Source organism: Zingiber officinale, chromosome 4B, assembly GCF_018446385.1.
Source record: "Zingiber officinale cultivar Zhangliang chromosome 4B, Zo_v1.1, whole genome shotgun sequence".
Taxonomy (NCBI): domain Eukaryota; kingdom Viridiplantae; phylum Streptophyta; class Magnoliopsida; order Zingiberales; family Zingiberaceae; genus Zingiber; species Zingiber officinale.
In genome coordinates, this window is record NC_055993.1 from 128274242 (window position 1) to 128346065 (window position 71824).

The window sequence follows — 71824 nt, forward strand, 5'->3', positions numbered from 1 at the left end:
AAGTTCATGTGCATCCTCAAATATAGTATCAAGTTCAAACTCAGAGAGAAAACTATTGAAGATTGCAACATTAAAAAAATTGAAAGATGCATTGGAAGAGATAAAACAACAGTTGGATTCTGTACAATTGATGATGAAGAATAGATATGGTATTTGAAGTTATAGGTATTCTGGCTTTAAATCTTCCATGATGTATTAACTCATGAACAAATTAGTTATGAAAAATAAACATTTATATTTGTCATGTTGTCATTGTTTCTATCCATTATTATAGTTCACATGTTTTGATGTATTTTAATGTATTATAATTCAAGTTTGATTTGCTTTGACGTTGTAGCAGCTACTCGACAATAACTGTTATAACGTGTAGCAGATAATCGAGACTAGCTACTACAATGTGAAAATCATTAGACTAGCTCATTGTAGCACCTACCGGACAATAGTTGTTACAAAGTCAAACTTGTGTTATAGCAACTACATTACCGTAGATGCTCTAACTTGTTTGTACAAGGCTAAGATAGATTAACCTACAATTCAACATTAAAAATAAAAATTACTGATTGTATTAGAAAGACAAAAATATGAAAGATAGTTGTTGAAGGGCTCCCTTCAACTGGATCACTGCTTGATCCCGCTTTTGTTGCAAGGTTGTCAGTGGTTTAGAAGGGAGGGAGGCCGAAGAGTCTTCCCAATACCCCGAAGAAGAGGAAGATGTTGATTCATTGACTAGTATCACGGGACCATGAGGTGTTGTTTTCTTAGCTCCCAAAGGAGAAGTCATTATCTGAAATTAAAGGATTTAGAATAATGAAAGGTAAAGGATTCAGGATGTCATCTCTATAATGGTGTGATGTCATCAATTCTAGAGGTTAAGTGTGAGGAGCGGTGAAATTTATTTAAGGGAGTTAAAACATTATTTCCAAATAGCATATTAAATGAAATGAAAGGAATTAGTGAAATTTAATAATTATAATCCAGATGATGTTGTAGCAATTAATGGTCCATAAATGATATATCATAGGCTTCATATATCATAGACTTCATATATCATAGACTGCAACACGTTGTAGCAGCTTCTACATAGTAGGTGCACGAAAGGATTTAAGGTCTGACGGTTGGTTATCCTTGTCTTTACCCTATGTCCTATATTTTCACAAGTTTTGAGGAGTTGTAGCCAGTCTTTTGACCACCCTTTATATTGTCTTAAAAAGACGCTTCCGTTTGAATTGTCTTTATCAAGAGTTAATGTTGTTAGAATCATTTTTCGTATAAATCATCTATCAACCTAATTAAGTCTTTCACACTACCTACACATGTAAAAACATTTTTGATATTTTAAACAACTTGATAAAAAAAATTATTTAAAAATATTTTAAATTAGTTAAATATTTAACATGTAGCAGCTACTGATACACGTTGTAGCAACTACTATAGCACATTATAGCAGTTAGTCGGCAGTAGCTGCTATAACGTGTAATAGTTTCTCAATAGTAGCTGCTACATGTGTAGCAGCTACTCGGAAGTAGCTGCTACATGTGTAGCAGCTACTCGGAAGTAGCTGCTACATGTTGTAGCAGCTATTGCCGATACAGCTAACAAGCTCTAAACTCTAATAATAATTTGATGGCCACTTATATAATTTGAAAATAATGAATTTATGGAGATTTATCAATTAAATGACGAGCTACCAAATATGGTTCATTGATCCGACACTTCTATAGAATGACCACTCATACCGATCTCCCAATCCTGGTTATTTTAGGAAAAAGGTGATGGTATGAATAAATCTTACATTGTTTAAAGGATCAAAAGAGAAAGGCTTAAAAATAGAAACGGAAGGAAAAGGTATGTGATTTCTCTATAATAAAAGAGAATCTCTCATAATCACCTAGGTATGCATATACATACACCGCTCTACATGTGATTTCTCTTTTCTTTTGATAAATTTAAGTTGCTACATGTTGTAGCAGCTACTACACAGTAGGATTTAAGGTCCGACGATTGTGTTGGAGCAATCTGAGTACCTTAGGTTTTAATGTTTGGGCAAAAGTTTAAATTAGGTTTATTGTTATATTTGATATGCATTGTGAGTGTGCAGGATACAGGTACAACAAGGAAAGTCCAAGTGTGATCTTGGCAAAGGAGGAAAGTCCAATGATGAGTCTTGGCGGTGTAAGTCCAAGCATGCAGTCTTGGCAACGTAAGTCCAAGTGTGACTTGGCAATGGATGAAGTCCCGGAGGCATAAGTTCTTGGCAAAGGAAGACCCGACAATAATGACAAGGACGATGGAAGCTCCAGAAGGTAAGACGTGAAGGATGGGGAGGCATTCGAGAGACGCAAGGCTGATGGAGGAGGCTAGAAGGCTAGGTCTAGGTTGGTCGAACGAGGACGAGTGCTGAGTGAATGTACTCGGAGGGGGCTAAATCCTAGGATTAGGATTCTATTATAGCATTACTGTAGCAGTACTGTAATAGTCGACTGATGTTTTCATTAGTCAACTAGTGCGGTCGATCGGACAGTCGACTGGAAGTGAACAGAATGCTTCTGTTCGTTCGGTTAGTGTGGAGCAGTCGACTGATGGAAGTATCAGTCGACTGGTATCGAGCTGTTGGGTTGCAACGGTCGAATATTTACAGAGGACAGTCGACTGATGATTTTGGCAGTCGACTGATAGGTGGAGTTTTCCAACTCGTGGCCTATATAACCAAGTATTGGAAGCTTGGTTAAAGTTGACGAAAATAGAGGTGGTTAACTCCTATTAGAGTCTCCAAGGTCTTCTTGAGTGATCAAGAGTTTGTGCGAGTTTGTGGCGAGGTTTCTCCACCCACAAGGAGCTACTCGAGCTAGTCGGAGGTTTTCCGAGGAGTCATCCACCGACGGATCGGGATCGTCCACCTTATAGACAGCCATGGAGTAAGAGTACGTGATCTCCGAACCACGTTACATAAACGTGTTAGAGGTTTGATTGTCTTGATTATTGCCTCTAGGTTTAACTTTCTATTTGTTAGATTTGTTTTGTATTTCCGCTGTGCACTAACAAGCGTAGGAAGCGACGATTTGGGTGAGACACTATTCACCCCCCTCTAGCGGACGTCAAGGTCCTAACAAGTGGTATCAGAGCGGGTCACTCTTCTACGGACCAATCGCTGAGGGAGCAAAGCGCTAGAGGAAGATGGAGTTCGAAGGTCCGCTTAGATGGGATATCCGGATCCCACCTCCATATGACCGAGAAGACTTCATGTATTAGAGGTCATGCTTGGAGACTTGGTTCCAAATGGATTGGAACCATTGGATCGCATTGGAAGATCCTTTCGAAGCTCCAACGGACAAGAAAAGGAAACACCTCCGACCTCGGTATTGAACCAAGGAGCAAAGGGAGCAATTGGAGGCGCATAAGGAGGTAACAAAAATTCTATTGAATTTATTACCTCCTAACATTTTGTTGAGTCTAGGCAATTACGAGAATGCAAGTGATCTTTGGAAAAAGATCATTGCATTCCATGAAGATCCTACAAAACTCCAAGTAGTGGAGGAGCCTAAGAAGAATGGCTCATTGGTCCAAAAGGAGAAGGACCAATCGGATGTTGACACGTGTTCAATATCCGAGGAGGAGAAGGAAGATGAGGAGGTATCATCCACATCTTCAAGGGAGGAAGAAGTAGAATCATCAGCATCTTCAAGTGAAGAGGAAGAAGAGCAATCCTAGGAAGAGGAGATCTTGGAAGCTCAACCCTCCACCTTAACTACCAAGAAGAGCACAAAGGATCACATCAAATGCTTTGAGTGTGGTAAGATGGGGCACTACAAGAGTAGGTGTCCTTCACTCAAGAAGGTAAAGGAGGTAAACCCTAAACTCACTAAAGTTAATTTAGAAACTAATGTGAGTTGTAGGAAGAAGAAGGAGAAGAAGTACAGTAGATGCTTTACATGTGGTGAGTGGGGGCACTACCACACGAAGTGCCCAAGGAGAGAAGAGCTTAAGAAATTGGCACACATGAAGAAATGAGAAAAGAAGAGGAGCTCAAGTCAAGTAGGAGCTTCAAAGGTAAAAGGGAAGGTAATCCTTATTTTGAAGTTTAATCCAAGTTCAAATTCCTTATGCTTGTTAGGAATATTGAAAATTATGTACCCATGCATAATTATGGATTTAGGTATAATGATAGGAATAGGGTTAACACGGTAGATAACCCTAAGAAATCATACATTAATGGTAGACCTAATAAGACCTAAACCACTTTGCCTAAGGGAAGGAAAGTGGGTGAAAACCTAAGCATTAATCTCAAGAAAGGGAGATATATGCCTAGGAAGGTGGGTCTAGGGATGTCCAAGGTGGGCATGTTGACTCTAGGGTTAGAACCTTAGAATTAGAAAATCAAGCCTTGAAGGTAAGGCTTGAAGAAATGGAGAAAGTCCTAGATAGGTTCATTATTGGACCTAGAGGACTTGACATGTATTTGGGTGGTCAAAATCTCAAAAATGTCAAATTAGGTCCCTCTCATGTCAAGAGGAGGTCAAGTGCTAGGGTGACATGAAAATGGCAAGGGAGGAGTGACAATGGGCAAGGGAAAATCATCCAAGGTCTGTGATAAGAAATATGCAAGGGTTCCATTGATTATGGAAAGGATGAGGTGCCGAAGGTTAAGAAGAGAAAGTCTACTAAGGTACACCATGTGGGCATAGCCATGGTAGATGAGTCACCTAAGGAGGTGATTAAGACTAAGAGTCCTAAAGTTAGGAAGAGTCTTTGGGACCCATGGTAGATAGGTTATAAAATGTGCCAAGTGGTTAGGAGATGGACTTAAATTTCTAACCTAGTGGGTTGGCACAATTAGGATGGTATCATGCATGAAAATATGAATTGAGTTCATATTGCATGAAAATTGGTTTTTGATGTATATATGTAATATAAACTAATGCAAGAGATGCATTATGGTTTAGTATATGCAAATACATCAAGAGGACACCAAAACTAGGACTTTAGGTCAAGGTTCAATTAAACTATTTAGATAGTTTTGAATTTTGTATCATTCTTGGGATCTGTGATAAATATATTTTTTCCAAGTAGACATGGATAAAATATACTTCTCCATAAAATTTGGGATTTTTTGGAGGTCTGTGAAATTTTTAGCGTATTTCTGAAGTTGGGTCAGAAAAATTGATTTTTTCTGCAATAGTGTACCAGTCGACTGGTACAGTTACCAGTCAACTGGTAATAGTATTTTTTTAGCACAGAATGTCTATGTGAGCTCATTTTGACGAGGACAGTCGACTAGGGTTTATACCAGTCGACTGATAACACTGTTCATGAGCATAGAATGTCTCTGTAAGCTCATTTTGACAATGGCAGTCGATTGAGACTTATAACAGTCGACTGATACAGTCTGAAAATATTTTTAAGCATTAGAAAATGATCAAAAGAGTGGTGAACATGTATGTAATCTTATGACAGATTAATATATGATGTTTATGGTCATTAGAGGTCAAAGAGTCCAATAATTGAGATATTGTTGGAGCTCTTTTTGATGTATGCTAAAGGGAGAGAAATTTAGGTTTAAGTGGGAAACCTACACACCGTTGCAAGAAATCCTAGCTCAAGGCGGAGTTTAGATGAAGGGGGAGTGATTGCTCATTTATTAGCAAAGGGGGAAAAGTTTACCTTTGCAAGAAATCCTAGCTTAAGGGGGAGCTTAGGTGAACGGGGAGTCTAGGATTAGGTTTCATGATTTATGCATCTGTAGATTGCATGTTTATTTGCATTGTTATTGCTATATTATTTCCCTAACTTAAATGGGTTGCCAAACATCAAAAAGGGAGAGATTGTTGGAACAATCTGGGTACCTTAGGTTTTGATGTTTGGGCAAAGGTTTAAGTTAGGTTTATTGTTGTATTTGATATGAATTGTGAGTGTGCATGATACATGTACAACAAGGAAAGTCCAAGTGTGATCTTGACAAAGGAGAAAAGTCCAAGGATGAGTATGGCGGTGTAAGTCCAAGTATGCAGTCTTAGCAACGTAAGTCCAAGTGTGACTTAGCAATGGATGAAGTCCCGGAGGCGCAACCTCTTGGCAAAGGAAGGCCCGACAACAATGACAAGGCCGATGGAAGCTCCAGAAGGCAAGACGTGAAGGATGGGGAGGCATCTGAGGGACGTAAGGCTGATGGAGGAGGCTAGAAGGCTAGGTCTAGGTTGGTCGAGCGAGGACGAGTGCTGAGTGAATGTACTCGGGGGGTTAAATCCTAGGATTAGGGTTTTACTGCAACAGTACTGTAGCGTTACCGTAATAGTGTTATAGCAGCACTGTAGCAGTCGACTAATGTTTTCATCAATCGACTAGTGCGGTCGACCGGACAGTCGACTGGGAGCGAACAGAATGCTTCTGTTCGTTTGGTTAGTGTGGAGTAGTCGACTGATTGAAGTATCAGTCGATTGGTATCGAGCCTTTGGGTTGCAACGGTCAAATCTCCACAGAGGGCAGTCACTGATGGTTTTGGCAGTCGACTGGTAGGCGGGGTTTTCCAACTCGTGACCTATATAACCAAGCATTAGAAGCTTGGTTAAGGTTGACGAAAATTGAGGTGGTTAACCCCTATTAGAGTCTCCAAGGTCTTCTTGAGTGATCAAGAGTTTGTGTGAGTTTGTGATGAAGTTTCTCCACCCACAAAGAGCTACTCGAGCTAGCCAGAGGTTTTCGGGGGAGTCATCCACCGATGAATCGGGATCGTCCACCTTATGGACAACCGTAGAGTAGGAGTAAGTGATCTCCATACCACGTTACATATGTTGGTGCAACCTTAGGTCAAGGTTGACCTGGTTGACCCGACTCGAGTTGACGTGACTCGAGTTGTATTTTGATGTTTGACTTGGGAAGATTGTCGGTGCAACCTTAGGTCAAGGTTGACCTAGTTGTGTTGCATGTTGATGTTTGACACTCGTGAGAGAGTTCTATTCTTGATGTGGGACAAGAATAGATGTTTGGGAGATTATTGGTGCAACCGTAGGTCAAGGTTGACCTGGTTGACCTGATTCGGGAAAAGTCCAAGTATGGAGACTTGGCACGGAAAAGTCCAAGCAGGGAGCTTGGAAAAGTCCAAGTATGGGGACTTGGCACGGAAAAGTCAAGCAGGGATTGGCACGCGAAAAGTCAAGTATGGAGACTTGGCAAAATCCAAGCGAGGAGCTTGGCAGGGAAAAGTCCAAGTATGGAGACTTGGCTGGAAAAGTCAAGCGGGGAGCTTGGCACGGGAAAAGTCCAAGTATGGAGACTTGGCAGGAAAAGTCCAAGTATGAAGACTTGGCACGGAGAAGTCCCGGTGAGTGAAGCAGGTGGAAAGTCCTAGCTGGGATGTTAGGCGGTTGGAAAGTCCAGTGAGTGAAGCCGAGCAGAGTCCTAACTGGGATGTTAGGCGGTTGGGAAGTCTGGTGAGTGAAGCCAGGCAAGGGAAAGTCTGGTGAGTGAAGCCGAGACGGGAAAAGTCACGGTGAGTGAAGCGAGGCAGATTGGAAATCTGGTGAGTGAAGTCGGTGAAAATCCTAGTGAGTGAAGCTAGGTGAATGAGAAAGTCCTAAGTGGGATGTTAGGCGGTGTGAAATCTGGTGAGTGAAGCCGGTGGAAAGTCCGGTGAGTGAAGCGGGCAGGAAAATCCGGATGGATCAAGGGTGATCGGACATCCGTGTTGAGAAGTCCAAGTGAGTGAAGCTTGGCATATGGAGTCGGAGAGGGCTCGGTGGCTCGTTCTCGAACTAGGTTAGAGAGGGCACTCTAAGGGGAGTTGGATCGATGTCGGTGGCCGATCCGGTGATCTGCGTTTGCCACGATCGGTGCGGTGACCGATCGAATCGAATCGATGGCTCGCGATTGCAATCGATCGATGCGGAGACCGATCGGGAACCTCGCGAAGAAAACCGTGGATCGGTCTGCGGACCGATCCACTTATCTGATCGGTCCGCAGACCGATCGGGAATCGATGGGCGTGAGAAGGGGCGATCGGTCTATGGACCGATCGGGAGGTTCCTGATCGGTCCACGGCCGATCGGGCTTGATCGCGACACCGATCGGTGCGAGGACCGATCGGTGACAAGCGAAGCCTCATGCGCCTGGGCTGATCGGTGCATGACCGATCGAGGGTTCTAGCCGTTGCGACACAGCGGTTAGTTTCTTCTTTTTTCTTCTTCGCAGGTATAAAGGATCGAGGCATCTTCTGTGCGAATAGATCTCCTTCTTCCTTCTTGCTGTTCTAAGTGCTGCTGTGCTTGAGCTTTGTTGAGCTCCTCCAAAGCTTCGCGTGAGCTTCCGGCTGGGTTCCTGCTGTTGTAGGCGTCGCGTGAAGTTGCTGCTTCACCTCCAGTCGACAAGAAAGCAAGCAATTGGTAGAGTGCGATTGTATTCATATTGTATTGCTTTTCTTACTGCTCTTGTACTCTTTGTTTGCTGTTGCAAACGTTTGTGGCGAGGTTTCTCCACCCACAAGGAGTATATTGTATTAGCCGGTTCTCCGGGGACTCATCCACCGACGGATTGACCGGACTCGTCCACCTTACGGACACGCCGAGGAGTAGGAGCCCTAATCTCCGAACCTCGTTACATCCTCGTGTTAAGGTTTGGTTTTCTTCTCTTTCGTTTCTTTGTATTTTCCGCTGCGACTAACCTAATTGTAGGAAGAAACGAGAGCGATTTTGGGGCGGCTATTCACACCCCCCTCTCTAGCCATACGAAAGATCCTAACAAGTGGTATCAGAGCAAGGTTGCTCTTCGTCGGATCAACACCCGTGGGAGCAAAGCTAGAGATGGATCAATTCGGAGAAGACATCACGATTCCACCCTTCTACAACGACAACTTCACATATTGGAAGGTAAGGATGATGTATTTTCTTAGGACTAATATGTTGAACTGGTTTTGTGTACAAGAAGGTTTTACTCCTCCAATGGATAAAGAAGGAGAGCCTCTAGAGAAGAACAAGTGGACAAAGGAACAAGTCCATCAATCAACGATCAACAATGAGGTAACTAAAACAATTGAATTTTCATTACCTACTAATATTTTGCGTAAGATAGGTGAATACAACAATGCCAAGGAGTTGTGGGATAACTTGGCCAAGTACCATGAGGAGAGTTCCACTTCAAGCCATGAAGAGGAGCCTAGTGAGCCAAGTAGCTCACATCATGGAGGGAGCGAGTTGGGAGTTGAGGGCTACTCAACATCCAAGGAAGAAGAGGAGGAGAGTTCCTCTTGCTCAAGTTCGGAGCAAGAAGAAGAAGTTTCCACCTCCGGAAGGGTTGAAGAAGAAAGCTCATCTCCATCCACAACCCTAGGTAACTCAAACACTGTGATTTCAAGCAAATTACACATAATGTGTTTTGAGTGTAGGAAACATGGACATTACAAGAGTAAGTGTCCAAAGAGGGTAAGAAAGACTCCACCGGCGCCAAAGGTCAAGGAAGCCGGAGTCCCGAAACGCAAGGGCAAGGAGCACATCGTGTGCTTCCAATGCAAGCAAAGGGGACACTATAGGAGCCATTGTCCGAGGGGGAGGCAACCTCACAAGGGCAAGAGACCGGGCACATCGATAGGGGGAGCTAAGGCAAACCCTAAGGTAACCTCTAAGGTTCATTTTTGCAACTCTAATAAAATGCATGCTAGGAATTTTATTGCACTTGTCGATAATAACAAGCATGATAACCTTAGGAATCAATACATGTGCTTAGGTGCAAAACATGTGAGCCTAGATAAGGATAACACTAGGAAGGCTAACCCTAGGATCAACCCATCTAAGGCTAAGGATAACCTAGGTAGGAATCCTAAATCAATTAGACACATGCCTAGGAATACCTCAAGGAAGAGTGATAAATCAAAAATTGAGGTATTAGAGAAGGAGAATCAAGTCTTGAAGTCAAGACTTGATACTTTGGAAAAGACTCTTAAGAATTTGGAGAAGTCATCTCTAGGCTCTAAGAGTCAAAAACCAATGTCCAAGGACAAGAAAGGTTTGGGTCACAAACCTAAGTCCCAAGTGGTCAAGCCCACTTACCACAATGTTCCATTTGATTATGGAACAAAACCTAGGGCTAGGAAGACCATTACCAAGGTCACAAGGGGAGTCACCCCTATAGTTGACCTTGATGAGACCCAAATGACCAAGGCTTTAAAGCCTAAGAGGGTCATTAGGAGGGTTGCTAGGGAAGTTATCCCTAGTGAATATTTAGTGAACCCAATGAGCTCAAATAGGTATTGGGTTCCTAGGAGCATCTTCTCTACCCCATAAATGGGTTAGAGAGTGTCAACTCCAATAAGAAGGGTAGTTAACCCAACTTTGAGGAAATTGACACTCAAGGAGCATTTTCAAGGTTTTGAGAACTTTTGAAAATGAAATGGAATTATCATTTACTCCTTGAAGAGCTAAATGTGCCTAATTGGAAAATATCGATTTTAATCTTAAGTGGCACAATTTGAGAAAACCTAGAGAAATACCATAATTGGGATTTTGGTTTTCTCTTAGGGATATATGGGCAATCTAGGGTTAGATTTTAAGTTAGCTAAGGCTAAGGATACTTAGATAGGGAATTTAGGTATTTTATTTGTGCTAACTTGCCATGATTGGTTACCATATGCCATGCCATGACATCATATTTATTTTATTATCATTTGAAATGTCATGATAATGCTTAGGCTAGTTGTTATGTCATGTTTATTTAAGTTTCAAACTTTATGCCATGACATCATGACATTGGCACATGTTTTCATTTATGATATCATTATATGCCATGTCATCATCTCTTGCATTATAATCAATGTAATTGATTTAAGGAAAAACACATTTTGATATTGAGATCAAATTGATGTTTAGAAAATGCATGAGAACTTAGCCTAAGTTGACCTTAACCCATATCTCACATCAAATTGACTTGAATGTGGTTTGATACACTTTAGATGTGTGTGAGATATTAGGATCATGAGTTAGGATCAAGGTGCATAATTCTTGTACCTAGATGACCTAATTCAAGAAATGGAGGATCATAGGGAAAGCTTATGTACAAGTCATGTACATTTAACCCTAAGATTATGATCCTAAATTCAAATGGTTTTAAAAGCATTTTAAAATTGATTTGAAAAACCTTGATGAAGCTTTCCTAGTGATAGCATTCATCATTGAACTTTGTGATACAAAGTTGAGTTAAAACTTGAACTATTTCAAAGTTTTTGAACTTTGTATCAAGATTTGAAAATGGAAACTATTTTCATAGAAAATTATTTTTCCATGATAGTGTATGATATGAGGAATGTATCCTCAAAATTTCACAATTTTTCGAATTTTCTAGAATTTATTAGGGTTTCGAATTTCGGAGAGGAAAATCGAAATCCTGTGATCGATAATGCGGATCGGTCATTGGACCGATCCAGAAGGGCTGGATCGATCCTTGGACCGATCCAGTCTGTGGATCGGTCCGGTGACCGATCCGGTGAATCGATAAGCGTGCAATGTCTTTGAAATTGATTGCATGTCCGAAATTTCACTGAAAGTTGGTTTTAGATTTCTAAAGGTTTGAAACTCTCCAAGATATTGTTGGTGCAATGGTCAAGGGGAGTTGGCCTTTAGGGGAGTTTTAACTATTAGTCAAGGGAGTTGACTTTTAGGGAGTTTTACTCCTTGAGGATTAGTGATATGGGATTATCACTAAGTGGATTGTTGAGTTTAGTATCAAGGGGGGAAATTAAGAGTTTCAATGAAAGGTATGGGACTTTCATTAGGAAGAAACTCTTGACCTTGATACTCTCCTTTTTCTTTTTGATGTGTGTCAAAAAGGGGAGAGTGTTCATTGGAGAATTATTGGAGAACCCAAGTTAGGTTATCGGTTTAACCTAAGCTAGGGAAAGAATGTCAAGGAAGAACATTGGAATTCTTTTTGATGTGTGTCAAAAAGGGGGAGAATTATTGGAGACCCCAAGTTAGGTTATCGGGTTAACCTAAGGGGAGAATGTCCAGAGAATGTTCAAGGAAAGAACATTGGACATTGGAAGATGATTGAAAACCTAACTTGATTATGGTTTTGTCAAACATCAAAAAGGGGGAGATTGTTGGTGCAACCTTAGGTCAAGGTTGACCTGGTTGACCCGAGTTGACGTGACTCGAGTTGTATTTTGATGTTTGACTTGGGAAGATTGTCGGTGCAACCTTAGGTCAAGGTTGACCTAGTTGTGTTGCATGTTGATGTTTGACACTCGTGAGAGAGTTCTATTCTTGATGTGGGACAAGAATAGATGTTTGGGAGATTATTGGTGCAACCGTAGGTCAAGGTTGACTGGTTGACCTGATTCGGGAAAAGTCCAAGTATGGAGACTTGGCACGGAAAAGTCAAGCAGGGAGCTTGGCACTGGAAAAGTCAAGTATGGGGACTTGGCACGGAAAAGTCAAGCAGGGAGCTTGGCACGAAAAGTCAAGTATGGAGACTTGGCATGGAAAAGTCCAAGCGGGGAGCTTGGCAGGGAAAAGTCCAAGTATGGAGACTTGCATGGAAAAGTCCAAGCAGGAGCTTGGCACGGGAAAAGTCAAGTATGGAGACTTGGCAGGAAAAGTCCAAGTATGAAGACTTGGCACGGAGAAGTCCCGTGAGTGAAGCGGGCGGTGGAAAGTCCTAACTGGGATGTTAGGCGGTTGGAAAGTCCCGGTGAGTGAAGCCGAGGCGGGGAAAGTCCTAACGGGATGTTAGGCGGTTGGGAAGTCCCGGTGAGTGAAGCCGGGCAAGGAAAGTCTCAGTGAGTGAAGCCGGGCATGGAAAGTCCCGTGAGTGAAGCCAGGCGGTTGGAAATCTGGTGAGTGAAGTCGGTGAAAATCCTAGTGAGTGAAGCTAGGTGAATGAGAAAGTCCTAAGTGGGATGTTAGGCGGTGTGAAATCTGGTGAGTGAAGCCGGGTGGAAAGTCCCGGTGAGTGAAGCCGGCAGGGAAAATCCAGATGGATCAAGGGTGATCGGACATCCGGTGTTGAGAAGTCCAAGTGAGTGAAGCTTGGCATATGGGTCGGAGAGGGCTCGGTGGCTCGTTCTCCGAACTAGGTTAGAGAGAGGCCTTCCTGGATCGGTCCGGTGGCCGATCCGGTGATCTGCGTTTGCCACGATCGGTGCGGTGACCGATCGAATCGATCGATGGCTCACGATTGCAATCGATCGGTGCGAGACCGATCGGGAACCGCGAAGAAAACCGTGGATCGGCTGGCGGCCGATCCACGATCGGTCGACCGATCAGGAATAGATCAGTGGCGTGAGGAGCCGAAGCCTGATCGGTCTATGGACCGATCAGGAGGTTCCCTGATCGGTCCACAGACCGATCAGGGCTTCGATCGCGACACCTGATCGGTCTGGGGACCGATCAGGTGACAAACAGAAGCCTCATGCGCCTAGGCTGATCGGTCTGTAGACCGATCAGGGTTCTAGCCGTTGCGACACAACGGTTAGTTTCTTCGCTGTTTCTTCTTCGCAGGTATAAAGGATCGAGGCATCTTCTGTGCGAATAGATCTCCTTCTTCCTTCTTGCTGTTCTAAGTGCTGCTGTGCTTGAGCTTTGTTGAGCTCCTCCAAAGCTTCGCGTGAGCTTCCGGCTGGGTTCCTGCTGTTGTAGGCGTCGCGTGAAGTTGCTGCTTCACCTCCAGTCGACAAGAAAGCAAGCAATTGGTAGAGTGCGATTGTATTCATATTGTATTGCTTTTCTTACTGCTCTTGTACTCTTTGTTTGCTGTTGCAAACGTTTGTGGCGAGGTTTCTCCACCCACAAGGAGTATATTGTATTAGCCGGTTCTCCGGGGACTCATCCACCGACGGATTGACCGGACTCGTCCACCTTACGGACACGCCGAGGAGTAGGAGCCCTAATCTCCGAACCTCGTTACATCCTCGTGTTAAGGTTTGGTTTTCTTCTCTTTCGTTTCTTTGTATTTTCCGCTGCGACTAACCTAATTGTAGGAAGAAACGAGAGCGATTTTGGGGCGGCTATTCACACCCCCCTCTCTAGCCGTACGAAAGATCCTAACAACATAAACGTGTTAAAGGTTTGATTATCTTGATTATTGCCTCTAGGTTTAGCTTTCTATTTGTTAGATTTGTTTTGTATTCCCGTTGTGCACTAACAAGCATAGGAAGCGACGATTTGGGTGAGACGCTATTCACCCTTCTCTAGCGGACGTCAAGGTCCTAACAGGTTGGTTATCCTTATCTTTACTCTTTGTCATATCTTTTTATAGGTTTTGAGAAGTTGTTTGAACATAACCTAGTGAGTCTTTTGATGACCATTTTATAGTTCCGAAAAGACGCTTCAGTTTGAGTTGTCTTTATTAAGAGTGAATGTTGTTGAACTATTTTCCCTATAAATCATTTATCAACCTATTTCACTCGTTCACACTACCTAACCTTTCGTCCTGTTATACAGTGATTTAGTATAACTCTTCAAGGATCATGTCTTGATTTAGCAGAAAGATGAAACCCACTGAGAGTGGTCTTAAAGAACCTCCTATCGATGAGGAGTCAAGCTCTATGTCTTATGCTTTTGAAAGACCATCTCTACCAATAAACTCGTTTGCTTCTCGGTGTGTGTTATCCATCATTCTTCGATTATACCTTTCTTTCCTTAATTTTATGAATTTTATAAATTAATCCAAACAGACATCTCAGTGAAGCCATGAATCATCATATTGTTTATGGCTATATTAATATTCTCACAGAACAACGAAACCAAGCGAGGAAGGAGTTGGATACTGTCCTTTTACGAGAGAAAAACAATTAAACTAAATTTGTGCAACTGCGACGACAACTGCCCCAAGTTAATATAGCATTAGAGGATGCTATAAATCAAATGATTGAGTGAAACATCTTTCTTTGTAAAGTTCAGCTTAACATCTCCCTATTGATGCTACCCTTCTACGAGAGAAAAAGAATCAAACTAAACTTGTGTAAGTGCGACAATAATTGTTTCAAGTTAATGTAGCATTAAATAATACTATAAATCAAATGATTATAACATTAGTCTTTGTTTTAACTTGTTGGCTTAAGAAGACTTGTTATTATGTTTGTTTATAATGATATTAATATTATTCCTTTTATGTATATTGATACGAGAAATAGTGGGGGCCCCACTTCTAGGATGGAGACAATGGTCAAGATGACATGATAGTCAAAAGTCAAGAGGAAATAGCGACCATGGTTAAAAACTACGTGTCCAAGCAGTCCACTCCTCTAATCCTGATCAGCTTCTTAGTCGGTCAGACTCCTAAGGCTTAGTCCTCTCACTTCTCCTGGACACCATCCCAGACTTACTCTTGGTTGTTCTCTTAGTTGGTTGGACCCTTAAGACTCAGTCCTCTCACTTCTCCTTAGCAGAATCCCTGCACTAGCTGCTATAACTTATAGTAGTTATTTAGACAATTAGCTGCTACACGTTGTAGCATCTACTTGGACGGTTAGCTGCTATAATGTTATACCAGCTACTTGGACGGTTAGCTGCTATAATGTTGCAGAAGTTACTTCGACGGCTAACTGCTATACGTTGTAGCAACTACTTCACAGTTAACTGCTACAATGTTGTAACAACTACTTGGAGAGCTAGCTGTTACGCGTTGTATCAGCTATTTCGACAATTAGTTGCTACAACATTATGGTAGCTACTTGGACAGTTAGCTACTACATGTTGTAGTAGCTACTTCGACAGCTAGCTGTTACACGTTGTAACTGCTAGTTAGACACTCCAAATAGCCTTTTCTTACCATTTTTTTGTTATATAATTTGCAAGAAACTTGCCAAAATCATTTCCCACAAACCATTCGATGGTAAGTCTTTTCAATTTAAGTCGTAATTCCCTCTAATCCTAATATATATTATCATGCACGGTGTGAAAGTAAAATTATATTGTGCAATTACCATTTTACCCTTATAGTTCTAGCTAAAGTTTTAACCCCTAAACTGGGCATACGACAAATATTTCAAAAGATTGTCATTAAAAGTAGATTGGTGGTCCACGATGTCTTCGTCAATCAATCTCACCGCGATGACTCGTTTTTCCTCTGAAGCTTCACTCCATCGTAAGTATTTTGTTAAGCTTTAGTGTTTTGATTCTTCTCCTCTTGTTTAGGGGTTTGATTTTTTAGGATTTTGATTCTTCTCCTAACTACTACAATGGTGTTGAATGATTATAGGTCTTTGGATTGGAAATTTATTTTCAGAGAATAGAGGTTTTTAAAAAAAAATTGTAATGTTATAGTAGCTACTCGACAGTAGGTGTTACAACGTAGTTAAATCCTAATAACTGCTACAATATGGTTAAACCCTACAGTCTCTACTGGCTTCTTATTATTGTAGCAACTACTTGATCATAAAATTACCATACAAAATAGAGTTAACACATTAAAAATATGATAAATTTATGACTTAGATCCTGTCTTTCCAAGACCAGGATCTAGTCATGGTCTCAGCTTAGACTTCCCAAATGGCTATAAGATGGATCGCGCCTATAGTCCCACCGGGACTCATCCTCACTGAATCTCTCTCCTTCAGTAACTTACCTTACTTACCATTTGCAATCTCTTGACTTGCCTCTTGACCCATCAGGTCTTCCTACCGAAATTGCATATCTGAACTTCAGCCAATCATTTGGAATCGAAAATCCCGATTGGACTTTAGCCAACTGTCAGGTTTAGCAGACCCAGTTGGATTTCATCCTCACTGGATCTCTCTCCTCCAGTGACTTACCTCACTTACCATTTGCAATCTCTTAACTTGCCTCTTGACTCATCAGGTCTTCCTATCGAAATTGCACATATGGACTTCAGCTAACCATTTGGAATAAAAAATCTCGATTGGACTTCAGCCAATTGTTAGGTCTCGCAGACCCAGCTAGATTTTCTGCCAGAATTGCATATCTGGACTTCAGTATGATATCAGGTCCTCAAGACTCATCAATTCCTACACACTCTGTAAAGAGATTAGATAACAACACATCTAACTTTAATCTATTTATTATATATTAAAACTTTATTATTAGTGTAACTTGCACCAACAACTGGGGCCTGAGGGTCCAACCGGCTAAGAGGACGGCTGGGAGTAAGCCTAGGATGGTTCCTAGAAGTGAGAGGACTGAGTCCTGGGAGTCTGACTAGCTAAGAGGACAGTCGGGAGTAAGATTGGGTGGTTTCCAAAAGTGAGGGAACTGAGTCCTGAGGGTTCAACCGGCTAAGAGGACGGCTGGGAGTAAGCCTAGGATGATGCTCAGGAGAAGTGAGGGGACTAAGCCCTAGGGGTCCGACCGACTAAGAGAACAGTCGGGAGTAAGCCTGGGATGGTTCCTAAAAGTGAGGGGACTGAACTCGGGGGGTCCGACCGGCTAAGAGGGCGGGATTTTATGCTGTAGAATAAATCCTAATAATATATTAGGATTAGAGGGAATTATAACTTAAATTATAATGACTTACTATCGAATGAAATATGAAAAATTGAAGCTCCCCAAATTAGCAAGTTTGCTACAAATTATATAACAAAAATAAATAAATTTTATCAAAAAAAATATTATTAACATTGTAAGATAGTACCTTGTAGGCTTCAAAAGCTCTTATTGCATCTTGTTTACTCTCGAAGGATTAGTATATAACGTCCTTAAAACGATTAACTTGTATAGATACTTCTATTCAGGTGTCATAAACATCTGGTCGACTTCCAATAAAGATAATATATGTTTTCCTATATATTAATTAAATAGATCAATTAGAATCATGTATAAACAATATATTAGGAATAGAAAGAATTACAATTTAAAATGAAACGACTTACTAAGCAGCTGCTACATATTGTAGTAGCTACTTGGATATTTAGTTTGTAACACCTCTGCCCGGGTGGACCCCACCCGAACCAAACCGGGAACGCCGCCAGAATTGCCCATTGGGTTGACGACTAGCTCCACAGACCACCGGAAGTCCTTTCAGCGTACTTTGTCCTTACTCGTACACACCCTGGAAAACTTCCCAGGAGGTCAACCATCCTCAGATTTCTCCAAGCCAAGCACGCTTAACTTTGGAGTTCTTAAATTTGGGCTTCTGAAAAGGAAGTGTTGAACCCCGTGGTTATTTTGATGTAATCAACTAAGTTAGTTAGGTATTATTTGTTGTTGATCCCTGTGTCTAAGTGTGCAGGAGTTTAGGAGCGCAGGAAGTCGAGCGGAAGATGCAGCTAGCGAGAAGGATGACACAGGAGGGAGCCGACGGACTCGGTGTGTCTGAAGGACGAGAGAGCTGCAAAAGAGTACACCGGTGGGTGAGAAGAACGTGCGCGACGTTCGAGGGACGTAAAGCCGGGACGAAAGACTGCTCGAGGAGAAGGCCGAAAATTGGGTTCGGATGAACTCTATTTCAGTTGGCTGAAATCACCCAAGCAAACGGAGTTTCGAAAGTCAAAGCAAAGGAGAAAGCGAGCTGAAAATGCAGCTTAAGGCGCCTTCATCAAGATTGGAGGCGCCTCAAACCTTTGAGGCGCCTTCAAGCTTGTTTGAGGCACCTCAGCCCGGGTCAACTCGATCGTTTGTGCGCGGATAGAACTTTATCCGCTTGACTTGGTTGGAAACGCCTTAAACCTTGTTAGAGTCGCCTTGGACCCTCGGGATAGACTTTCCAGGAGCTATATAAAGACCCCTGGAGCTAGGAAATAAACATTCATTCAAGCATTCAACTCTGTGTTCATTCCTAGCAACCTTTGAGCATTCTAAGTGTGTAAAAAGGTTTCTCTACCTACAGTGAAGGAGATACTCTAGTGGAGTTGTTCAACCGCCTTGGATTAACAATCGTCTTGGTTGTAACCAAGTTAAATCCCTGACTCCTCTTCTTTTTCTATTATTTAGTTTTTATAGTGTTGCACCTTTGAGTTGAAAGCCTTGAGGAGGGTATAATCTTATTTTTACAGGCAATTCACCCCCCTCTTGCTGGCCCCGCTGCACCAACAAGTGGTATCAGAGCCCGACCGCCTCATAAGGACTAACCGCCAACTGAAGTACAAAGATCAAGACGTTGGCCGGAGCTAACATTCATCTCCCGAAGTTCGACGGAGACTTCGTTACGTGGAAATGCAAAATGGAGGTATTTTTTAAGACTGAATTTGATATTCTTTTAATAATGAAATATGGATATATCGCGTCAAAAGATAAAGAAGAATGCAACTGGACGAAGAAGGAGCAGGCCGATTGTGTGGCCAATGAAAAGGAAAAATTGTACCTGCTCAGTGTTCTGCTACGACTCCGCCAAAGACCTCTGGGATAAATTCTTGAAGCTCCACGAGGGTACCTCAGAAGTGAAGCTAGTAAGGGGCGACATCCTCCGGACACAACTAACAAATCTCCAGATGAACAACGACGAGAAGGTTGCACAACTTCAAGCGAGGATCAAGGAACTGATAATGCAACTGATAAATCTCGGCGAAACGGTAACAAACTGAGATTCCATCCGGTATGCACTAAACGCCTTCCCCAGAATTCCGGAATGAGCTCCCTTAGTAGATGCTTACTACATCTCTAAGGACATTGAGGTAAGTAGTTTAGAAAGTTTATTCTCCACCTTCGAACTTCACGAGTCTCGAATTGTAGAGCCTAAAGAATTAGTGAGGTCAAACCTCAACATCGCCTTACAATCCAAGTTAGACGATCCCGACTCCGAAGCTTCAATCGACGAAACCGAAGCAGCGCTACTGGTAAGATGTTTCAATAAATTTCTTAAAACTAATAAATTTCAGTCACAGTCGAGAAAGCATTAGCGCAACAGAAGGACGGTCCGATGCTACAATTGCAATGAAGAATGGCACATCAAGGATGACTGCCCAAAAATAAAGGAAAAAACAAAAGACAAGGAGAAGGTAAAAGTCAAACACCTCCAAGCACAAAATCCTGAAGGCCATGTGGGACGATTTAACGTCCTCCGAATCTAAAGTCGAAGCCTTCTCGGGACTAGCGCTGATGGCAGACCACCAACTAGATGAAGAGTCAAGTTCATAAATGAGCATAGATGAAGGGGGAGGAACATCAGAAGAGGAAAGCTATGATGAAGGGGGAGAATCACAAAGTAAGGTAAGTAAGGTACGTGCTCTAAACCCTAAACAATCGTTTCAATTTATTAAAGATCTTTCTAAAGACTTAATTAAATCAGAAAAAGATATTGCTAACTTAAATAAAATGTTAGATAATTTGAAATTTGAAAATGATAAATTGAAAGTTTAAAATCTGATACATGTTTAAACACTAATGGTTTTCAAAAATAAAAAATTAAAATTTATGGAAAATTAAATTGGTATATAAGAAAGCATCAGGGACAACTTAAAAGAATTCCAAGAAATTATATATCCCCTAAGTTCTTAAACAATCATGTAGGAAGGAACTTAATACTGGGTTCTAAAATCTTTGCTAGTTTAAATTATTTTTAAGTTAAGGCTTACAGCGAGAAAATTAAACATTATAATTTTTTTATGAGGTTTTGTCTAAGGAAGTGGTTGTTGCTCCAATAACCAAGAAGGTCCAGTGCCACGCCACGACCTAGAAACCAAAATATCGAAATAAAATGTTTAATTAACTTTCTGGTAAAACATTAAAATTGAAATTAAATAATGCTATAGAAAGTTTTTCTTTAACATCTTTTTAATTCAACAAAAATATTTCTTACAGAAATTTTTTTTACTTAGGAAAATTGTCCATAATAGTTTTCTTAAAAATTTCTTCTGAAATTAGAACTAAATTATAAATTTCTTTTTCTTGCCTAAGTTTTAACATAGAAAATTCTTTCAAAATTCTCAAAAAGTTGTTTTACATGACTTAGAAATTTTTTTCTCCGTTATTGCTGTGATCAAAGGGGGAGAGTTTAGGAATTAAATTTTTAATTTTTTTTTATTAGTCTAATTTATGCAAATTCTATTATTGCAATTTATGTGCTTAATGTTGGTGCAATATCCCTCAGGTCAAGGCTGACCTGGTTAACCAAGCTTGAGTCTTGGTTTGGGTTTCGATGTTTGACAATGTAGTTGTTCATTTGGGGAGATTGTTTGGTGCAATTCCCCTCTGATCAGGGTCTGATCAGATTGGTTGAAGAAGAGTCAAGTAGGTCAAGGTTGACCGGACACTTGACTGGAAGTCCGGGTGAGTAAAGCCAGGCAGAAAGAAATCCTGGTGAGTGAAGCCAGGTGAAAGACCTAGTGAGTGAAGCTAGGCAGAAAGAAAATCCTGGTGAGTGAAGCCAGGTGAAAGACCTAGTGAGTGAAGCTAGGCAAAAGGGAAGTTCTGGTGAGTGAAGCCAGGCAGAAAGAAATCCTGGTGAGTGAAGCCAGGTGAAAGACCTAGTGAGTGAAGCTAGGTAGAAGGAAAATCCTGGTGAGTGAAGCCAGGTGAAAGACCTAGTGAGTGAAGCTAGGCAGAAGGGAAGTCCTGGTGAGTGAAACCAGGCACGAGGAAATCCATATGGATCAAGGTTGATCGGACATCTGGTGTTGGGAAGTCCAAGTGGGTAATGGAGGACCGGACACTTGGCACAAAGAGAAAGTCCAGATCAGTCAAAAGTTGACCGAAGTCTTAACGGTCGTAAGTCCAATAGGGAGTTGGCATGGAACTAGGAAGTTCGGACGTAGTAAACTTCCGAAGACCATAACTTTTGACTCGGATATCGGAATGAGGTGATCTCGGATGTGAAACGAAGCTAATTTCAAGATCTGCACAGATTTCTGCTTCCCAATCGATTGGCTGATCGATTGGGGGGTTGAATGGATCAGTGGATCGATTGGTTGACACGAATTCATGCAGAAATGGGCTGAATCGATTGGGTAATCGATTGAAACTTCCCCAATCGATCGGTCGATCGATTGGGAGAGTTTCTGAGCGAACAGTAAGCTTCTGAATCGATCAATTGATCGATTAAAGCCTCCAATCGATCGGGCGATCGATTGGAGCGCTGGAAATCGCTCGAGAAGCCTTGAATCGATCGGGCAATCGATTCAAGGCGACTCCAGAGAGCACAGGGGCGCTCTGGATCGATCGGTCGATCGATCCAAAGCCTCCCCAATCGATTGGGAGCAATCCAATCGATTGAGATTCGACCGTTGACGCAAATATAGACGTTGGCGAGCGTTTTCTTCGACACGGCTTCCTCTCTTCTCTACAGACCATTACAGAACTTCTCCACAGCGATCTTTTCTTCCTCACTGCCAGTTCTTGAAGGTTCTTGGAGGCTCATCCAAGTCAAGAGGCGATTTGCAACAAGAAGAAGAAGAAGCTAGGGTTTTCATTGTAATCTTGTAAGATTCATTTGTATTTTGCTTCTTTCTTTCTCATTGTTGTATTGTGAGGTTGTAAGGCTTCTCCGCCTTCGGTAGTTACCGAGAAGGAGTGTTTTCATAGTGGAGGGTGCGTGAGTATGTGGATCCTTGGACTAGTCACCTCTTCTTGAGGTGGATACCAAGTAAATCTACGTGTTAGCATTGTAGTGTGTTGTTTATTATATTTTCCGCTGCACATCATCACAAGAAGCAAGCAACGACGAGGACGAGATCGCGCCGAGCTATTCACCCCCCCTCTAGCTATATTTCGGTCCTAACAAGTGGTATCAGAGCGAGGCCGCTCTTCACCGGAATCATCGCCGGAAGGGGCAAAGAGCTAGAGGGTGAAGAAGTTGGAGCAAAATTCTTCAAGTCAAAGATTTCTTCAAGCTCAGCTTCAACATGGAATTCCAAGACGGACTTGGATTCGGCACAAGGGTGCCTCCACCATATGTATCTACAAGCTTCGATTCTTGGAGATCAAGAATTGAAAATTTCTTGATGATGGAGATAGAGCAATGGTTTGCTCTATTGGAAGGCTTTGAGGCTCCAAGAAACTCAAAGGGCAAAATCCTCAAGAAGAGCAAATGGAGCCAAGAACAAATTCAAAGGTGTGAGGCGAATAACAAGGTAACCAAATTATTGGTTAATTTATTGCCAAGCACCATTCTTTGCAAAATTGGAGAATTTGAAGATGCAAAGGAGCTTTGGAGCAAATTGACATCAATCCATGAGATCCCCTCCACTGTACCGAATCAAGAGGAATCCAAAGAGGGCGACTCATTGGATCAAGACCAAGAGGAGGACTCCGAAGTTGAGAGATGCTCAACTTCCGAAGAAGGAGTCCAACAAGAAGCTTCATCTTCAAAGGAATGCAATGAAGAGGGCAAGGAGGGAGCATACTCCTTGTTCCATGTACAAGATGAAGATGAAGAAATCTCCACCTCTAGGATTGAGGGAGAGCAACTTTTGGTGACACCGGATCAAGTAGAAGGAGAAGTCTCCACATCCGGGTTAAGAAAAGAAGAGGATGAAGAAGCTTCCACCTCCACAAATCAAGACATATCTATTGGAGGAGAATCATCATCAGATCAAGAGGAAGCCTCCGCATCCAGATCTAAAGGAGAAGAAGTCACCCCTACACAAGAAGGTATAAATAGTTCATTTAAAAATAAAAATCATATTATATGTTTTGAGTGTAGGGAAAAAGGGCATTACAAAAGTAAATGCCCTAAATTGATCAAGAAGAAGGGCCAAGTGGCACAAAAGGGCAAGGAGAAGCCCAAGGAGACCGTCCCCAACACAAAGAAGAGCAAGGAGCACATTGTGTGCTTCTCTTCCAATCAAAAGGGGCATTACCGAAGTCAATGCCCTAAGGGGAAGAAGGCGGTCAAGGCTCAAGGAGGAAGCACAACTCAAGGGGGAGTCTCCAAGGTAAAAAGGAAGGTATCATTCATTGAACCTATCCCCTTAAACAATGGTAAAAAGCATGATAGTTCTAATCTATATCATTTTAATGCTATTTACCATGAAAATAGGAGGCATGATGTTATCAAAGAAAATCATGTGGCTCTCCATGCTAAGACAACCAAACCTAGGTCTAGGAAGGTAGGTAAAAGTCTAGGCAATAACACTAAGGATTTTAGCTACAAGCCTAGAAATCAAAATGCTCATGGACTTAATGGGAAACCAAAAACTAAGAACTTAGCAATGGAGAATCAAGTCTTGAGATCAAGACTTGACAAACTAGAAAAGACCCTAAAAAGGATGGAAAATATCCTTAAAGGGCAAAATGAGCAAAATCTAGGTTTAGGGCAACAAGGGTCATCCAAGGGCCATAGAGGTTTGAGATACAAACCTAAAACCAAAAAGGATGTACCTACTTATCATAGAGTTCCATATAGTTATGGAACAAACCCTAGGTCTAGTGGTCAAGTCAAGAATACTAGAGAGGTCATCCCTAAGAGTATTTTTGCAACAAACGTGTCTAAGACTTCTAAGAAGTCTAAGAGAGTCACAAGGGAAGCAATCCCTAGGGTTGACCTAGAAAAGGTGACCAAGGCTTCTAAGAAGCCAAACAAGGTCACTAGGAAGGTATCGAGGGAAGTTATCCCTAGTGAGTACCTAGAGCATCCAAGGAGCACCAATAGATTTTGGGTTCCTAGGAGCATCTTCTCTATCCCATAGATGGGTTAGAGAGTGTCAACTCTAAGAAGAAGGGTAGTTAACCCAACTTTGAAGAAATTGACACTCAAGAAGCATTTTCAAGGTTATTATTAACCCTTTGAAAATGAAATGGATTTATGATTTACTCTTTGAAAGAGTAAAATGTGTCAAATTTGAGAAGTATTGATTTTATTTTTAAATGACATAATTTAGGAAAGCATAAGAAATACCAAGTTGGGACGTTGGTATTTTCTTAGTACTTTAAGGCAAATCTAAGCCTTAATTAAATGTGCTACTCTTGTGGAAAAATGAAACATGCCAACACTTGAGGAATATGCTTAATTTCAATCGGCATAAATTTTGTCAAGAGAATTAAAAATGTCAATTTAGATTTTGGCATTTTCTTGGAGCGTTTAGAGGGTAATCTAGGTTAGATTTTAAGTTAGCTAAGGTTTAAGGACATTTAGATAGGTAATCTAGGTATTTTATCTATGCTAAACCTTACCATGACTGTTTGCTCACTATATGCCATGATATCATGATTATTTTTGCATTCGTACCTTATGATGAAAAACACAAAAATACCATGTCATGACATACATACATCATGTAGTTATAGGAAATTTTCTTTTGAAAATTATTTCTTTTTGATGTATACCATAACATTATCATGCATTATGTTTATTTCCTTAAAATTAAGGACAAATGGCATTTATCAACAGGTGGATGTCCAATATCTACAAATGCCTAGATAAATATGCATGATCCCTAGATTAGGGCAAAACCAAACTTTACATCTCACAAAGACCTATAAGATGACTTGTATGTGTTTTTTTTGCACTTTAGATACAAGTGAGATGTTAGGATGATGAACAAAACTCAAGATGTTGATTTAGTGCATTCTTTTGAGTTTTGAGTTCATCAAAACACATAGTTATGTGTTTTCCCATCATTGGGAAAACTAATGTACAAGTCATGTGCATTAAGCCCAAGGAACATGATGGGATATTGGTTTTGAAAAGGTTTTTAACATGATTTTGGAAAATCTTGGTGAACGCTATCTTTTGATAGTAATGACCATTGAATAGTTAGACACAAACTTGAAGAAAACACTAAAGTTTATGCAAGTTTTCAAGTTTATGTCAATCTTTGAAAATATGATGTATTTTCATAGAAAACTATCTTTCCTTGAAAATATATACCCTAAATAATGTCTACACAAATTTTCACGATTTTGTAGAATTTTCTAGGGGTTTCTGAAATTGGCTGAAATTGAATTTCAGCAATTTCAGACCTTCAATCGATCAGTGGATCGATTGGAGTTCCTCAATCGATCAGCCGATCGATTGAGAAGGCATTTCTCGCGAGCAGAAGCTCGCTGGATTGATCAGCTGATCGATCCAAGAAGACTGAATCGATCAGTGGATTGATTCAGCAGGGTTCAATTGATTGGAACCCAACTCCAATCGATCAAAGATGCTGATTTTGGCTGGAAAAGCTTATTTTCAGCATTTTGAACCTATTTTAGTCTAGGTAACCATTCCTAACCCCTCAAAATACATGTGTATACATAAAAAGGGTGTTTTCATGTTGAAAATAAGGATGAATTGGTTAAGAAAGACTAAATTGAAGTTTAGGTTGAGGTTTGTTTCAATATTGAATTTTTGAACCTCAAAACTTCAAAATTTGGGTTTCCTAAAGGTTTAGGAATTCCAAGTCATTGTTGGTGCAATAACAAAAGGTACGATCATGTCTTTAGGGGGAGTTACTCTTTAAGGACATGAAAATTATTTTTCATACACCTTGGGAGGTGGTTAACCTTCTTTTAGAGAAAATGCTCAAGGTTGGGCATTGAAATTTTTGGGGAGTGGATATCCTCATTGTTTAATTGGAGTTTGCTCATGAATGAGCATTTGATAAAAAATGAAGGGTATGGGACCTTCATTTGGGTTATTCAAGTGGTTAATGCTCAAGAGTGAGCATTGATGATAATGAAGGGTATGAGATCTTTATTATCGTGTTGATCACAACGAGTGAAGTTGTGAACAACGATAAGCAACTCTTCGGGGGAGAGGTTGTGGTTGAGGTGTTCCCAAAGATGGGGGCATGTTTATGATGTGTGTTAATAGGGGAGAATGCATGGTTAAGTTAGGCCTTCAGTACCTAAAGGGGGAGTTTGCCCTCTAGAAAAGGAGAAGAATGGAGGGAACCATCATTCAGATATTGGCATGAAAGAAGATTGAGGCTATGAGATTAACCTAACTTAAATGCGGTATTGTCAAACATCAAAAAGGGGGAGATTGTTGGTGCAATATCCCTTAGGTCAAGGCTGACCTGGTTGACCAAGCTTGAGTCTTGGTTTGGGTTTCGATGTTTGACAATGTAGTTGTTCATTTGGGGAGATTGTTTGGTGCAATTCCCCTCTGATCAGGGTCTGATCAGGTTGGTTGAAGAAGAGTCAAGTAGGTCAAGGTTGACCGGACACTTGACTGGAAGTCCTGGTGAGTGAAGCTAGGCAGAAAGAAATCCTGGTGAGTGAAGCCAGGTGAAAGACCTAGTGAGTGAAGCTAGGCAGAAGGAAAATCCTGGTGAGTGAAGCCAGGTGAAAGACCTAGTGAGTGAAGCTAGGCAGAAGGGAAGTTCTGGTGAGTGAAGCCAGGCAGAAAGAAATCCTGGTGAGTGAAGTCAGGTGAAAGACCTAGTGAGTGAAGCTAGGTAGAAGGAAAATCCTGGTGAGTGAAGCCAGGTGAAAGACCTAGTGAGTGAAGCTAGGCAGAAGGGAAGTCCTGGTGAGTGAAACCAGGTACGAGGAAATCCATATGGATCAAGGTTGATCGGACATCTGGTGTTGGGAAGTCCAAGTGGGTAATGGAGGACCAGACACTTGGCACAAAGAGAAAGTCCAGATCAGTCAAAAGTTGACCGAAGTCTTAACGGTCGTAAGTCCAATAGGGAGTTGGCATGGAACTAGGAAGTTCGGACGTAGTAAACTTCCGAAGACCATAACTTTTGACTCGGATATCGGAATGAGGTGATCTCGGATGTGAAACGAAGATAATTTCAAGTTCTGCACAGATTTCTGCTTCCCAATCGATTGGCTGATCGATTGGGGGGTTGAATGGATCAGTGGATCGATTGGTTGACACAAATTCATGCAGAAATGGGCTGAATCGATTGGGTAATCGATTGAAACTTCCCCAATCGATCGGTCGATCGATTGGGAGAGTTTCTGAGCGAACAGTAAGCTTCTGAATCGATCAATTGATCGATTGAAGCCTCCAATCGATCGGGCGATCGATTGGAGCGCTGGAAATCGCTCGAGAAGCCTTGAATCGATCGGGCAATCGATTCAAGGCGACTCCAGAGAGCACAGGGGCACTCTGGATCGATCGGTCGATCGATCCAAAGCCTCCCCAATCGATTGGGAGCAATCCAATCAATTGGGATTCGACCGTTGACGCAAATATAGACGTTGGCGAGCGTTTTCTTCGACACGGCTTCCTCTCTTCTCTACAGACCATTACAGAACTTCTCCACAGCGATCTTTTCTTCCTCACTGCCAGTTCTTGAAGGTTCTTGGAGGCTCATCCAAGTCAAGAGGCGATTTGCAACAAGAAGAAGAAGAAGATAGGGTTTTCATTGTAATCTTGTAAGATTCATTTGTATTTTGCTTCTTTCTTTCTCATTGTTGTATTGTGAGGTTGTAAGGCTTCTCCGCCTTCGGTAGTTACCGAGAAGGAGTGTTTTCATAGTGGAGGGTGCGTGAATGTGTGGATCCTTGGACTAGTCACCTCTTCTTGAGGTGGATACCAAGTAAATCTACGTGTTAGCGTTGTAGTGTGTTGTTTCTTATATTTTCCGCTGCACATCATCACAAGAAGCAAGCAACGACGAGCACGAGATCACGCCGAGCAATTCACCCCCCCCCCCCTCTAGCTATATTTCGGTCCTAACACTTAAAATGTTAGTTTAGTAATTTTTTTGAAATTACTATTTGTTTATTTTTACCCTAACTTGAACTTGGGTTGATGTACATCAAAAAGGGGGAGATTGTTGAACCCCGTGGTTATTTTGATGTGATCAATCAAGTTAGTTAGGTCCTATTTGTTGTTGATTCCTGTGTCTAAGTGTGCATGAGCTTAGGAGCGCAGGAAGTCGAGCGGAAGACGCAACTAGCGAGAAGGACGACACGGGAGGGAGCCGACGGGCTCGTTGTGTCCGAAGGACGAGAGAGCTGCGGAAGAGTACACCGGTGGGTGAGAAGAATGTGTGCGACGTTCGAGGAACGTAAAGTCAGGACGGAAGACAGCTCGAGGAGAAGGCGGGGAATTGGGTTCGGGTGAGCTCTATTTCTGTTGGTCGAAATCACCCAAGCAAACGAAGCTTCGGAAGTCAAAGCAAAGGAGAAAGCGAGCTGAAAATGCAACTCAAGGCGCCTTCATCAAGATTGGAGGCGCCTCCACCTTTGAAGCGCCTCAATCAAGCATTGGAGGTGCCTTAAACCTTTGAGGCGCCTTCAAGCTTGTTTGAGGCGCCTCAGCACGGGTCAACTTGACCGTTTGTGCGCGGATAGAACTTTATCCGCTTGACTTGGTTGGAGGCGTCTTGAACCTTATTGGAGGCGCCTTGGACCCTCGGGATAGACTTTCCAGGAGCTATATAAAGGCCTCTGGAGCTAGGAAATAAACATTCATTCAAACATTCAACTTTGTGTTCATTCCTAGCAACCTCTGAGCATTCTAAGTGTGTAAAAAGGCTTCTCCGCCAACAGTGAAGGAGATATTCTAGTGGAGCTGTTCAACCGCCTTGGATTAACAACCATCTTAGTTGTAACTAAGTTAAATCCTTATCTCCTCTTCTTTTTATGTTATTTAGTTTTTATAGTGTTGCACCTTTGAGTTGAAAGCCTTGAGGAGAGTATAATCTTATTTTTGTAGGCAATTCACCCCCCTCTTGCTGGCCCCGCTGCACCAATAGGAAGATGCACCTTGGTGATATGGATAGTATCATCTAACCTTTTAAGTCATACTTAATCAGAATCTCAGAACTGGGATATTACAATCACCCCACTTAAAGACACAACGTCCTCGTTATGTAACCACGAATCACACCACAGACAAATCCCAAAATCTCCCTTGCTAGGTGGTGCCCTGGGTGCTCCTGTCACAGGCGCACTCACGGTCGCAAGGTAGCTCTGATACCATCTGTAACGCCCCGGCCCAGGCGGGCCCCACCTGGACCAAACCGGGCATGCCACCTGAATTGCCCATCGGGTTGACGACTAGCTCCATAGACCACCGGAGGTCCTTTCAGCGCGCTTTGTCTTCACTCGCATGCACCCTGGAAAACTTCCCAGGAGGTCACCCATCCTCAGATTTCTCCAAGCTAAGCACGCTTAACTTTGGAGTTCTTAAGTTTGGACTTCCGAAAAGGAAGGTGCACCTTGGTGATATGGATAGTACCATCTAACCTTTTAAGTCATACTTAACCAGAATCTCAGAATCGGGGTATTACATAGTTGCTCTATGTTGTAGTAGCTAATGGTCCAAGTAGCTACTACAACGTGTAGCAACTAAGTGTCCAAGTAGTTGAATCATTTCTATAGCAACTAAATATCCAAGTGGCTGCTACATGCTATAGTTGGTGTTATAGCAGGTGTCGGCCTTATAAGTTGTAACATAAATCCTTCTAATATATATTAGGATTAAAGGAAATTACAATTTAAAATAAAACGACTGATCATTGGTTATGAAATATGAAAATCGATGCTCGACAATTTTCTTGCAAATTATATAAGTAAAATTTGATAAAAGAGCAGTTAGAACTTGTACATTGTAGGATATATTAGAGCTAAAAAAATATTATATAAAATCGAAAAATAGACAGTGGAGTGGAAAGACTTGTAATCGAGATTGAAAAGGAGTGCTAATCAAAATGGTGTTGGCTATATTATTGGTGGCAGTTGGGGAGCTTCCAGGTAATACAAGAATAAGTACGTGATTGTAAGACCATCTCCAATCCACATCACCAAATTTGGTGCAATTTTCACACCAAAATGGTGCTATTTCAATACCAAACACTATTTCAACTCCAACCCATCATCACCATATCACACTAAAAAGGAATATTCTTTAGAATATTCTATAATTCTTATTAATTTTTTTATATGATAATTATTATATTTAAAATTAATACTTATTAATATTTGATATTTTAATTTTTTTTAAATTTAGTATCCAACTAATATATATATATATATATATATATAATTTTTTATTTTTTATTTTATTATATAATTACTCAGACATAAATATATTTTAAAAATATTATAAAATCACACACAATTAGGATAAAATATTTTACTATTTTATATTTAAAACAAACAAGGATACTTAATTAAAAATACAATATTACAAGACTTTAACTTTCAGAATTACTATATTGTTCCCATAAATGCTCAATTAATGCATTTCGAAGGGTAATATGAGCTTCTTTGTCTTTGATTTGTCTGTATCGAGCTAGAAACTCTTCAAATCGAGTACCATCATCTCTTGCGGGCTCAACATCTGGAGTTGGCACCTCAAAGTGTTCCACGATTAGTGCATTTAAATCACATTCATCTTCAATTATCATATTATGCATAATAATACATGATGTCAGTATATCATGTAAAATATTTTTCTACAAAAAACATGAAGGTCCTGCAATAATTGCAAAGCGTGATTGGAGCACGCCAAATGCTCGCTCAACATCATTTCTACACGCTTCTTGCTTCATTGCAAATAATTTATTCTTTCGACCTTGTGGAGCATGAATCGTTTGAACAAGTGTTGACCATTTTGGATATATACCATCAGCTAAATAGTAACCCATATTGTACTCTTTTCCTTGAATGACATAATGAGCAGGAATTGTAATACCTGCAGCAAGATTAGCAAAAAGATGAGAAGACTCAAGTACATTAATATCATTGTTCGATCCTGGCAACCCAAAATACGCATGCCAAATCCACAGATCATAATCGGCTACAGCTTCTAGAATAATTATTGACTTTCCACTACGACCAGAATATTGTCCTGCCCAGCTGTTGGATAATTTTGTCATCTCCAATGCATGCAATCTAGGCTACCTAATATACTTGGAAAACCTCGTAGTTCACCAATATGAAGTAACCTAGCAACATCGTGAGCATTTGGAGATCGTAGGTACTGCCCTCCAAAAACTTCAACAACAGCATGACAAAATCGTTTCACACTTTCAATAGCAGTTGATTCCCTTATTTTAATGTACTCATCAGTAGCATCTACTGGTACACCGTATGCTAATATCCGAAATGCAGTTGTTATTTTTTGCAAGCTTGACAAACCAAGTCTTCCAAGCCCATCTCTTCTCTGTATAAAATAGTTGTCATGATTAGTAACAGCATCATAGATACGCATAAATAAATTCCGTCCCATTCTGAATCTTCTTCGAAACATTGCATCATTATACAATGCATTTCGGCGAAATAATCATTGAATAGATTACGATCAGCAGTTTCACGATTACGATTGATCATCTTATGACCAGGAATTGAGCCTCGATGCCTGCTTTTGTTGCTTCATTCATTGAGATAATTTAAGACAATTTGATTATTGGTAGAAATCACCTGAGCGATCAGTTGTTGCCTTGCACTAAAACTTTCTGCATAGTTATCATCATCAGAGCTTGAAGATGATAAATTTGATGAACCTTCAATATTGTTATTCATTTTCTGAGATAATTGAATGGATGAGGTACATGTTGTTTATCGGGTATGTATTTATAATGTATGTTATAAACACATTTGGACAAATATGCACAGATGACGTGACACAACAATGACAACATCGAGACAAGTTTAGCAGGCGACGTGACCGGACATTGAAAACACATTTTTGTGTGCCCAGATGATGTGACCTAACAATGAACACATTTGGACAAATATACACAGATGATGTGACACAACAATGACAACATCGGGACAAGTTTGGCAGGCGACGTGACCGGGCATTAAACACACATTTTTGTGTGCCCAGATGACGTGACCTAACAATGAACACATTTGGACAAATATGCACAGACGACGTGACACAACAATGACAACATCAGGGCAAGTTTGGCAGGCGCCGTGACCGGGCATTGAACACACATTTTTGTTTGCCCAGATGACATGACCTAACAATGAACACATTTGGACAAATATGCACAGATGACATGACACAACAATGACAACATCGGGACAAGTTTAGCAGGCGACGTGACCGGGCATTGAACACACATTTTTGTGTGCCCAGATGACGTGACCTAACAATGAACACATTTGGACAAATATGCACAGATGACGTGACACAACAATGACAACATCGGGATAAGTTTGGCAGGCGACGTGAACGGGCATTGAACACACATTTTTGTGTGCCTAGATGACGTGACCTAACAATGAACACATTTGGACAAATATGCACAGATGACGTGACACAACAATGACAACATCGGGACAAGTTTGGCAGGCGACGTGACATGACACTGAATCAAAATTTGCATAATTTTATATTCACATTTTTTCACTATATAATGGCTTACCAGATATTGGTATAACACATTGTATGTCAACAATTTTTGTGAGGATTTCTCTTCTACTAAAATGAGTGCAACCCCCCTACAAGCTTCATACACATTTGAAGAAGATAAACACTTATGTTATGTTTACCTTTATATTTCACAAAATCCAATCATTGGGATCAACCAATCGAAGGATCAATTCTGGGCAAGAGTTGAGAAAGAGTTTCATGCAGATCCAAATTTTGCACATCATAGCCGACCGCCAAGATCTTTGCAAAAAAGAATGCTTCTTATGCTAAGTTCAGTATCCAAAATGAAAGGTTGCATTCGACAAATCGAACATCTGAATCCTAGTGGAGCATCGGAACAAGATATTGTAATTTACTATACTCATATTTATTTTAGACTATCTAAATTTTAAAATCTAAGTCTAAATTTATTAATACATATTATTATCTTCATAACTGATGTTCAATTATTTTCTTACAGTTAACTCGTGCCAAAATGCTATTTGCAGAAGACCCAAAATACACAAAGGGTTTTAAATTTGATCATGTCTGGAATATTCTCAAAGACATTGAAAAATTTGGCACTGGCACTATGAATACTGCATCCATAAAATTGCGACAACAAAATACTAATGCTGGTTCATCTAAACAACAATTCTCCGAGGAAGCATTTCATACACCTTCTTCTCCTTGTGTGTCTGCTTTTGATCTTAATATCACTGATTCAGATAGCGGTGGTAGTTCTATTAAACGACCTCCAGGGGTGAAAAAAGCAAAAATGAAGAAAAAGAATGATGAACAAATTGCAAAGGTAATTAATATTAATGCTCAACTTGTTGAGGCAATGAATGCAAGTACTGCTGCTACTACAAAAATGACAGATACTATGCTTTACAAGGAAGAAATCAAAATTTTATTCAAAGATTTGAACTCGATCTCTAACCCGATGATGCGTAAATATATTCGCAATGAGCAAATTAGAATTATGCAAAAGAGAATGCAAGTACAAGGATCTCATTCAGTTGCACATCAAGGAGAAGGATCTCAAACATCTCAAATACAGGGAGAAGGATCACAACTTAATCAATATCAAGGTGAAGATCAAGAATCTCAGAATCCTACGAATATTTTTGGGCAATTTCATAATTATTTTAGCGGAATGAGGAGTGATCTTCCTGAATATTAGTATTATAATATTATTAAAGTAATTTTAAGTTTATGTGTGCTTTATTAGTATCGTTTGTACCATGTACTTGTTTGTTAAGCTTAGTTAATTATGTTTTTAAGTTTGTATTAGTAATATTTTAATTTAATGTCATTACTATCTTTATTTTGTATGTCAATGTAATGGGTCATGTATTGTATATTTATGCATATCAAAAATTTTAATATTTTATTATATTATGTTTATGAAATTAGTGATAATTTATAAATATAATTATAATTAAAATATATTAAATAAAATTAAAATAATAATTTTAATAAATTAAATATTTACAAATATACATAATAAAATTTAATTATTCTATTAAATGTACTTAATTTAAATTTATAATAAATAATAATTACATTTAATTATACTATAAATAAAGATAAAGAAAATAATAATTATTAATTAATTACATTTGATTTTATAATAATATAATAAAAATAAAAAAAAAATCTCTCCATCACCAAATATGGTGATGTGAATAGTGTAATATTAAAAATGAGGGTGCATTATTCATATCACGATATTTGGGATGAATTTTGGTGTATGAGTTAAAATAATTTGATGTTTAATTGATATTAAATTTGATGTTTGATGATGAATTGAAGATACCTTAAGTCATGCTTAATTCATAGTGTCTTTACCTTTTTTTATCGGTAGAAGCACGTTGCGATGGAAGACGATTGTAAAGAAAGGTACGAGAGCGAAAGAAATTTAGATTTGAAATATATCAAAGCTTTCTTGTCGGGTAGCAGGCACATCACATGCCTTTCTCATCCCTCCATTAATTAATATTTCCTTTACCTTTTTTAAATTTTTTTACATATTACTTTTTTTGCAAAAAAATAAAATAGAGAGAGATTAATTAATAAGATCTTGACCGACTGATTTCCTGCGAATCTCCATCACGGAGACTCCGATCCAATAAGAACTAATTAGCGGAGCATAATTAATTAAGAAACAAGATAGAATTTCTTTTTTAGTTTGATTAATTAATTAACTAATTAATGCAGAGGAGAGGTGGAAGTCGCTACTGACGGCCGCCGCCGGTGAGAAGAGACGGCGCTGAGCTGATCGCATAGTCGCCATGGATGAGCTCCGAGATGGCGGAGGATGAGGAGGCATCGCCTTCCTGCTGGGTGCCATGGCCGACGAGGAGCATCTCCTTCTGGCGGCGAAGTTCCATGACCTTGCGGTGGGAGTTGGAGTGCTGGGAGAGCACGAAGGTAGGGCTCGCCGCCGGTCGGTACTCCTGCACGAGCCGCCCTGACTTGTACCGCACGCCGCAGGCGTTGCACAGCGTCTTGGGTCCAAGCGGCCCCGTCCGCCACTGCGGCGTCTTCTCCGACGCGCAGTGCGAGCAGCGCCGTACGCCCCCTGCGCTTCCTTCGCCGCCGCCGCCCTTCTTCCCCTTCCCTCCTCCCTTCCCGGCGTTCCCAGTGCTTCCGGCCTTTTCCGGAAACTCAGAAGACGACGAGGACGACGGGGAAGACGGCGACGCGTTCTGCACTATCCCGGCCACCAACGACGACCACGCGGCCGAAACAGTGGACGACTGCTCCGCCCTACTCTGCGGCGGCGGGTCCCGCTTAACTGAAGCCGCAGCCACAGCAGCAGTTACTGCCCCCAGGCCGGAATTATAGTAAGGCACGTCGGAGAAAGAGTCGTCCACGAACTTCGACAGCCATTCCAGCTCCGCCGCGTCCTCGCATTGCTGCATAATTAGCACCAAATCTCTTCAGCGTATGCCGAAATTGCACCCGAAGTTGCACTGGTTTACGACGATCACTCACCGGAATGTAAAGATCGAAGGAGGAGTTGGGAGCCTGAAGAGGTTTGAACTCGGAGAACCACGCCGGTCCTGCGGGCGGCGCAGCCCCCTCCGCAGAGGGAAAGCAGTCGTCATGCTGCGACGACGACAAGTCGAGGAGTTCGTCCACGACGGGAGGAATGGTGCCGTAGAGGCACGTTGTCGCTGGCGCAGCAGCAGCGGGACTGGACGCCATTCCCATCCCCACTGTAAAATTCATCGTCTCCCATTCCTTAGCCATGGGGAGAAAAACGAAGCAGAGAGCTGTACTCTGACGCGAGGGGAGAGAGAGAGAGAGACGGTACTCACTAAGCGGCAACTCTGCTACAAATAATGAAGAGGGAGACACGATGGGTGCGGCCACGACTATCCTAATATTAATAATAGTGGGCATGCAAGAGGCCGAGAGGCCGATAAAGTGGCAGCCAGACATGACTAATGAGAGGCCGTTGCACTCGATCCGTCCACCTTCTTCCTCTCTCCAAAGTACTCTATCTCATGCTCACTGAGGGGAGTACGTACGTATATCTCCTCTCGCCACGCGGCGTACGTTGCATGCATGCAGTAAAAATCGTTTCTTCAGTGTTACGTTATTTCGGGGCAGTTACCGCCGCCGATTGGATTTGCTGTTCTCGTGTGTCAGATGATGAGAAGCATGGTGCCGTAGTGGGCAAAGGCCAGTGACCAGTTAGACAAGCATGTGTGGTGTCGGACGACGTAGGGACCACCGACGCATCTTCGACTTTAACTGTTAAAAAAAAAGGTGCCTAATTATAAACCGTGTGGCAAATGCAGGACTGGATATAGCTAACGTAATTGATGGTTCGGTCGGGTTCTGGCCGGCTCGACCGGAGTCCGGCCGTCGGATGAGGCGTGGAAGAAGACAAAAGGATGGGCAAAAGAAAAGGAAAGAGGGGAGCATCGAATCACGTGAATGGGATGGCGGATCCCGAGGTGGGGAGGGGCGAATCCATTCATCACACCCACTGCGCCTCACGTGCCGGCTCGTGCGCCCCTCCTCTATAATCGCCTACACGTGATGTCCTTTTCGCTAACTGTCGTCGTCGCGAACTGATCAGTGAATAAAATTGGGAGGCAGTGAGTCCTTAATCGGGAGGTGGGTTGAAATTACCTGTTACAGGAGTCGGTGTCGGCGTTAGCGAATTGGTGAACCCTAAGAAGTTGAAAGTGGAGCACGTGGCAGTTGCTTTCGCGCTTTCGCCACGTGTCGGTGGGGATGCCGACAGGAGCAGGGAAAGCGCTCGTTCGCCGCGCGCCGGGTCCACCGGCACGTGGTCACCGTCAGATGGCCTGCCTTTTAACAAAACGAGTTCATTTGTGAAGTTAGTTTATTAATCAAAGAAAGCTACTTGGTTTCAGTGAAGAAGAATTAATTGTCCATGGGCGGTGCCCGTGGAATTGTGTGTGAAAAAGTTAAAAGTATTCAACTAAATTTGCAAAGCTTGACTTCAGAAACAAGGAAAGGAGGGATGAAATCGAGGAGTGGTGATCTCGCCTTGAGTTAAAAGTCTAACTAGCCCTCGATTCGGTTTCATGAAGAAATTACGATGCATGAGACGTCGACCTTCACCAAAGCGTTGACCGTCATTGTACCGCATAGGCACCACACCAGCAGCTTTGGTTCCCTGAAGAAGTCAAACGACTATAAACTAACGTAAAGAGCGGGCTTGATACATCTCTCTAAACATGCAGTTTTATTGTCAGTACCTTATCGTGTGTACAGCGTTCAACCAATTTTGAGTGTTGTAGGCTTCTGATGTCGCATGAAGTTTTGCACCAAATATTTTAAAAGCTCAAGCATATTTCGACAATTAGAAGCATACTGGAGAACAATGGATGCAACGCAGGAAGCCAACTGAGGAAAGAGCAATGCTTCTTCAGCAACAAGAGAACCACTCATTCAGCCATTGTCGAGAATTTCTTTCTGGATATGGAGAAATATATCCCAAAAAATTGGGCAAATGACAATGAAGTTAAAGAAGTTCATCGAGACCTTGAAATTGTTGACGATATCCTTATTGTGTAATCCACCTTCACCAAAATGATTCCACAAAAGTGAAAAGAATTCTAACAGTTCATCCGCCGTAGTTGAGCAGGTCAGAAGGACTTCATTGATCAGGTCTCTACCGTCTAACTGGAAGACCCATCTCTGGCTGTATCATTTAAATAGTCAAATTATCCAAAAAAAACTAACTTTTGGACTAAAAAGGTGATAATTAAATGATAGCGTATCATCATAAATCATGTTTATCTAACCATTTGAAATAGGATACATAAACTTTTCATTCGATTTTCAGTCTAATTTTATTGAAGGGGGGAAAGTGTTCATTCAGCCAAATTTTGAAGAAAAAGAATGGCAAGCCATGTTTGGTTTCAAACCCCTGAAAAACAAACAAAAGGATGAAGCGCATTATATCAAGTACAGCCTATCTGATCTAAAAATGACAGTTTGGCTAAATCTAAGCTATACTAGCTTATAAAACATAGATAATAAATTTCCCATAAACCAACCATAAACTATCCGCAAAATCAAGTGCAGATTCCATAGGATTATAAAATGCCCAAAGTATTCTAATATTTGTTTGGTGTATGGTGGATATATACTTGAGGAATTCTACTTAAAAGTCCTGAAAGTTCAAGGTTTAGCGTCAGCCAATTAGTATTGGAAAAAAGATACGGGTGTCTTTATTTAATATCTAGTTCGTGCAAAATGAGTTAGTTCCAAGGAACTTTTCATTGGCACCCAGAGATTATCCTGGATATCCTATAGCTAAGATTTAATCTTTCAAAAATATGATAGGTATGATTAGCATGCCAAATTCATAGGCAAGATTACTGAGAAATGACCAAGAACGATAAAGAACAAGAAAGACGTTATGTTTCAATAATCAGAAATCATCCTCGGTCTAAACAGAATAGCAAGTAAAAAAGCTACCACCATCAATAACAAGATTCAACATTCACATACTAATTTCTACCAATGGCATAGCCAGAATTTTCGAGCGATTTTCACCATCTAAAAACCTAAATTTCAAATTTAAGGAGATGAAATGAACTTAAATTCGAAAATTTCGACCATAGCCCATGGTTCTAGTTGAAATAATGATCTGTCGATCTCCAAAGCTTATTTATGATTCAAAGTTGAAAAATCATTTGTAATCTCACTTTCTTATAATATTTAGCATTCCTACATATGATGTTTTCATTACGATCTAACTAACCATCCTAATTAACAACCTAATAAAATAAAATTTATACTTTACCACTCTCCTTCAATTAATGAAATATTAAAAGAAGAACGAAATAATTTACTCCTCTTGGAAGATCATTGTTTTTGAAAAAAATAAAGAGAAAATAGGAAGGAATAAGCAAAAGAGGAGAACTATACCTTATTTATTAACAACCTTGAGTAGTTTCGGTGAGTTTGACAATGACAGAAAGAGAGCAAGGCGAGACAAGATATGACTATTCTTGTGGTGCCAATAAAATCCTAAAAAACACGAGAAGTGGAAGAAGATGCGAGGGCTGCTCTTGTTGCTGAAAGAGGGTAGCAGCTGATGCTACATTTCTTGCTTACCGGAGAAAAGGAAGGTAAAGAAAAGAGAACTCTTGTGCTCGAGAAGAGGAGAGGAAAAAGTGGTAAGTTTACTACTATTGGAGAAGAAGCAAATGAGGAAGCGGAGGAAGAGAAAAATAAAAGAGAGAGATGGACGAAAGGATGGCATAAGGTACAATGGGTCAGGGTCGCAATATGCTTATAGAGAAAAGGGTGAGAAAAAAAATGAAATAAAAAGTTTACTCAAAAAATATCCTAATTTGTTTTAAATCGATCAAACTCGTTTAAATCTTAAACTTGGTTCGGCTATAACTTAACCAAATCAACTCCAAATCAATTCTTTTTTGAACTAACGTAATCCTTATCTCGCATCTACCTATTAGAGTTAGTTCAAACCTGATTCAATTTTAATTTAGCGCTTTCACTTCGTGTCCTACGATTTAGTTCATCCATTTATTATTATATATTTTATTTTTAAAATTCAGTACTTAATATTTCAAGTTGTGATATTTCCTAATAAAAGCGATACCGATGGATAACTTAGGTCGTGGTCTTTTCAAATATGTGATCAATTTCAATTTCTGAAAATGAACGGTGATGAATCAGTCCATCAAAGTGATGATGAAGAATTTCAAATATATAATATTAATATTTTAACAAAATATGAGAGGGGGCGGTCGCACCCCCTCTCATCCATGTGGCTACGCCCCTGATTTCTACATAAAGCTGTCTACAGGCAAAATCAAGAAGCCTAACATAAAGCACAAAAACCCACCTTCAACAACAAGATTCAACATTCACATACTAATTTCTACAGAAAACTGTCTGCAGCCAAAACCAAGAAGCCTAACATAAAGCACAAAAGACCACCTTCAACAAGATATCCAATTTGCTGATCAGAATAAACTACATGGAGAATAACTTTCAGTTTCATTTACTTCATAGTTCCTTTGTATATGATAAGGGTAAAAACTCAGACAAGAACGTCTACAAGGTCAAAACTATTCTAGTATCTTTTTATATTTTTTTCTGAAAACGAATTAATGTTACTGGAAAAAGGATCATGTTGTTTTTTTAGATCAGATTGGATTCACACATACAAGCAACATTACAATAGAATTTCTTCCAACTATTCATTCGGTAGTGCTTCAAACCTAATTTGGCACATATTTAAGTGAAGCTTTAGCATTATGAATAATGTAAATTCATGTCAATTTAGATATCAAAATCAAAAGGCGACACAATTTACAAAATAAACATGGCATACAACTATAAACTGACATAACATATGAAATTGGATTTCATTTAAGATGATAACAATGACCACTCATATAAGCATTTTTTTTATCAAATGCTCAGAATGCATATACAAAATGCAGATGATGTGAGTCTTGGAAATCCTTCTGTTCCCATTTTTCTTTCAACCATCCTAGATGTCATTTCATCACAGAAGTTGGTTTTAATTTCACATGGAAATGAATTCTAAAATGGTCTAACTTAACAGTTGATGTGAGTCTTCCGACCTCATCGTTAGAGATGGCTTATTGTAGGGTCGAACTGGAGGAATACCCATGAAAAGATGGGCCAAGGTAGAGATGGTTGATTGGCAAGTGAAGCCAGGCTGAAATGAAAACCAGATGAGTTAGTCAGTCACAGTGGGTTGCCAAGGTGAACTCTGAAGTGGGTTTTTGAGGTGAACTCCAGGGTGGGTGCAAAAGTGGATTCCAAGGTGGGTTGCAAAGGTGAACTCCAAAGTCAGTTGTCGAGGTGAACTCAGGGTCAGCTGTCAAGGTGAACACCAAGGTGGGTTGTTGACGTAAACTCCAACGTAGGATGCCAAGATGAACTCCAATGCGAGTTGCCAAGATGAATCCCAAGCGAGGTGAACGTTTTTCATCATTTAAGAAAGCAAAGAGCAGCAATCACCACGTTTCTGATCAAACAGAGATAGGTATTCATTATCCAAATACCTAAAATTGTTATCCAAGCTAAAAATCTCAAAGAGGCTATTCTACGATATCTCACGGAAAGAAAAAATGAAGAATTTTTACACAGACAACATTACAACTTGATGAGCCTAATTTTTATTGTATGATTCGATTCATAATTATAACTGTGAATGATAAAGGCTAATCAAAGTCGAGCTGCCACATAATCTATTCGCTCAAAACGCTGAAAAGAACGGATGGATACAAAAGTTTCACGCCAAAACATAGTCAATCCAAAAGTTTCAGTTAAACTAGCATCCCGAAATCGAAAGGATGGAGAGTAAGTAGACAAACGAAGCAAAGCTACTTACAGGCGAAAGTGAGAGAACAACACTAAGGTCCAGGTGAGGTGCGGCAGAGGATACCCTGTGAGAGAGATCGGTTGCTGCAGTACGTCGTCCTCACACGCGTTGTCAGCCTCTCTACCGCCACCGCGCTGTGTAACGGGAACAGAGACCCGCCGCAGCTCCTCAATTCCACTGGAAGTCTTCATCATATATCACCCCCCAAAAAAAACTTCAATTAATACACCGACAGAAATGTCAATGATGCAGCAACCGGAGAGAACTGACGCAGAGAGCAATGAAACGCGGGGGATCGGGCAGGGCGCCGCTGCGCCGACGGCGAAGAAAGCAGATGACGCAGCGGATCTGGATCTGATAGCGAGTGATTGAAGGGAAGAAGAGATAGGAATGCGGCAGCGCAAGGATGTGAAACAGTTCGAACAAGCCATTCGAAGAGGAAACGCCCGCGTGCCCGAGAGAGGAGTTGGTTAGGTTTACGGCAGGAGAGGAGGGGGAGGGTGGGTTGGTTTCGTAAGCCATGTCAAGGCCTGGCCCATCAAATGAAACCAATTCCCGAGATTAATAAAATTAATGTAAATTAAAAATGTCATGGCGAAGTAGGACAGAGGATGGATCCTCTTATCCGTAATTTACGGATCAAAAGATGATCTATTTTTTTAGACCCTTGATTTGGATGGACCTTATTTATTTATAGATGAAGTTTATCCAAATCAAAGGTCCTCATGTAATGAACCATCCCCTAATCCATAATTTGTGAACCAGAGGATCCTGACTGAGTAGAACGGGCTGAAAATCCTTCATCCAAGTCAATCAAAAATCGGTAAAGTAGAAAAAAAAATCCTCAATCACAACTTTAATTTTACATGTAATCCCCAATCTTAAAAAACTTTGTTTACACTTTTTGCATGAAAAAATTTATTTACTTCAACTCCTTCATGTAAATATTATTACCTAATTGCTCCTCAGATTTTTAGGTACAAAAAGTCCAAAAATGAGTATAATTTCTCTTAAAATCAGCACTTTAAATCGAGTATATTTTCTATTAAATTGAGCACTATTTTTTTCTTCCTATTTTAATATAATTCCTCCTAAATTTAACACTATTTAAAGAAAACACAGTATATTTTTTTTATCCAATTGAATACCATTTAAAGAAAATATAGTATATTTTCCATTCAATTGAAGTTAAAAAAGAATCGTGCTCAATTTGATAAAAAAATATATTAAAATGAGTATAATTTTTCTTAAAGTCGACACTTTATACTAGAATCGAGTATATTTTCTATTAAAATTACCCTCATATTTTTTTAGATACAAATAATCTAAAAATGAGTATAATTCCTATTAAATTCAGTACTTTAAACTAGAATCGAGTATATTTTCTATTAAATTGAACATGACTTTTTTCTGACTTAATATAATTTCTTCTAAATTCAGCATCATTTAAAAAAAATTTAATATATTTTTCATCCAATTGAGTACCATTTAAAAAAAATCTAGTACATTTTCCATAGGTGGAAAAAGAATCATGCTAGAAAATATACTAGATTCTAGTTTAATGTATTGAATTTAAAAAGAATTATACTCATTTTTAGGCTTTTTATACTTAAAATATCAAGGACAATTAGGTAAGTATATTTGATTAAGGAGTGGAACAAAAAAAATTTCCAATGGGACTGCATGCAAAGTTGTGTTTACCAATAAGGACTTGTGCAAATTATCCCATCAAAAATATATTCTGGACCAAAAAAAATCGCTATAATTCATTAAATAAAAAAAATCCCCAACTAACATAACAAAAAATAGCACAAAAAATTCATTTAAATCCATAATCTATTTTTTGAAAATTTTATTTTTCTTCCCAACCCGCATAACAACCCGAGCCTATGACGAACCAGCTCACCCAGACCTGCAACCCATGCAAACTTACCCATTTAGGCTCACTTTTAATGAGATAAAATTCAACTCAATTCTTTTAAATTATTTGACGAGCATATCAATCCGACAGATCTAATCTAAATTGATGATTATATATATATATACCCTAACAACCTTAAGTCACACATCCCGTGAACATATAAAAAAATTAATTTAATTTTTTTATGTTTAATATTATAACCAAAATCTCTAAACCTTAAATGTAAAACCCTAAATGACATACTTGTAAGTTAAAAATAAATAAATAAACAAACAAGTTAAAGATAAATAAATAAATAAAACAACGGTTGTGGTGTACAAGTCCATAGGGGACAATATGACATGATACTCTAAGGGTGTTAAGTATATAAAAAAAATAAGATAAAAATAAAAATACAACCTATACCTATCCACGTGTACCCCCCATACCACTTTTTCTTCCTCTTTTCTTCTCTTGCCCATCGAAGCTTGCAACCCCCTTCTCTTCTTCTTCTTCTTTTCTCTTCTCCAACGGCAACAATCAACAAGCTTCCCCTTCCTTGCTATCCTGTTTCTCGGTGGCACCATCGGAGCTTGTTTGAGTTGTCGGAGCTCACCGAACCACTAGCTAAGAGGGGAAAAGTGAAGCCCTAGTTGCTACCCTGTTTTCTAACCAAGCACAACAGCCGTCGAAGCTAGCTGTGGTCTTCGCCGAAGCTCACCGAGACAACTAGTGAAAAGGAAAAAGGTTTCCTCTCCCGTTAGTATTCCAGTGGACATCCTCTCTATTTTCAGTCTTCCCCAACTAACATTGTTGCCTTTCTTCTCCTCCAACAGCCAAGAGCAACAACCCTAGTTGCTCTCTCCTTTTTCCCCACTAACAGCAGCATCTTGTTGCCTTTTGTTTCTCCAACAGCAGCCCTAGCCACTGTCCTTTTCTTAACAGCACCGTCGGAGTTCATCGGAGCTCATCAGAGCTAGCTGAGACGGGCAACGACGAAGGGAAAACAACCCTAGTTGCTGCCCTCTTTTTCCAGCAACCATAGAAGGTATATTTTATGTTTCATGTTAATCGATGTGTAGTTAGGAGGGGTATCTAAATTAGAACAGAGGTTTCATTTAGGAATGCGAAGTGGTAATAGGAAGCGAGATCAAAATGATCCTTCAACTTCGAGTTGTAGATAGAAATTTAGATGTTCATGTCATAGTTCTTATTAGATAATATTTTGATTATTTGAGTTATGTTTGGTATTATGTTTGTAGACACGAGTTTGAGTGGAGCACGGTGACCTGCCGACCCCGTATATTATGTTTACTCGAAGATTTTGTTGAATATAAAGTGGGTACATCTCTCTTGACTTATATATTTATCATTGTGCATGAATAAAGAAATAATGAAATTATATATATTTGTATAATTATTTTCAAAAGGGAATTAAAATGATATTACAAATAGCGAAATAGGTTAAAATAATAAAATTATGGAGGGTAAATAATTGATATTATTTATTGTCCATATGTGGGTTTATACTGTGATTAATGCAGGAAGGGTTGTTTTAAACATTAAATAAATATTCTGAATTATCCTTTTATTGATACTTGTCTTTTTGATTTGCTTGACCTTTCATACTCTATGCTTTTGATGTTCTACTTGTTGATACTTATAGTTTTTATCTGTGAACCCTAGGATGATAAATTAACATACTTGACATGAAGATGTTAACTTGATTGACCATTTGGTATGAAAAGAGAATAATTATGATAAATGGATAAAATGAAATCCTTAAAGTGAAATAATAAAGATGGTAAATAAAGAATTAAAAAGTGAAGACTATAAGTTTAGCTTTATACTAGAGCTTTATACTGGAGTACTAGACCGTCCACATGTTATTGTGGTAGCGTGGCGACCACGGTCCAGAGTACCTAACCGTACACACGAGGTGTGGCGGCGTGATGTAGCCCTCGGTCAATGTTCATTATGTCTTTCACCGGTGAGGGATGATAGCATGTACGTCAGATCACATATGCGACAGTTTTATACTTTGAGGAGGCTTTTAGCCTATACATATGATATTTCACTCTAATGATATTGGCTCCAGTGATTCACTTTTTAGTTGATCTATCATATTTACCCATGTTGATATTATACCATGGATGATATGTGCGACTGTTGATTAAATAAATAATATTTGAGAATTGATCTTAATTGATGATAATATATGAAGATGAATTTTAATTCTAACAAATAAATGTTAGATGATCATAAATATACAATTATGTATATTATCTGAGAACTCAAAGAAGAAATAAAAGTTGAAATAATAAATGATACCTCTTTGATTTCTTAAATAAGATTAAATTCATGCACATCTTTCCTGATTATCTACTTAGCCATTTGGTTAACTTTCTACATTCCTTGGCCTCTAGTTTTGTAGGCACAGGGATCCTTTTGATATTATAGTTGATTTAGGACTTCCATAGAGTTGCTCAGAAATCTCGACGTGATGATTTTCTGGTTTGTTTTACTTTTGTTTCGTTGTATTTACATTTGGTAATTTTATTTCAGATGTCGTTTATCTATATAGTCTTGTGGCCTACAAAAACTATGATATATATAAAAATTGATAAATCTCTTGATTATTCTGTTTAGATGGTTCTTAGGGGTTTCTTATATTATATTGTCACCGAGTGGGGTACCAAGAACTATACCCCAGGGGTGTGAAAAAGGATCTTATGTCGCACACCCCGTGAGCACATAAAAAAAAAGTTGGTTTGAATTTTTTTTAATATTATAACCCAAGATAAATTCGTATACGCGCAAGCTAAAAAAAATGGCCACAACAGTCTACAACGCACATCCACACTTTTGGTCTGCAGCATAACTTTACGATATATATAGAGAGAAATGATACCCTACCCGATTGCTCATGCGAGATCGTGAGCGACGTGCTGATGTGACATCGTCAGCTCAATTTTTTTAATCTCTCTCACCAGCTGCTCTCTTCTCAAAACTTTCAAAACACTTTCCCAAATCTAATTTTCCTCTCTCTAGGTCACTCAAACACTCTCACTCTTTCGCCGCCGCCTTTTGTTGCTCTCACTCCCGCCAGCAACGCCCCTTCTTCTCGTCCATTGCAAGCAAAGCAAAGCTACCGCAAGCTTCTTCACAAACGGGATGATTTGCTCCCCAAACTACCGCCATAAACAAAGCTAACACTATCGCTCCTATCCCTCCTTGATCGTAAGCCCTTCCTCCGGTATTTGTTTTTTTTCTCTATACAATATTTAGTCGATTGATACCTTGATCCTTCTACCTTGCCAATTAGTAATAAAAAATAGACATGGTACTTGAAGTTGTAGTGTTTATAGGTCTTCTAGCTTAAACTTTTCCATGATGTATTAACTCTTGAACAAATTAGTGATGAAGAATAAATATTTAAATTTGTCTTATTTTCATTGCTTCTATCTAGTATTATAATTTACATGTTTGATACATTTTAATGTATTATGATTCAAGTTCACATTGTAGCAACTACTATTGGGTAGCTACTACAACATGTAGCAGCTATTGTATGGTATAACGTGTATCACAAATTATTTTTTTCTTTATATTATATTTTATCCAATTATTTATCTTGTGCCTTTGAAATTTTTAATTTAAATTGAACTAAATATGTCATTCCCTAGCAATTGAAGAAATTTGTATCAATGGAAGAGGCATTGTCGTTCTATAACCAATTTGCATGAGAAGCCAGATTTAGTGCTAGAATAGATAACAACAGGCAAAATAAGAGGACCAATGAAGTTCAATGGAAACGATTTGTATGCTCTAAAGAAGGACATAAAGATTATAAACAGAATAAAGAAGCACAAAGTGATCAATGTAAAAAGGAAAGAGCACATGCAAATCTAGAACTGGATGTAAGCCAAAGATTTCGGTTGTCAAAGAATAGATTGGGCCAAATTGGGTTGTCACAAACTTTATGGAAAGACATAATCATCTACTCTTAACCCCTTCAAAGGTGCATCTGTTGCACTCACATCGTAATATTTATGTAATCAAGAAAGTATTAACTCAGCAATTTTCATAGACTGATGTGTCAACTAGTCAGCACAAAGTGTTTTTGGACGGATCATGTATCAAGGAGGGTATATAGTATCTTTGGTGATGTAGTTGTATTTGTATGATATATAATACAAAGAAAATATAGGTTGATTTTTACATCCTTTGTAGGAATTAATCATCACCACCGGACCATTGTGTTTGGTTATAACTTTCAAGTGATGAGAAAACTGAGTATTTTGTTTGGTTGCTTAAGAAGTTCATAGAAGTCATGTCTAAAGGTTGACCAATCGTGATCATCACTAATCAAGATCCAGCTATGACAAAAGTCATTGCACGAGTTTTCTCTTAAACAGTGCATTGATATTATTTAAAGCACATACTCAATAAATTCCTAGATAAATTACCTCCTTTGTCTTTTCGCAACTACTATCAAAGCATTTTGAATGTCATTATGAACTCCTCAATACCCCTCAATACCTGATGAATTTGAAAAGTCATGGGAAGAAATTTTCAAGTGTTCTGACTTAGAGAAAAATGATTAGTTGTCGTTGATGTATGAATTACGAAAAAGATGGGTCCTATTATATTTTAGCCATGTATTTTGTGTTGAAATATCAAGTAGTCAAATATTTAAAAGTTTACATTTATTTTTCAAGAAGTATGTCTCAAGCAATAATTCATTGATGGATTTTATCATCCGTTTCAATAGGGCATTGCGACACAAAAGACATAATGAGTTAGTTATCGACTATATAGATATAAATGTGCATCCAAAGATTAAGACAAATTGGCCAATAGAAATCTAAATGGCTAGGTCATACACAAAAAAGAAATGGTTAGATTTTTAAATTGAAATGAGTAAGAGTCGTAGTTAGTATGTGCAACAAACATTTATAGGTGTTAAAATAATGATATATTATGTTATGAATTAACCAAATGTTTCTATTGTCTGATAAGTATATACTCAAACGATGGACTAGAAATGCAAAGGTTGGAGCAATATATTCTCTGTGTGAGCAAAATTTCATTGTTAATCTAGAAAGGCTTTTGATGTCAAAACACTCGAGGTTATCCTATCAAGATATAGTATTAATTGATTATGCATCTTTGACCGATGAGGGGATAAACTTCTTGGATGAACAATTCAATTGTATATACAGGAAAATTCAAGAGATGAATATTAGTAAAACATGTGACAATGAAAGTCAAAAGAAATCCATGGATGGACCCAGTATTATTGATCATTCTTTAGTAAGGACAAAGGGATGTGAGTGAGATTAAAATCATCAAAGGAGACGTCAACCTCAAAATCCAAGTTATGTCATGGATGCAGTCATCGAGGTATCTCACACGATAATTGCAACTGCCCAGTTTTACGTGGCATATGTCTATTAATTCTGCATTTGTATTATAATTTTTTTTCCTAAATGAATGGTTTTTATTAAATACTAGTAAATATAATGATATGTAAAGTTCCATATCAACTGCTATAAATAATTATCATAACAATGATGATAACATATATAAAGAAGATTTGACATCCATAGTTGGTGCTATCAAAATTCATTTCATTTTATGAAGTGGTTCATTGAAAATTTTCATGGTTTACATTTGTCTTTATTGTTGTAGATTCTAACAACATGTCATTTGAGTGATGAAGCTAGATTACCAAACTCTCGGCGAGTGATTATTAGAGATAGATTTGACGTACTTGTTGTAGTTGTGTTTGTATTGGTTGAGTTCAGAAATATTATTGTAAGTCTAATATATGTGATGTTGTGGTTTTGTGTTGTTGGTATTTGTAGGATTTTCTTGAAATGATGTTTTCGAGTTTCATAAAAGATCATGGAATGGTGAGGTTATCATATCAGCTATTGTCGACCGTAGTTACTACAACGTCTCTCTCATATGTCTCCTAATGATCATAATCTTAAAGTGTCTTCAAGATCCAAAGAATTCACCTTTCGAATCTTTTGATGTATATTATAAGAGCACTTGAATTAGCATACCCTCTTTCCTATAATAGAAATATTTATTCTATGGATTTCTAGAATTTGTCACAGTTATGAGCTTTCTATTTTTTTAACTTCCTTTTTTAGCACTATTATTGTTTGTTTTTAAATACTTCTTTTAGGGTTTGATTACTTTGATGAAATATATAAGGGGGGAAAAGTGTACGGTTCACAAAGATATTAATAAAGAGATGATGGAGCTTCCTTTATAATTTTGTGATTTTTTTTCGTCTATCCTATGTATTCCTATGCTAGTAAATAGGAACATTAGAATTATGCATTCTATTTGTAAGAATTGTCTTGATCAACCTAATCACTATTACAAACCCAAAAACATAGCAAGATTACATCAGTCGATTACAAATCCAAACCCAATTAGGAGAACAAATCTATCATCCATCAGTCAACTACAAACACAAACCCAATTAACAGGACAAATCTATCATCCATTAGTCGATTACAAAAATCAATCAAGGCATGATGACTCTAGCTACTATAATATTCATGTTATAGCAGATACTGGATAATAGTTGCTACAATATGAAACTGACACTATAGCAGCTACTATCGATTAGCTGCTACAATATGAAACTGACGTTGTAGCAGCTATTATCGAGTAGCTACTACAACATTAATCAAGCGATATTACATAGTCCTTCAATGTAACAATACATTTACATCAACTAATATCAAAATATCTTAAACATCAGCTTTAACAAAAAATTACACAATATCATTGTTCTCATACCAAAGTTTGTTTGTAAAAATTTTATAACTAACATAAAAGCCAAACTCTCTCATCCTAGCTTCTTGAAAATTTGTTGATTTTTGGTACATTAAACTCTCAGCGTACTGTATAAAAAAAAAATACAAAATCTAACCTGAAAGATAAAGTATTTCTTGCTTGTTAATAATCAAATTGCAAACAAGAATATGTATACACATCTTTTAACATAAATCATATACTTACGATTTTACATATGTTAGACCCGGGATTATAGATACGTTAAACTCTTTATTCATTAATGATCGTAGTCTTAGAAACCACATATCGTAATAAGATTTATACATGTTCTTAAAAAAGTTCACAATATATGAATGAAGTTTGTAAGAAATAGACACCAAAAGTCAATACTTATAGAATTCTTCAACATGACAACTACTTATAGAAATATGAAACTTAGACGTGTATAGTTCTGAGGCTCCAAGGGAGTTATAATGCATATATTGTGCTTCTTGGATATTTATAATCAATAGATATCAATGATCATCTTTGTTAGTTTTTTATGATAGAGCAAATGCATGAGACTATATTAATCCAAACATATTAAAGAGACAAACATTGTAAAATATTATTTATGCAAAAATAAAAAATAAAAAATTACTAGTCACTCCAGCGTTATGCTTACAACAAAACCAGTAACATAAAATATAGAAAGCTAATATGGTATGCAGATGTTTTGGCTTCCTCTGTAATGATTGTAAAATATGCATTATGCAATCGACATCTGTGAGTATGGTCCAATAAAAAACAATCATGAAAGATTGCATATTTAATGTAAATGGTCTGTTGGATCATATTACTTTTGTCATAGCCCTACATAAACAAGAAATAAAACATGTTCATAAATTATGTTTTACAACACTAGCATGTATTGCTATAACGGCTACAATTATAGCAGGTAAGGAAATTATATGTGTTATAGCAATTTCTAATTATGCGTGTTTGAATTTATTCAACATTATGAATGTATGTTTGACAATACAATAAAAATCTAATTCTAATGTAATTTATCTTTGTGTTCATAATGCAATTATTAAAATTATTCATCATATCTTTGCATTACAATAAGTATGTAACTCAAGTACCACTTGACTCATTTTAGCCGACTTAGTTTCAATAATGCCTTTGCTACCACATCATTTTTATTATTCTTAAATAATGACTTCGCTTGCTAAATAAATATATATAAAGGTTTTCTCTATGAACAATGAAATATCATATAAGAATAAAAGACAAAATAATTAACCAACTTAAACAGTACATTCATGATTTTGAATTTATATTTGACAAACGCATGAAATCGTTTAAATGATGAACATGTGGTAGCTACTTCCACAGATGAGACATGATCTTCTTGAACTTTAACAGACTGCTCATTAATTTACTCTCTTTTGGCCTTGACCATCTTTGTCTCATGCGCATATTAGAAACTTATTTTTATTTATTTTTCTTGGGCACGAGCACTCCTTCAATTTCTTTAGCAGGTGGAGGTATGATTCTCTTTATAGTAGTTCTCTTAGCCCTTGTTATTGGCCGATTAGGATTAGTAGCTACTGCCTCTTTATCCTTGGCGAGCAATTTGAAGATTACACGTTTTTCTCTCTTGTTCTGCTATAATTTTGTCTTTATAGATAAAATTTTATCATTTTCTTCAATTGTCCTGTCCTCTATTTTTTAATCATATCAGTTAGGTCACTAATTTTGGCCTTCATCGTAGCAATAAGCTGAACCTTAGACTCAACCAGAGACTTCAAATGAACATTTTCAGACTCCTTTGGTAAAATGTGCAAGACTCTTTCTCTTGAATACCTTTTGCAACATATTCCTGAGCTTTCTCTTGTTGTTCAGTAAATTGCTCGGGAACTTTTCAGAAAATGCCTCAGCATTTTGTTGATCAATATGATGTACAACATCTATTAGGGAAACAGTTGAAAGCAAATATGTCTCTAGATCCGATGAACTTAAATTAATAATTATTTGCATTGCATCTAGTTCTATAATCCTATATTTTATTATCTTCGTACAGGAGCCTGACCACTTCCATTTGCAGATTCCTGGAAGGTCATGGTGTCTGTGAGGATCAATTATTCTGACATGTTCATACATCCACACTTGTAATATAATAAGAAAACATTTATATTTTAATTTTTATGCATGACATCTATCAACCTATTGTAAAATATAAGAAGTTACTGCAAGGATATGTGTAAACCCTTTAAGCATGTGAGTTTGATTTCCCTTAAGAAAACACAACATAAATGATTTCTGTTAGTACCCCAAGGTAGTTTTGATGTGATCAACTAAGTCAAATTAGGTCCTGTTATGTTTTGATGTCATATGTCTAAGTGTGCAGGAACTTAGGAGCACGGGAAGTCAAGCGAAAGATGCAACTAGCGAGAAGGGCAGCACGTGAGAGAGTCGATGAGCTCGGTGCATCCGAAGGACGAGATGTTGTGGAAGAGTATGCTGGCGGACGAAAAGGAGGCGTGCAGCGTTTCCGAGGTATGAGAAGTCAAAATGGAAGATTGCTCGAGAATGCCAAAAATGGGTTCGGGGGAGCCCTATTCCGAATAACCGAGATCATCCAAACGAGCAGAACCGAATCAAGAGCCCAGACCAAAAAGTCAACAGGAGGTTGACTGGTGGTCCGGGCGCCCCCCGAGGTGCCTCACCCAACAGAGGCCAGATCGAACCCGTCTGGACGCTCGAACCAGAAATATTATCAAAACGCGACGTGGCATGATCCATTACGAAGTGGATAAAATTCTATCCACGTCTAAGCGCCTAGAACCCTTCCAGGCGCCCCGATCAGGACTATAAATATAGCCCTGATCCCATAAGCTAAATAATACTGAAAAAGATAGAGAAGAACACTTGTACACGTTCTACCTTTTGTTTAGATTTGTATTCGAGTGCTTTAACTGCTGTAAGAGGCTTCTCCACCTAAAGAAGATTTCATAGTGAGCTTACTTGCCTTAGATTAGCAATCCCTTGATTGTAAACCAAGTAACTCTTTCTGTATATCTTTCTCTTGTTTAATTAGTTTGCTAATTTTTTATGCAAGTGTTTGTTTTAATCAAGCTGTAAAGTTCGAGAAAGGTTTTTGTTTGAATTTATTGTGCAGGGCTATTCACTCCCCTCTAGCCAACGACCAAGGGACAAACAATTTCCAATTGTGGGCTCATATAGTCATATAGTCTTACACCAATTATATCTACCTAAATTCTCAAAATCATCTATACAATCAATTAGTGATTGTACGGGTAATTTGGATATATCGCTAGTAGTAGTAAATAATACACTAACAACTAACAAAAAAAAATGCAATATTAAAAGTTGGCAAATAGAGTATCATATTTAGCAAATGATGGTTGTTTGTTGAGGATGATAATTTTGTTTTCTAGTTCCTTCATTGAACACTGCACACCACTGAAGTGTTGAAGAAAGAGTGTGGTGTAGGTTGCATTCAACTGCAAATTAACTTCATCACCTTGGTTTGCGAGTCCTAGAATCAGTGCAATATTTTTCTTGTGAAACTAATCTCCTGATTGTGAAAAATAACATTTGCCTTCAATATTTCAATGGTCAAATATATTTTGTATAAGACTTTAGGTATTTGTAATTTCGAGCACGACTAAGGCCTAGACAAATGAGTTCCCATTTATCAATTTCATCCACCGGTCATTTATTTCTACTGATGATGATAAAAGCTTTGAATTGAGAATAATTACTTTTCCATTACAATTTCTTAAGATATACACAGGAAGCAAAAGTTCTCTAACTCACCATTTAATTCTGTCAAACAAATACATCAAATCTTAGTGATAATCTTTCTGATACATTACAATGCAAGTGATAACTATAATATGATACATTATAATATTTTGTAGTCGCTACAATGTGACAAGTAGCTACTATAATGTGGCTACTGATCATGTTGTAATAGTTACGATCATGTTGTAATAGTCGCGGTTCGAAATGTTTGCTCATTCGATTTAGGGATTATCACTTGACATCACGTTGGGAACCATGAAGGCAGAAGGGTAATTGTATAATATATTTTCGCTTTCATGTTGTAGCAGCTACCTGATAGTAGCTGCTACAACTTGGACCTTACGTTAAATTTGTCTTGTTGTCATTATTTCTATTTAGTATTATAGTTTCCAAGTTCGCATGTTTGATACATTTTAATGTATTATGATTCAAGTTCACGTTGTAACAGTTACTGTCGGGTAGCTAATACAATGTAGCATCTACTATCGGGTAGTTGCTATACATTGTGGTAGCTACTATCGGATAACTGCTACAACATGAACTTGAATCATAATACATTAAAATGTATCAAACATGCAAACTATAACACTGCTAGAAACAATGAAAACAAGATAAATTTAAATGTCTATTTTTCATTACTAATTTATTCAAGAGTTAATACATCATGGAAGAGTTTAAGTAAGAAGACCTATAAGCACTACAACTTCAAATACCATGTCTATTATTTGTCACTAATTCACAAAGTAGAATGATCAAGGTATCAATCGACTAAATATTGTGCAAAGAGAAAAACAAATACTGGAGGATGGGCTTACGATCGAGAATGGAGAGATGTGACTGGCGTCATCGACTTTGTTTATGGCAGTGGTTTGGGGAGCAAATCGACATGTTTGAGAAGAATCTTGTGATGGACGAGGAATGTTGCTAGTAAAAGCCAACAGGAGTGAGAACAATGGAAAACAACAATGAAGAAAGGAGCGAGAGCGTTTGAGAGAGGGAGCGACTTAGTGAGGGAAATTATATTTGGAAAAGTATTTTGAAGGTTTTGAGTATGAGTGTAAATGAATCATGCCGCCCGCGAGCTATTCGGGTCTCGACTCAAAAAAAAAAATATTCGAATTTGTTCGATTAAGTTAACGAGTTAGGCTCGAGTCAGATTTCAAGCTTAAAAACATTATCGAGCCGAGCTTGAGCTTAATAGTATTTGGTTCGTGAACTCGTAAACATGTTCATTTAGAGGCTCACGAACATGTTCGTTAAGAAGCTTCCGAATATATATATATATATATATATATATATATATAATATTATTAATTATTATAGCTAATTATCATAAAAGAGCTCGAACTAAGCTCATTCAATTTTTAAATGAGCTTTTTTTGAACCGAGCTTGAGCCGGACTCGAACTATTTAATTTTATTATGAGCCGAACTCAAGCTTAAAAATTAAAGCTCGAATAGAACTCGAGCCGAGCTTCAGCTTAGGAATAACAATCTGAGCTTGAGCCTCTTACTATTTGGCTTAACTTAGCTCGCTTACTGCCCTAGTTTTGAGCGGGGGATAGGTGAAGAGAGAAATTAGAAAAAATAAGGATGGCGACGCGTCGCTTACGAGCAATCGAGCAGGTATCATTTATATATAGAGAAAAAAATAATACTCTCCATACCTCTATCTTACACACTCAAGCAGGTATCATTTATATATAGAGAAAAAAAATAATACTCTCCATACCTTTATCTTACACACTCATAGACGACCCACAGGTCCGAACGTCCGAATGCAATTTTTAATCGTGAACAAGTCTGAAATAAGTGTTAGAAAGCAAAACGATAAGGTATCACTGTAAATCAGTATTGTTTTTCAGATGATACAAAAAGATGACTTCAAAATGAATGGTATCATCACCATCGCTGCCATTGGAAATGGCTATTGTCTCAGTTCTCTCTCCATCTGTGACCACAATTAGCGTTGCAGCAGACGAAGAACAAAGTCATACCTTCCTCTCCCCTAGCAGCAGCCTGCAAGTTACACCACAAGAACCCTTAAACTGAAACCCAATACCTATGCGATAAATTATTAACCGACAAAACTGATTTAAAAAATTGAATCTAGAGCATAAATATTTGAAGATGAGCTAACTTTAGTACATCTAATAATCCAATTTATACCCATAATTGTTTGGCTAACTAATAAATGAGCAGACTCAAGAGGGATTCAAATCTGTATATTAGAAAGAGTTGACATTGTTGTTCCTGCCTTGAACGCCGAATAGTCTCACATATATCGTTCGCAAGACCAAAACATTATTCAAATGGTTAGAATCTTTTACTAACAAATGTGAATGAGAAAGTCATTACTTGTATCAACGAAAAAAGGGAAAAAGGAAATGGTAAAGATCATGCATGGTGTAATGGACAAAAATGAACTGTGATGGCTAAGGAATCATGAAATTCCTACGTGTTAAGCAAAGCAGTGTTTAAATGAGGCGAAAGGGCTTTTTAAACTAAAAACAATAAACAATTTACCAATCCTGATCAAATTAGTTAAATTTTATTTGAAAATATATTGTGAATCATGTCATGTTATCAGATCAGAGATATATGATTCCCAATATGAAAAATAAACTCAGTTCTTATCCTCACACTTTAATTCAAAAGAAAACTAATTGGAATTAAAATTCTAATATATAACATTAATTCAAAAGAAAACTATTGAATTAATGTTATATATATATATATATATATATAACATTAATTCAATAGAAGCAATAACTTGTGGTGTGGGAACATACACAGTTGTGTCAGGATGATAGGGACACGATCATTCATTCCCACGGTACATCAGCATCCATTCTAACAACATAATTGATAACTCGATACTTTCTAAGTTGAGCATAAGAGTAGACTTTTTATAGTTTGATTGGTACGCATGTTTTTCTCAACTTTCCATTTAGAATCAAATAGAAAAGAAAAAAATATATATGAAAAAAGAATTAATGTTTTAGCAATTTATGCATATGGACGGTTGAGGTTTCGCTCCATTTGAAGACAAATGCACCGAGATATCCGATATTAAGGCAAACAAAATCTAAGAACAGAAAAATTGTGCATTTTATCACCTGGAAGAAAACAACTTCAGGATGATTGCACTGAATGCATTTCATTGTCTTTGTGCGAGGAAGAGTTGGATCAGATGCTACATCATGTAAGATTTGAGTGCGTTCACCTGCAGAATGATGTACCACGTTTCTATAGACACAGTTACAATCAGCTACCTCCTGCATTTGGAAGAACAAATAAAAGCTAAACATATTGAAGATTTTGTATAACTTGCATAAAGCTACGTACATGCTGCTGAAGAAATGGTACAAATTGATATGAAACATACTTTCTCCGGTTTTGGAGAACTTGGACGGCAAATCTTACAACTATAAGTAGATTTAACATGTGTTTATAAGCGTTATCATATAGTTTCAAGATTTAAACAATATAAGCATAAGCAATTGCATAAAATAGACAACTTATCTCTAGCACACACAAATAACTAGCAACACATAGACAAGTTCATTTGAGTATAAAATCCATGTACGTAACCCCGAATAGTTAGATTCTACACAGATTGAGGAAATTGCAATACCTTAAAATATCTAAATTAGAAGGTTATATAATGCCTTCATTAAAAAGAAAAGATTGTGGCAATCTTCAAATATCCATGTATTAGAGGTATGTTAGTGCCTTTAATCGAAGAAGTTATAGAAACAATTGATCTTTGGTGATAAAAATTGTTGTCGTTCATTGATGTTCCATTGGCTTCTGAGCATCTACTACCCAATCCAAGAAAAAATTTGCATCGACTCTATATAGCCAAATTGGTTCCAAATTACTACAAATCCTAATTCTAGCAAAATTGGTAATATGACGAATTACTCCTACTCCACGCAGTCCAAGGTCCGACCTCTCTATGCCTTATCGTCCGTCGATGCTCATGGAATCACGGACACAAAACGCAAAAGACCCGAACTCGACATACATTCGGAGAATAAAGAGCGAAACTGGCCACAATCGCAAGAGACGACCAGATACTTGAAAGTAGGATGCCGTTAATTACAGCCCCGAAAGCAGAACCCTAGTGTGCAAGTAGGGCAAAGGAAGAAAGAGCGCGAAAAAAGGATGAACAAACGCATAGAGGCACACTTGGTAGTCGCAGTTCCGGCAGGCAAAGAGGAGGACCTTCCGCTCCCTGTCTTCTCTCGGGTAAAGGATGTTGTTGCTGCGAGCGCAAAAGGCGCCGAAGGAAGAAGAGTGAGAAACGGATCAGCGTTGAGCGAGAGAGCAGAGGAAGAACAGCAGGAGAACGCGCGTACCACTCGCGGCAAAACTTCATGGCACTCATTGTCGACGCTTGGGTGGAGAGAGGAAGGCGGCAGGCCTCGCGATCGGCACCAAAAACCTTCGACTTCGATTCGTTTCGCCTCGCTTATCGAGATCACTTTTGGTTTCCGGCTTTCCGAACTCAGAGGTCGGCCGGGTCTTATATAGGCGGAGCCGGGGGCACGTGATTCGAGAACGCCAAGGGAGCTGGAAAAAAATCTTAGTGGGCCCATCTGCATTTTGGGCCGATTACGTGGATCATCTCACGTGCCTGGCACGTGACTTTCTAATATACCATTTTAGCCATCCTTAAAGCTACCGCTCACCGGGCGGTGACACGACAACACATGTTGATCATGGGTCCGCCCGCGTCGGCAGACGGCAAAAATGCCCCTGCCTCTTCCGGGGCTGTCATCATCCAAAGTCGAAGTCTATAACAATATTTTTTATTTTTAATTATTGTTTTTTTTTTCTGTCTCCCCTTCGCTGATCCCGTGCGCCTCCCTCCCCTTCCTCTATCGCCCCCAAACCCTCCGCCGATCGCCGGGTCCTCCACCTCCTCGATCCGACAACCGCCCGAGTCGCATCCAAAGATCGCGTGCTGCCGAAGAAACCCGATCTCCGGCTTCTCTTCTGTCACTAGCTTGTTGCGCTGCCGGTTTCCCTTGTTTGATAGCTATGCGATCCGTCAGTTCGGGTTCGATTGATTAGTCTTGATCGAGGAACGCCCTCTCCTACCTTATGTTTCCCGTTGTTTGCTTGATTTTTCTGGAAATTGAGATAGGGAGCGGTGTATGTGTGTGAGTGTGGAACTGCTGTCTAGGGTTTCCTGTTGCTAGGTGTTCGGGTCATGGGAAGCACCGGGGAGCCAGAGAGGAAGCGACGGCATTTCGGGCCCATATCTCCCACTAGCGCCGGTGCCACCAAGAAGCAGCCTTTTTCACCTCGCTCTGATGACAAGAAGGTGCGATCACTTTTTTTCTCTCCATTTTTTATTTAAAAACAAAATTTTCAAATAAGTATTATCTCTTGAGTCAATATCTATTGTTGTTTTTATTTCAGACTGAGATTAGGCTATTATGTTGAATATGTAGCAGGATTTAATGGGAAAGAATGGATTAATTCATATTGTTATTTCGCATGTTTTTTTTCAACATATTGTGGATTGCAGTAATCCAATTATGTTGACTTTTTTTTGTTAGTTCAGGCTCTGTGCCATATTTGACAGCTAATTCAATCTACTTGGAAGTATCAGTTACAATTATAAGGAAGAGTGATCGAATATATGTGAATACAAAAGACTAAGATTTGAAGTCATTCAACCTTTCTTATTTCTCAAGTGAAATGATTCTTTTCTCTAGCGGTTGCGGATCTTTGCTATTTATCATTGATTCAGTGGAAACCCATAGGTTCGAGATGAGATTTTTTGAGAGGAGAAAGAGGGTCGTATGAATTCCTAATCATTTTTCCATGGTTGTCAATCAATCTACTGTGGTGTCAATTACAACTAAAGGAAGAGGGATCAAATATGTGTGAGCTTGATAGACTAGTAAGTTGCAGACATTTATCACCTTTTCATTTCTCAGTGAAATGACTTCTCAAGAAGTTGTGGATCTTTGCTACTTATTATTGATTCAGTAGAAATCCATAGGTTCAAGCTGAGAATTTTTTAAAAGAGAATGATAGTTTTGTGAGTTACTATTCATTTCCATGCTTGCCAAATTCAGTGATTCCAACACGTGTTGCCCAAGATGGTTTGGTATCAGCAATAGATCTGATTCTGATTGATATTTCAGACATATGTCTGAAAATTGTAGAAAAGTTGAAGATGTGACCTGCAAATCTGTAAGTTTTATGTAAAATTGAACGACTTTTATCTTTTCAAATTCATCTGATTTCTCATCGATATCACCAAAAATTGAGGAGTGGAAGAATTTAGTAGACAAGCTCTATTGTCGATCACAGTTTGAAGATTCACAGCAAGGAGATCCTGTAGTGCGCACTCATTGCCAAAGCTGTTAGATTGCATGAAGTTGCAGGTGACTTTTGTTTGTGTCTGAGATGAGGATTAAATCTTCTTCATGGGAAGAGGGGGCAACGATGAGGAAGATATCTAAACTCCAGAGTCTAATTTCAGGATCAAAGTGAGTACTTTATGAAGCTGTGAGGATTAGTGAGGAGGAATCCTTAGTGAAATCGGGAAGATGAAGCTTCAAGACATGAGGTGTTAAATTAATAATTATTAGATATCTAAGGTCAATTATCTGATATATTAGGTGCCGATATAATAAAACTATTCAAGGACTAATAACATGACAATACATATCATTATTGGTAACAACGGTAATTGATGAATTAATAATATCAATATTCTTAATATTTGATTAAAAGTCTAAAGGAATTATATCTTCATACACATAAATCATATTAAACAAAGATTGGTTCAAAAATGGTATGCAATTAATGATTATTTAAATATTATTTAATATGGAACGATGACGGGACCAGCTTAATGAGTCCTGACTTGTGAGAAGTGAAGCTTCAATAAGATTGTAAACCAATAATAATTCTCATGGTACTTTTAATATATTTGGCAATAGTAATGCCATCATTATATTGATTGATAAGAATGCAATGTAGATTTGAAAGGAAATAAATATACATTATCAGCTTATCAATTGTAAGTATAATGGATAGTAAATAAGGAGCTGATACCATATTAGTCATCGAGTAACACATTACAATTATTACTACTGCTAGCTTTTAAATTTGGTATGCAATAGGTAATAAGGATTTGATTAGTAATAGTAAAATTATTAATATTTCTATTATAAATACATGATTAATATTCTGAATAATAATATCATCATTAATATTAGAATTTTTATGATAACAACACTAATTAATATCAGCATCTTTTGCATTATCCTTGACATAGCAATGATGATAATGGGAAAAATTTTGTGCTTAACCATAAAGTAACACATGATATTGATCATATTGTCCTATTATTTATCTTATGAGATAAACTTAAATAAAATAGCTGAATACATATGTTGAGCATTGTTCTCGGTATAACCATGATGACAATGGGAAAAATTTTATGCTTCATCACAGAATAGCACATGATATTAATGATCTAATACACGACTATATTGTTATTTATTTTCTGAGATAAAATTAAAATAAAATCTTTAAATATTTTCCTTCTTTGTCTGAAATGAAATTGAAAAGGTTGTGGGTGAGACAACATATCATAAATTCTTAGATTTTTTAAACATTTTTTGCTATCTCATATGTTAAAAAAAAATATTTTATTTTATTCCATTGTTTATTATTTTATCCTCTTTTTTGCATATTTTCTTACTGATTTCAATTTTACCAATTTTATTGATCTTATACCCGCCTTAAAATTTTATGCTGCACCACTAAATACAATTGCGATATTGATGATCATATGTGTAACTGTTATTATTAATTTTCCAAGGTAAGCTCAAAATAAAAATCACTAAATGTTTTCCTTCTTGCAAATGAAATTGAAATCTTGTGGGTGATATAACTTATTGTACATTCATACATTCTTAGGTTTTTGAACATCTTTTGTTATCTCATACGTTAAGCAACTTTATTTTATTTTATTCCATGTTTTTTGCTATTTCATCTTTTTCTTGTTTGGTTTTTTTTTTCTTATCCATTCTGATTCTATCAAGTCTATTGATCTGATGCTTGCTGATACTTAATGTTATTGAATGTCCAATATTGATATGGATACCGATACCGACAATCATGATTTATTCAAGTTCTGGTAGGCTTGATTTACTAAGATTGTTGTACTTCATCCCCCACTTAGGGATTTGCAGTCTTTCACAAATACATGACCTTGATTAAATTAGTATTTGACCTAATGGTTTTTTCTACTTTTTATTGGAGGAAGTAGACTGATGTGTTGTTTGTTGTTGATCTCTGTTTGGATTTCATGTTAAAAGATAAAGTGAGATTTTTGTTTTCCTGTGAGGCCAGGGATAGCAACTGCATGACATCCTGATATGTCTCTTAAACATTCACAATTATTTATTTTCTGTAGCTTGATGTTGCTGTGTTGAAATACAAGAATCAGAAGCTTTCTGAACAATTAGAAGCTCAGAAATTTGAGTATCTTGCTCTTGGAAATAAATTTCATCAGTTCAAAGAGAAACAGAAGACACATGAGGACACGCTACTTTTGGTAAATAATAACTGGGAGCGGGTTAGTAGTCTTCACTTTGATTGGCTACTAGGTTTCAGAATAACAATGTTAGTTTGAATCATTTAATAATAATTCAGTTGGTTTTTTACCAGCTTCTCTGTGACCTGGACTCACTTTCTACCTCAGCAAGTGGATCTACATGTGCTTATCACTTGAAACACTCTCATTTGTCCAATGGTGAGATGTAGAATGTATATTATACTCATTAATTTCGCTTAGGCAATGTATAGTTTGATGAAAGTTTAGGTAATTTTGTTCGCTACTTATGCTTTAATCTTCCTGATTCTGATTAGAAGTATTTCAGAGAAGAACTAATGCTTGGTTAATCAACAGAAATAATTGAATAGGAAGTTATCTCTAGCATAGGCAAATTCATCTTATGCATTCATTTGGATGTCCAAGTAATAAAGGAGTCAGCTGGAGTCATTGTCTGTATTCTGGTCTTCTTGCCCTTGTTTTCACTTTTAATTTCTAACAAATTAAACACTCAACTGACTGTTTTCTTTTCCATTGGTGTATATAGTGTGTTGTTAAGAGTAATTTGTTGCTTTCACCAAGGGTATATGTTGATTCTTTCACTAAGTTACGAAATACAAATAACATTTTTTTTTCCTGTGCTCTCTGTGCCAACAACATACACAGTATGCGCATATAGAATTGTCTGAGTGAGTTAAAACTTTGGGTTGTTGGGTCAAGATTGGGTGGATGTGTACCCACTTAACAGGTTCATCACTTAGTTAAGGTATTTCTTTCCTATTGAATAAGACCTTAGCTTAATTCTTCAAACATCTATGGGCAAACTAAGAGAACCTCAGATATACCTATATCATTCAGCAATATGATGTGAATTTGTACAATTTGTTTGCTGGTATAATCTCTGTAAACTTGTTACATACAAAGCAAAATATTGGCTCAGTTGCTTAGTAGAAATAGCCAAGTGAGAAAGGGTAGACATCAAAAATGAAAAGCATTGTGTTATTCTGTCATCTTGTGTTTTTCTGGATTATTATCATCATCAGGCCACGTTTGTACCAACTGAGGTTGGCTACATGTATCAGTTGGCAACAAGACATCTGTCCTGTGGTAGTCTGGCTGTGCAAATCTCTCTCATTGGTGTGGCTTTGTCATCAAGAAGTCTTTTGGACATCTTTTGTATTATGTTTAGTTGCCTGATATCTGCTTCAAAGAAACTCTAGTGAAATGTAGGTTTAAAATATGAAGTATATGTTAAAGTGGGATGTGGTCTTATTTGGGAGTTCTTATGGACTATCTAGGCAGTTATCGGAAGGAAAATTGTGATTGTACTACTAATCTGGTAGAAATATCCTTTTGGTTTCTGTGGGAAAATTATCAAATGGCTCATTTGCTTCTATTTATTAGTGAATTTGAGGTTCTTTTAAGTTTTTCATGATATTATTTTCAGATGGAGCATCCTTCTCCATAGAGGAAGATTTCTTGAGGAGACTTTTGGAAACAGGTGCAACCGAATGTTCTGAGAATGCATCTCCTACATCTAACCAGGATGATGTACAAGCAACACCTTTGGCAACAAAAAGCATCTTGAAGAATCTTTTAAGTTTACTCAATGGTGTATGGCATGTAAATGAGGTGTTTTCTGCTGCTTGCCTTTCAACTATACCTGAAGATGGTATCAGCCTCCACTATTCAATCTTTTGGTGATTTTGTAGCTCCGATTAATCTTTAGACCTGTGGTTGGTGTTTTTCTCTTTCAATAACTTTTCTTTATTTATCACAGAACCTGGCAGAAAATTGCTGAAAATTATTCAAGACCTTGAGGTAGAGGTTAGAAACTTTCTCATGGCTGTAGGTGATCTTCATTTAAAACATAGATCAGTGGCAGATGACCTCCTAAACCATCAAGATGTAGATTTGATAAATAAGGCTGAATGCAAACGACTAGCAGGTAACCTTTTAGAAAGTATTGAAGTTCCTTCCAAAGTCTTGATCTTAGAATTTCAACTTTGGAAAAGGATTTCTCATGTTGAATTTGTCTGTGATACCTTCATGAACTTTCGAACATTCCACTGTCTCTCTGGATGAATGTCTCAAATGTATGCATCTGTAACCTAGTGTCGCTACTTCTTTAATGTTGACATGTTCATTCTTGAAACCTTTCTGAAGAGGAGTTGGCCAGTACAGTTGCTGAATTGGAAGAAAGCAATTGTAGGATATCAAAGCTAAAGTTGCATAAAGGCACAACACAAAATTCACATTTCCTTTTCCCTAATTTTGGAAACAAACAAGTTGCTAGAGATAAGGTGAAGGATGCAAAAAAGGATATGCAATATATGGAATCTTCCCTCAAAGAATTGACGGTAGATATTGGTGTTTACTTTTCTAATGCGTAAATCTCTGAACAATCTTTTTGATTGATTCATTTGTGCTGGAGTTGCTTATCAGGTTCTGGTTTCAAGCCGGTTGGAGGACATAAAGAAATTGCATGAAGAAAGAATTGATATTCTAAGGAAAATAGCTGATATGCGGGTTGGTCCTTTTTCTTTTGTAATTTATTGTCAAGTTCAAGTAACACGCTAATGATTATTTGTTTTGTTGTAAATTTAACACTATCATGCATTTCCAAAATAATAAATTTCAGAATGCTTTGATGGATTTCAAGAAGATATCGTCATCCAAGACTTTTGTGTTGCTGAGTGACCACCTGAAGACATCAAAGGAAGAAATGGATCAGTGCCGGGTTTCACTTGAGAAATTGCAGGTGGTAACTGGTCGGTAGTTTGTATGGTTAGTTCTGGTATTTCATATCACATTTTATTGTGTTGAGATTTGTTGCAACATATTTATTACAGGTTGAAAAAGACAGCTTTATATGGTGGGAAAAGGAGGTGAATTGGAAACATGAGATAGCTGATATTGGTAGGACAATCTCTTTTCTTTCCGAGTCTAGAATTGCCGAACTAGAGCAGAGTCTGCGGAAATTGGCTGATGAAAGGGTTATGTTAGAGTCCAAACTTGAAGCAGCCACAAGAGGATCAAGTATTTTGTCAAGTTGCTCAGTCTTAATTTATTTAGGTGGGACAGTACTTATGCGGTTGGTTATTCTCAGGTAGGAAAGAGATAATTCAAGAATTCAAGGCACTTGTTGCATCACTGCCTAAAAGCATGGAGATCGTGCAAAATGAAATTGATCAAAAAAAGGAAGCTACTATCAACCTTCATTCTCTGAGAGCAGAAGTGCAATGCCTTTCTAGTATGTTGCATAGGAAGGTAACAACTTATCAATGCCATTATCAAAACTCTCTTTTTTTAGTGAATTCATCCAACTTTCTTGAGTGATATATGTTATCATTGCAGGAGAACGAGATTAAAACTTTATTCAATAATTCTTCTCAACAACTTTCTGAAATAAAGCAGCTGCATACAACTGTAAGATTAGTGTTGGCTTGAATCTCTTTTTGTCACTTCTATGGGTTCTAGATAGAATTGATGAACTGGATATGCAACTCTGCCTGATCTTTTCGACTTTGATATTAACTGGAAATGTGAGATGGCATGGTTCAAGTTGAGATATCTATACTTGATGTTTGAGGTAATTCGTAAAATGAGAATGCCGATAAAAAGAAGAAATTAGCAGTCAGTTTTGTTAAAAATGAATAGTTGAATACTGTTATGTTGCTAACACACCAGTGTTTTCCCCTCATAAGACACAGGATAAAAAAACAGTGAAATAAGTTTGAATACCAGGGTTCTAATAGAAAATACGCTCGAAGTAAATATTTTATCAAATCTCCTTGAAACAGAAAAAGAACAAACACATTTTTGATTTTGCACCAGCTAGAACTTTGATGCTGTTACTAAATTGTGACAGTGAACACTGAATTAAAGCAAACTCTGTATGGAAAGTTAATGAATCAATGGAGGACTAATAGAAGTTGCACACTAACTTTAAGTGCCTGTCTACGTTCTTGGATAATTATGCATGCTAAGTGTGTTTCTTTTTTCTTGTTTGAATGTATATGTGTATCCAATGCTTAAAATTTCATTTTATGTCGGTTGGCATTGGAGAAACATTTCATTCTGTCCCCACATCAGCCATGTGGGACATCTTGACACCACGAAATTCTCAGTAATCCTCGCCACAACATCCAAAACCTTAGGTCGCCACTCCTTGAATCTTCCATTAGCAAAAGGAATTGGTGTCTTCACATCATGAGTCTTTTGTGCGCCCTTGACAAACCTTGTTGGAAAGTTTGGAGCCTTTGGCTTTGGCTTCGTTAGTCTTCCATGAGCAAAAAGAAGTGGAGTTTGGACCCTTCAACTCTTCCACACAACGACGCAACCTGAGCAATGCGGGACGACATTGAGACAAAGCAAGCGACGTGATGACAAAACCCTCACTGTAATTTCCATGAGTCTTCCACTGCTTCCTCTCCTTCCCCTTTCCTCTTTCTCCCTTCTCATCATCCTGAAATGAAGCAACTTCTTCCTCCTCTCCTTTCCCCTTATCCCCTCTTTTTGGTTTTTGGCATATCTCTAGCACTACTTGGCATGCATCTCAAGCGAGCCAGAGACAATAACCCCAGCTCAGCTCCAGATTTCAAAATTTGTGCGCACCCATTCAAAAGTAATCTCACAGTTACTTCTGATGCTTATGAATAGCCTATTTCTTTGTAATATGTTTTCTTATTATTCTTGCTGATCCATCAAATATGCAAGGATTTAGAGGTTTAATCTTTTCTTTATAATTGTATTTACATGTGAAATTTGCGTAGCTAAGTATTTCTTATTTATGTCTATACAGGTCCAAGATTTGAGAGAGACTAATTATGAGTTGAAGCTATTCCTAGAGATGTATAGACGTGAATCTACTGATTCCAGGTTATCTGTCTTTACACTTGAAATATCCTGCTGTCCCTATTTCCTGTATAAGTTTAAGACAATATATATACATATCTATAGTCTTAAACTTATTAAGGAAATATAATTCACATTTTTTTCTAGTCTGCTTGTCTTAATTTCCTTATTTTTACATGTGGTTTAATATTATATTTTGGTGAGAATATATGCTAACGTAACTCCATTAGAAGTGACTTAGAATTCAATAGATGAAAAAAAATGAGTGAAAATAACTTAAAATGACATGGGCACGTTTATAGTGAAATATTTCATTGTTAGCAGAGTTGAATCCTTTAGAATGGAAGGTGGAAGGATAGAGGATGATTAAAGAAAATATTAGTTAATATAATAAAAATAATATAATTGATAAGAATATTAATAGTGTCATGACCTTGCATGGAACTCAATCAATAAGATGCATGTAGTTGACTGCAAATAGCATGATAATCATGATGATAATGAGTTGTACCAATTTATTCTTTTTGTCAGATGAGATATCCCTTTATTTTATGAAACCTTCATACTATATCAGTTATTACTGTATTAGATGGAAAAAAAGTCTTTTTCCACTCATCGTTAAGTTCTATCAAAGTAACAACAGTATTTAATCATTTCATCTTTCCTAATGTAGGGATCTCATAGTATCCAAAGACAATGAATATGAAGCATGGGCTCATGTCCATACTCTCAAATCATCTCTTGATGAACACAACTTGGAATTGCGTGTTAAGGCAGCCATTGAAGCTGAAGCAACATCTCTAAAGATGCTAACTTCTGCTGAAGCTGAGATTGATGAATTGAGGCAGATGTTGGAAACATGTGAGAGGTACCTTATACTCCTTACTTGCTTCCATACCCCCAAGGCCCTAAGATTTGTAGACTTGTGGGCATTTCATAATTTGTTGGAGCAGGTTGCTATTTTATTATGGTTGCACTAAGTTAAGTTTGCATGTTCGTGGCAGCTTATTTACTTGCTTAAACATGTGTAATATCTAATTGATTATAGTATCTTCGTTGTTATCTACTGGATGCAAACTTTGCGATATCTGATACAGGGTGGAAGGAAAGAAAGAAGTGTACCAAAGGCGATCATTATATTTTTCCATAAAATTATGATACTCATATTAGTATATTACACTATTGCACTAATTAAATGTTATTCTTATCTTTCATATCTACCTTTTTAACTGAATATTCCTTCTTCAAACATGACACTCCCCCATACATTCTATTTTTGAATGATGCTTTCCTTTTGAATTAGTTATCTGTTATTTAAAAACATGATACATCAATACTTAAAAGATAAATTGTACGTGTTACTACAAAATTTATCAACACATTAGTTCAAGATGATTTATATAGTGGTTCCAGATGATTTATAATCTAATATACATCACATTTTAAATAATCTGTTATCTTGTTAATTAAGTATATCATATTAATAGTTGTTAAATAACAAATAAGTAACTAAAGAATATTATAAATAAGAGCAATCAGATAGTAAATAATTTTACCAATTTCCAACCTTTTAGAGTTTTTAATATTACGATGTGCATAATTTAATTTGTTGTATTATTTTAAATATATATATTTTTACAATATTACTAATAATCTGTCACTAAAAATATTGTTATTTGATGAAATTATAGTTTTTAATATAATTACTATTACTATCAATATTCCTAATATTATTAATAATAAGTAAAGGGGCAGTTCGATACACGAAACTCTCGTCAATGCGGGTCTCGAGGAAGGGTCGAACCACATTGGATCTATTATATGTAGTCTTACCTTACATTTTGCAAGAGGTTGTTTCCGCAACTCGAACACGTCACTTCAAGGTCATGTGGTAGCAACTTTACTAATATTTTTAATTATAGGTAAATAATAAATAATGATAGCATAAATTATTATCTATTATTTTATTGTTATGGCATTAATTTAATGGAAATAACATGCATAACATAACTACATTAATCACATAATATGCAAATAGTTACAAATTAACAATTACCTTTAACCTTACTAATAATACCATTATTTTTTAAATCACATCATTAAATATGAACTTGATGAACATCATTTAAATCGCAATATAATAGTTTAAGCAAAATTAATATTACCATAGTTAAATTACTTTCCACTCAACTTTACTTAGTTACTATAGTTTAATTAATTAAGATTTATCACCTATTAACTAAATTAAGTTAATATATATTCCATATTGATTGCCTTACCTTGCCGTTTTACACTCTTGTTATACTCTCCTTTGCCGTGCTCACGCAATTCTTCCATCCTGAGATTCCTTCCTTGTGAAATCACTAATAATACCCTAAACCCTTACCTTGTCGTTTTACACTCTTGCTATACTCTCCTTCGCCATGCTCACACAGTTCTTCCATCCCGAGATTCCTTGTGAAATCAAAGAGCACTGGGCACAAGATGGGATGATATTTTGATCCAAAAAAGCCTCTGGCCTTCTCTTCCTCTCCCTGAATCTACCTTCGATGCTCTTGAAGGCTCTAGTAGTCTGGCTTCTCCGAATTCTTCCCTCTGCAGGTTGCAGGATTGCAATGAATCTTCTCACGTAATTGATTTGTCCACCCGTGGAAGCAGGGTTCAGTTCTCACGAAATCAAAGTTCGTCCATTCTTTGGCAGTCAAAATTCATGAGTTGAATCTTTGGAGTCAGTGAGAAATTGATTGATTGATTTTTTGAACAGAGCTGCCAATTCGTTCCTACTTTGATATAATTCTATCAATCTATTAGAAAATCTCAACTATTCATATTCTTTTTTTTTTCCTAATTTGGATGATCCTCCAAGACTTGGCTGCCAAATCAGTCTGATCCATGCCAGGATCAGCCTAATTGGCCAACCATGTTTGCAACAGATATTTGTGTCTGTATGCTATGGGCCATAAGGTTTTTTGGTTTACTAAAGAATTTGCAACTCAACTAAACCATTATATTTGAACAATTCCAAATCCAAACTGATAAGCTTTTAACTTGAACTGGACTGAGTGGTTTTGTTTTAGTTGGTTTGGTTCAAAAAATGAGCAAAAATTTAGAAGAATCTTAATACCGAAATTAATCAAATATATTAAATATTATCAACTTTCAAATATATGTATTTATGTACATATTTTCATATATACAGAAATATAAAAGTATATACATTGTTTTGGTTCCTTTTTTAGCAGTTTGTCATTGTCCCAAATTGAATCTTAAATCCTTCTTTACTTTTCAAACCATAGTTAACCCGCTAAACCATTAAAATTAAATTTCCAGTGTGGGCTGATTTGGTACCATTCCTTTACATGCATGCTATCTAGTTGTTAATGCCTGAAGCTCTCTCTTATGAATGATCAGCGTATTTTTATGCAGGGATATGTCTAGGTTGTCTGAGATTCTGAAATCAAAACACGAGGAAGGAAGAACATATCTATCCGAAATTGAGGTTATTATTTCCTTTTTAAAGATTGAACACTAATTAAATGAGAGAAAATGCATACTTATTTTGGCCTATTCACCAGTGTATTGGACAATCATATGAAGATATGCAAACTCAAAACCAACACTTGTTGCACCAGATTATAGAGAGAGACGACTACAACATCAAAGTAATTATCATTGATCTTGTGTTTTTTTTACACTACCCTCATAACATTTTTTAAGCTGATTCTTCTAACTTGCAATATAGGACGTGCATTTCTGTTATGGCTAGAAATTGTGTTGATTGATTATTGTCTTCTTCATTAGAGTGCATGAATAGCCAAATATGCTTTGGAGAACTTACTGATTGCATACCATACCTTATATGTAGCCTTTCGGTTACTCTTATTTTCATT

General features: G+C 38.0%; 5 protein-coding genes and 1 long non-coding RNA gene across 6 annotated transcripts in view; 2 read left to right on the forward strand and 4 right to left on the reverse strand.

Moving 5' to 3' along the window:
* Positions 1 to 30892: 30892 nt before the first annotated feature.
* On the reverse strand, positions 30893 to 32222 carry LOC121978664. Its single transcript, XM_042530975.1, has 4 exons — positions 32121 to 32222; positions 31620 to 31863; positions 31324 to 31392; positions 30893 to 31092 (listed from the first exon to the last, which is right to left on the reverse strand). The coding sequence occupies exons 1-4, from the start codon at positions 32220 to 32222 to the stop codon at positions 30893 to 30895; spliced, it is 615 nt and encodes a 204-aa protein (XP_042386909.1).
* A 1146-nt stretch (positions 32223 to 33368) lies between these two features.
* LOC121978665 lies at positions 33369 to 34249 on the forward strand. Its single transcript, XM_042530976.1, has 2 exons — positions 33369 to 33431; positions 33545 to 34249. Exons 1-2 carry the CDS (start codon positions 33369 to 33371, stop codon positions 34247 to 34249), a joined length of 768 nt encoding a protein of 255 aa, XP_042386910.1.
* Positions 34250 to 35079: 830 nt separating this feature from the next.
* Positions 35080 to 36471, reverse strand: LOC121977947 (GATA transcription factor 2-like). The gene is made up of 2 exons (XM_042530347.1): positions 36067 to 36471; positions 35080 to 35987 (listed from the first exon to the last, which is right to left on the reverse strand). The coding sequence occupies exons 1-2, from the start codon at positions 36322 to 36324 to the stop codon at positions 35304 to 35306; spliced, it is 942 nt and encodes a 313-aa protein (XP_042386281.1). The 5' UTR covers positions 36325 to 36471; the 3' UTR covers positions 35080 to 35303.
* Positions 36472 to 37498: 1027 nt separating this feature from the next.
* LOC121977948 lies at positions 37499 to 42432 on the reverse strand. The gene is made up of 3 exons (XR_006111095.1): positions 41960 to 42432; positions 37812 to 38257; positions 37499 to 37729 (listed from the first exon to the last, which is right to left on the reverse strand). It is a non-coding gene; the product is annotated as an uncharacterized LOC121977948 (long non-coding RNA).
* Positions 42433 to 56419: 13987 nt separating this feature from the next.
* LOC121978666 (DNA-directed RNA polymerases II, IV and V subunit 9A-like) lies at positions 56420 to 58877 on the reverse strand. The gene is made up of 4 exons (XM_042530977.1): positions 58849 to 58877; positions 58679 to 58754; positions 57604 to 57762; positions 56420 to 56503 (listed from the first exon to the last, which is right to left on the reverse strand). The coding sequence occupies exons 1-4, from the start codon at positions 58875 to 58877 to the stop codon at positions 56420 to 56422; spliced, it is 348 nt and encodes a 115-aa protein (XP_042386911.1).
* A 428-nt stretch (positions 58878 to 59305) lies between these two features.
* Positions 59306 to 71824, forward strand: part of LOC121976641 (E3 ubiquitin-protein ligase BRE1-like 1) — a 14162-nt gene continuing 1643 nt past the window's right edge. The window contains exons 1-15 of the mRNA XM_042528894.1: positions 59306 to 59819; positions 62940 to 63101; positions 63194 to 63278; positions 64525 to 64749; positions 64858 to 65025; positions 65244 to 65437; positions 65523 to 65606; positions 65719 to 65838; positions 65930 to 66116; positions 66187 to 66347; positions 66435 to 66506; positions 67882 to 67958; positions 68608 to 68802; positions 71361 to 71433; positions 71510 to 71596. Of these exons, the coding sequence (XP_042384828.1) occupies positions 59706 to 59819; positions 62940 to 63101; positions 63194 to 63278; positions 64525 to 64749; positions 64858 to 65025; positions 65244 to 65437; positions 65523 to 65606; positions 65719 to 65838; positions 65930 to 66116; positions 66187 to 66347; positions 66435 to 66506; positions 67882 to 67958; positions 68608 to 68802; positions 71361 to 71433; positions 71510 to 71596 (2004 nt within the window). The 5' untranslated portion in view covers positions 59306 to 59705. The remainder of the gene's footprint in view (positions 59820 to 62939; positions 63102 to 63193; positions 63279 to 64524; positions 64750 to 64857; positions 65026 to 65243; positions 65438 to 65522; positions 65607 to 65718; positions 65839 to 65929; positions 66117 to 66186; positions 66348 to 66434; positions 66507 to 67881; positions 67959 to 68607; positions 68803 to 71360; positions 71434 to 71509; positions 71597 to 71824) is intronic.

Coding starts and splice junctions, on each gene's coding strand:
- LOC121978665 (XM_042530976.1), top strand. CDS start 33,369: ATGAAAGGTTGCATTCGACAAATCGAACATCTGAATCCTAGTGGAGCA. Junction 33,432..33,544: donor GAGCATCGGAACAAGATATT/GTAATTTACTAT, acceptor ATTTTCTTACAG/TTAACTCGTGCCAAAATGCT.
- LOC121978666 (XM_042530977.1), bottom strand. CDS start 58,877: ATGAGTGCCATGAAGTTTTGCCGCGAGTG. Junction 57,763..58,678: donor GCCGGAACTGCGACTACCAA/GTGTGCCTCTAT, acceptor TTCCAAATGCAG/GAGGTAGCTGATTGTAACTG. Junction 56,504..57,603: donor CTGAAGTTGTTTTCTTCCAG/GTGATAAAATGC, acceptor TGTAACTTGCAG/GCTGCTGCTAGGGGAGAGGA.
- LOC121978664 (XM_042530975.1), bottom strand. CDS start 32,222: ATGAATAACAATATTGAAGGTTCATCAAATTTATCATCTTCAAGCTCT. Junction 31,864..32,120: donor GGCAACAACTGATCGCTCAG/GTGATTTCTACC, acceptor TATTTTATACAG/AGAAGAGATGGGCTTGGAAG. Junction 31,393..31,619: donor TCATATTGGTGAACTACGAG/GTTTTCCAAGTA, acceptor ATCTTGCTGCAG/GTATTACAATTCCTGCTCAT.
- LOC121977947 (XM_042530347.1), bottom strand. CDS start 36,324: ATGGCTAAGGAATGGGAGACGATGAATTTTACAGTGGGGATGGGAATG. Junction 35,988..36,066: donor CCTTCGATCTTTACATTCCG/GTGAGTGATCGT, acceptor CTAATTATGCAG/CAATGCGAGGACGCGGCGGA.